The sequence below is a fragment of the Anomaloglossus baeobatrachus genome, chromosome 1 (genome assembly GCF_048569485.1).
Source record: "Anomaloglossus baeobatrachus isolate aAnoBae1 chromosome 1, aAnoBae1.hap1, whole genome shotgun sequence".
NCBI lineage: Eukaryota > Metazoa > Chordata > Amphibia > Anura > Aromobatidae > Anomaloglossus > Anomaloglossus baeobatrachus.
The window spans coordinates 785,868,677-785,940,765 of record NC_134353.1 but is presented as its reverse complement, the minus strand read 5'-3'; positions in this window follow the sequence as shown (position 1 = coordinate 785,940,765).

The following is a 72,089-nucleotide window of genomic DNA, read 5'->3' as shown; positions in this document are numbered from 1 at the left end:
GCAGTCAATACTCCTCCTCTGCATTTTTCACGTGTCTATGAGTCACTCCGTTGCCATGAGTGCATTGACGTCATAGCTGGTAGCATGGCGATATGAACTCCTCTATAAGTAACTGGCCTGTGTACTGTGCATGTATTCTCTTTTTCCCTGAAGAAGGAGACGGCTTATGTCTCTGAAACGCGTTGGATGCTGTAATAAAGAAAGAGATTTTTAATATAAACTACATCCTGACAACAGTGGTTTCTTAGCGCGGCTAAAACCCGATTCTCATATATAGGTGTATATATATACATTTTTCCACTAATGTGAAACTAAAGCATTTTTTCAGAAAACTCTCTCAGGAGGTCTGGGGAGGGAAAGGGGAAGGAAAAATGCTGAAATGGATGGAAATAGCACTCAAATGAATTGGGAACAGCATGTGGAACATGCATGGATGCATCTTCGAGCTTACTGTTGGGAACAATGTTGTTAGAGTATTATGCCCCTTTTACAGAGTGACAATAAAACATACAAAAAAGAAGATAAAATGGATTTTACAGGAATAAATGATAAGAAACATTTTCTTTCTGTAGATTGACTTGTATAGAACACAAATTAAAAAAGAGATAAAAATAACCATCTACTCCACTCCTTAGGCTATGTTAACACAAAATGTTCTTTAAAAAAATCAGCAGTTTTTCATTTTAGTCAGGAAAAAAACAAAAAACTATTGTGTGCATTAGGTTTATGAAATCTCATAGCTTTTGCTGATACTGTAAAAATCAGCTTTTAATTTGCATAAAATGCATTAAAAATGCTGCAAGAAAATGCCTCAAAAATGCAACATGTGAACAAAGCTTTAATAGCCGGGCTACTAGATGACAGTAGCAGAACCTTTTTTTTTTTTTTTTTGTGGTGTATTCTCATGCATCCCTTTTCAAGTGTATAAGGGTTCATGGTTTCTTATTTTTCGCATCCTCCTTCTCCTCCTCTACGATATCAACAGGGTCATGATGTGACCCTCACTCCAATTTTTTAGAGGGCTAACAGGTGCACATCACTTTGTATCGTCCATGGAGTTGAGCCAAATCTGAAGCTTACAGGCTGCAGTCACTTGTCCCTCTTTGTTTAAAGGGAACCTTTCACCAGATTTGGCGACTATAAGCTGCGGCCACCACCACTGAACTCTTATATACAGCATTCCAGAATGCTGCATATAAGAGCCCAGGCCACTTTGTATAATGTAAAAAACACTTTTATAATACTCACCTAAGGGGCAGTCCGGTCTGATGGATGTCGCTGCTCTCCAGTCCAGCGCCTCCTCTCTGCTACAATCTCTGTCCTCCTTCTACCCAGTCCTGTGTGGATAATATGTCTATGTCATATGCACAGTCTGACATTGTTGTCCTGTGCAGGCACACTTTGATCTGCCCTGTTGAGGGCAGATCAAAGTACTGTAATGTGCAGGCGTGAGGAAAGGTTAAAGACAATACAATACTTTAAGCTACTCTGAGCTGGGAATATAAAAATGTGCCAGCACAGGAACTCAATAACGGCCAGTGTGGATGATGTAGGACCGCTCCTTAGGTGAGTATTATAAAAGTGTTTTTTATGTTCTACACAGCGACTCTTGTATACAGTATTTTAGAATGCTGTATATAAGAGCCAACTGGTGGTGACCTTAGCTTATAGTCAACGAAGACGTAAATATAGTCTAGCTCATCATATTCCTGATGGCTAACCTTCTGATGTCCTGGAAGCACGAGCTCCCACTACCGTTATCAGTGTGTTTTTGACAAATAGGAAAAGAAGAAAGGATCCAGCTTCCGGAAAATTATTCCATTAAAATCCACTTTTTTAATAAAGTGTAAAGGGCCATTTACACGCTGCGACATCGCTAACGATATATCGTCGGAGTCACGGTGTTTGTGACGCACATCCGGCGTAGTTAGCGACGTCGTTGCATGTAACACCTATGAGCGACCTTAAATGATCGCAAAAGAGTAAAAAAATCGTTGGTCTGTGAGATGTCGTTCAAAAAACAAAAATCGTTGTCTGGTCAGTAGCGAGGTTGTTTGTCGGTCCTGCCACAGCACACATCGGTACATGTGACACACTTTAACCGACAAACACGACGCGGTCGTGCATGAAGTCACGTAATGATTCACGCCTCCTTCGCCCTGATAGGTTAACGCAACTAGGATTGCCCACTCTGTAAATAAAAGTCCGTGATGCCATGTGATTCCCATCCATTGTGGCTGCCAGTGTGTGTGCGCGATTGTTACCCGAGCACTGATGTGTGTTGCAGCAGAAGCTCCGTCCCGTATACATGTTGGTGTATAAACTCTTGGGTGGCTATAGTGGTGCGTATTTAATACTGATTTAATAACGCAAGTACCATGTGGATTTTGAAGTAATTTATGACCTTAACAAAAAATTTCCTGTGAAAGGTAACTTTTCACACGTTAAATAGATTTACAAGTTAGTTTATTTTTGTTTGTATCTTAAAAAAAAACCTTCACACATATGTTTGTTTTAAATCACAGTCTCATCATGCTTTGTGAACAGGACCACAACATCGTAGGTTCGACGCTAGTTGCCGCTGCGGCAGTGGCATTGGAGGAGTTGGAAAACGATAACCGTCACAACTCCAGACGTCGACGCATTTGGGCACGTCATTGGCTAATACAGAGGGATCGTTACAGCCACATCCATCTTGTGCGTGATTTGCAGGAGACACACCCACATGATTTCCGAAATTACCTAAGGATGTCTGAGGCGTCATTCAAAATCCTCCTTGACCGAGTCCGACCATACATAATGACGCAGGACACAGTAATGAGGCCAGCTGTGCCTGTTGATGAATGGTTGGGGATGACCCTCCGTTACCTTGCAACTGGACGGTCACTCACAGACCTACAATATTTGGCTGTGGTGTCCCGCTCACTATTAAGCAGCCTCATTCCGGAGACCTGTCAGGCCATCATAGAGTCGTTAAGGGAGTTTATGCCCTTTCCAAACTCACAAGCTGAATGGACCCAAATTGCCCAACAATTTGACAATCAGTGGCAATTTCCCAATTGTGCGGAGCCCTGGTTGGGAAGCATGTGCGCATTACCCAACCCCCCAACAGTGGGTCTTTTTTTTACAATTATAAAGGGTACTTCAGTATAATTTTGATGGCATTAGTTAATGCTAATTATGAGTTCATTTATGTTGATGTTGGTATCCATGGCCGTGTGTCAGACGGAGTGGTTCTAGAATATACAGAGTTTGGCCACCGTCTGGCCAGGTCACAGTTGTGTTTGCCGTCAAATTCACAAACATACGGTAATTTGAATTTTGTGTTTGTGGCAGATGAGGCCTTTCCCCTCCAAAAAAATCTTTTGCGCCCCTATCCCCAATTGAATTTAACTTTTGAAAAACGTATTTTCAACTACCGCCTATCCCGGGCACGGCATGTAGTTGATAACACTTTTGGCATTTTGGGCAGCCGTTTTAGGGTTTTTGCAACCCATAAAAAACTAAAATTAGAGTCAATTTACCGTGTTGCACTAGCCTGCTGTTTGTTACACAACTTTTTTCGAAATAAAGATGCTCACCAATATATCCCAGCAGGCTACGTCGACACAGTCAACATAGGTACTGGTGAAATCATACCTGGAGAGTGGCGGACAAATGAAAATCAACTAGGATCACTAAACCACCCCCCCATATCTGGCAGTATCCGTCATGATGTTACAGCCAATAGGGAAAGGTATTGTGAATATTTTAATGGTCCTGGGGCAGTGGCATGGCAACAACATGTTTGATGTGTTTTAAAAAGTTATTATATGGCATTATATTTTTAAAAATTTTGTGTAGGACACACAATTGCGTGTCAATAGTTTTTTTATGTTTGTTGTGTTAAAAATGTAATATAGTGTTGACTTTTATTTTGCTCACTTTATGTAGTGTGTTTACATTCAATTTAATTAAGGTAAATGAAACCAATTTTATTTTAAACTTGACTAGTTGTGATTTTTGGTGGATTTTTAAAATTCTTTTAAGGTTACGTTTGCTAACAGATATCGACTTAGTTCAGCATTGATCCACAAAATATAATCATAATGTCAAAAAATTCTGGAGTATTAATAATGGTGAATATCAAAAGTGGTTTGTTTTTAAAACAAACTTTTTCAATCACAAAAGTGGCTTACATTTGAAGTAACACATGGTTCATCACTTGCATGTATGGTCAAACATATTACATCATCACCTTTGAAAATCATTTAAAAAAACATTAAGCCACATGTGAGGGTATAAAAATTGTCACTTTACCTAACATGTCAACCAATGTAAATTTTTAATATCTAATTCTACTAATTGGAGAGGGCAAAGTCAGGTTATTTTTTTTAGGTAATGGGATACAACGTAATTACGTTACTTAATATTTGTCTGTGTGTATGTATTTAATGTGTGTATATGAGCTAAATAATTATCTGTATTGCGTATATAAAAATATGAATGGATTTTTTAAAAAAAAATTCTTCCTGAATCAATATAAGTATTATTTTGGTGTTAGTTTACAGATTTGTGATTTAGATACAAGTAATCAACATTTAAAAAACATATACATACCAAACAACATATAACTTTATAAAATTGTTTTTAGCGATAATGCTTACATAAGTTTTTTTTTTCTGAATTTATTAAAAAAAAAGCAAAAAAACACGCTAAATAATTTTAAAATGTATGTAAACAACAAAAGTAAAATATTTAAAAATCACCATCCATATAAATAGACAAAATGTATTACCAGATGATGTTAGATTTCTGAATCAGAGAGATACTAAATGATAATTACAGCAACATAATGCTCCCTCTTCTGATATTTGTTGCATTAATGACATCACTAACATTTTTTCAAACAGTACTGGAGCAATTAGTCATTTTGGTTTGAATTGTTAGAAAATAGACAATCATACACACAATGATAACAAACAAAAAGGTACACATTTTTAACAGGGTTTTTTTTTTTTAATTTTAAACAATATTTGACTTAAAGATATAATAACAAAAAAAAAAACATATACTCCATACTGTCAAAAATTCTTTAAATATACAAATACCAAAAGCAAAAATATAACAAACATTAGTCAGCAAATGAGGTATCTGTAGTGCAACATTGTGGTCTACTTGACCGTCGTGATGGCCTACGTAAAGGCCTTACAGAACATTTTTTTTTGGCCTTGGCTCATCAGTTGGGCGAACAACAGGTAGTGAGTTGGGTGAGGCCTGCTCAACTAATTCATCAGGTTGTGTTTAACCAAACCACAAACAACGTTGGTTATCTAATTTTACTGCATTTGCCGCAATCATAACATCTAGCATGATGCGCTCAGCATGCTGACTTTGCTCAATACTCATTGTAAGCATTTTCTCATGTACTAGCTGCGCATAGCCACACACAGGGGGTCTTCTAGTTTGTTCCAAAATGCTTTTGGAAATGGCAACCAGCTGAGCCACTCCTGACACAGCTGAACGGTGTCGTCTCCTACTAATTTGCAATCGCCATGGGACAGTTGAAGGGCCTGCTACCTCCTGGTCCACCTCTGGCTTTTGTGATGATAAAGGATGGGTGTCATCATCCTCACATGTTGTGTCCTGAGTGCCAGCACAAACAGTGTCCATGGATAAAGGCTGTGGATGATCACATAAAGATGACATGGTTAATTTGAAATTTGTGACTAGATTTTTTAGTTAAAGGTAACAATGTAAAATTATTTCTTTTTTAGGTGTGGCTTATGATATAATACATGTGTAAGATTTACATTGGCTTTTGTTTTATGTTAATGGTAAATTGTAGAGTTTTTTTTAACAATGTAGTATATGTCCTGAAGAATATACATTTTTAAAAACTTTTTTGCAGAAAAGGGGTTTTTTTGGAAAAAAACCCCGAACCATTAAAAATAAATTAGATAAAAAAAATTGAAAAAAACCCCACAAAGAGTAAAAGAAAATGTTTATTTTTTTTTTTTATAAAAAACATACCTCCTGTAACAAGGCCTCGTTGGGAGGATTATCACGGTGTTCTGCCAGGGGGGGGGGGGGATCAGGCTGGTTGAGGCACGGGGTAGCTCCTGGTCTCTTGTGAATAGATGAAGATCAAAATGCCAGAGCCTTGGTGTATACACCTCCCCTGCGCCGGCCCCGGACTTTTTAGAATCCTCAACCATGGTTAATTCTTTTTTAAACACTGTACGCAAGGCCTTTATTTTATTTCTAACCATTTTTTCAGCCACTGTTTCACCAGGGTGATGACGACCGTAAACAGCGACTAGTTTTGAATATGCTTGTTTCTTCATAGTCTTATTACTATAGGCTGGAGATTTGACCTGCCACAAACATGGTAGACATCTGTACTCCTCTATGAAGTAACGTATAAATAACTCATTTGGGGACGTCATCTGTGATTGAAAAAAATACAAGAGAATATTTAAAATAAAACCAAACATATCAAACACATTTATGTAAGATATTAGAAAAATAAAAATTGTTCTCACAATACCATAAACCCATAAACACAATAAATGTAAAAAAAAAAGGTTTGCAAATACTAACAATATAACAGGTTACATTGAACCTTAGCTAGATGTGCACATGTAAAACAATCCACAACAACAGCACAAGAACAGCAAGATTCCCTACATTGACCTAGATATGCACTATAACAACATTAATAGAGAAAAACCACACCTCAAAAAAACTTTAGAAACAAGGACAATGCCACACATGCGACCTAGGAACAGTGGATGAAGGTGACAGCATCACACAACAATCACGCATCTGCGCACTTTTATGTGTAGGATGACCAATCACATAAAGAGACTGTTGCGAAGGAATTGTCTGTATGAACGAATGGCAGTGATGGGGGCGAGGCAGACACATGGTAGTGTAGTAGAGAACGCTTTTGGTATGCTAGCTTGGAGGTTCTGGGTCTTCAATACCTCCGTCACCCTAAAGTAGGATTCTATTTATCGTTTTGTCCTGGCCTGCTGTGTGTTACACAATTTTATTAGGAAAATGGATGGGCCCACTTATAACCCAGCAGGCTATGGCAACATGTTCAACACATCCACTGGTGAAATTCAGCCAGGAGAGTGGCGTCAAAATGAGCCACAACTTACTGCCATTAACCCTCCTGTCCCCTCTGGCTGGACGCGGCATGAGATCACAAAGAAACGTGTTCGTTATTGTGATTACTTCAATGGGCCAGGGGCGGTGTTATTGCTTACCCAAATTCAAATTTTGTTCTTGTTTTCTCCTGTTTTTTTATTTTTTTATTTTTGAAAATTATTTTTAATACTTTTTTAAATGTTTTATTAATTATTAAACAAAGACAAAACTAAAAGACAAATAAATGTTTTTTGAAATCAAATTTTTTTTTAAAACAAACAACCAACCAAAAACCAAAAATGACGCAGATGCGTAAACCACCCCCGCACCCCCCGCATAATAGTATTTAGGCTACAGTGTACGTCGTGACGATCATACACATGGACTCATGGCCTTGTTTGCCATGGGTAGACTAGATTAGTTGATTTCCGAATTAATCAAACTGAACATGGCAGCTTACATGCTTGCAGCTGTTTGGGGTGAGGCAGAGATTATTTACCTAATTAAGTGCATTGATGCGCTAGATTATGTTGGCAGAAGGGGCTATGGCGCATAAAAGGGCGGTGCTGCGTCGAATACGCAGGGGCCTCACCAGAAATTTTGCAATTATACGGACCATCAAACAGATACGTAAAAAATGGGCTGATCTACAATACAGGTCTGCTGGACATATCACAGCCATACGTGCTTTGATTCGCAGAATGCGTGGTAAGTTTGCCGTTTATTTACTTCACATACATAGAGGAGTGTACAAGATGTAAAAATTAAAAATGATTAGTAAACAAACTAGCCTATAAACATGTTCAACATAAAAATGCAATGGACCATGCTAATTTAAAAATATAAAGATTATTGTTACGTTAATAATTTTTTTTTAAATTTTTATATAATTTTAAAATTTAAATAACATATTTTAACTTTTATTAAAAAAAAAAATAAAAAAAAACAACTGATAATTAAAAAAAAAGTTAATTGCACAAAAATGTGCCAAATTTAATATGCAATCTAAATTAACATGCATAAATACAGTGGCAGATTAGATGAAAATTATTTTGCAAACTGATTAAATATAAAAATCTTAAGAAAATGTTTTGGTAAATTTAGATGCTAATCAAAATGAAATTTTATAAAAAAAAAAATTTGTTTGATTTTTAACACGTTAGGTTTGACATATTTTCATATCCTCTTTTTTAAATTTCACAAGCTTTTTGAGCACAGGCTGCTGGCTGGTCAATAAGCTCTTCGTCTAATGATGAGGATGAACTGGCCCCACAAAACCATGGTAAGTGTGTAATGTGGTTTAATGATGTGCAGAATACACTATTAATTTATGTATTACTTTTTGGCTTAATAATATTCCAATCTTTTATTCATACAGAATACCCCACCATGAGAGCTTTAAGGGCCTCAGCAAAGAGGGTCAGATCGGCTGCAATGGCACACGAAGCATTGGTCCAAAAATATCTGGAGGGTGTTATTGCAGGCCGCCAAATGGTTTAAAAATAACTTTTTAATATATTTGATATTGGAAATGTTTTAATTTTATTTATATTTTCAGTTGAAAGGATAAACCAGTTATTTTCGTCAAATTTTAATATTGTGTTTGATTACTGATTGTTATATTATAAATATTTTAACGAAAAACATATTTAAACCAAGTTTGTAAATTTTTAATTAGTCTTGTGTGCAACATTATTTTCCTAATATATAACATGTATGTTTTCCTTTTTAAATAATATTTTTGTTTGAAAAATGTTTTAAAAATTCAAGTGAAAACGCTAATGAAACATGTTAGTTATGTGCTATAATACCGTCTCAGTTAGAATGATCACAACAACAACTAGTCTATTTGAATATTTCCCCACAATTTAGGCCGGGTGAATAGTAAATTATTGACACAAGTATATATGAATATTATTTAACTTAGACAATTTAAGTAAAATTGCTTCAAAATATTTCTTTCATTTTTTGTAGGATAAAAAAACCCAAAAAATAAAATTTTCCATAAAAAAATATTTTTTGGTCAAAAATATCCCCAAAATAACATAATAATATGAGACAGATTACATGCTCAATATGTGTGACTGTTAAGTAAAATATTTAACATGGCTTAAGAGAATTCCACCCTATAAGCCCATGATTGTACAGGCACAATGAATATATACACTATGGAAAAGGTGTTATGCCTTGCTGAGATTCATTAATTGCTACATCATAACCATAGGCATTTATTTACAAACAAGAGAGTGACCCAGATCTAGACAAAACATTAAAACACATGTGATACAATAAATACACAAACCATGCCTAGCACAATTGCTATCTTGAGATGCAAAAATCCAAACCGAACGCACGTGCGCAGGAGTCAATGATGGGTTTTTATCACATCAGCAGTAATAAACGCATCTGTTCCTTTTCGATTCAGTGATGACCAATCACGTTCGTGGATTGTGTTGGTGCGTACAATAATAAGCAAGTAAAGGCGGTAGGAGGGCGAGGCTCAAAGACGCCAGGGTGTTTGCTCTAGCCGCAGACAACGCCTCTGTCGTTGCCATTCTCGTTTGTGACTGTGTGGTGTGACGGCATACAAACAACCGGCTCAGGCACACATCATATCGCTGCACGATGATGCGTCGCTTGTGCGGTCGTTACAGTCTCTTGTGCTGACGTTTCGTGTGACAGCTAATGAACATTCATGGAGCGATCTTGGATAATCGCTCCTGCAACATGGGCGTGTCTGATCGCTTCTGCTCGCTAACGAGATCGCTAGCGATGATGCAGCGTGTAAAGCACCCTTAAGGTCAGATTCTGATCGAAACGCATCTGGTGCTCCTTGCTGGTTTTGACTCCTGAATATTTCGTGTGAGAATTAAAATTTTGCATTGTTTTTAACAAATTTATTAAAAAACTAGATTGTATTGGAACATTTTTCTAGAAGCTGGATCCTTTCTTCTTTTTCCACAGCTTGTAGTCGCCAGATATGGTGACAGTTTCCCTTTAAGTAGATTGGCTCTGACTTCTCAACCCCACTGGATGACAGCAGCAGAAGATAAAGCCAAATCAAATGGGTAAAAAAGGGTATATGGTTCATGGTTTCTTCTTTTTCTTGTCCTACTCCTCCTCCACATCAACAGGGCCATCTCACCAAATATTTAGAAGGCCATCAGGTGGCCCTCAATCATAATTTGTATCATCCATGGAGTAGAGCCAAATCTGAGATTTGCAGGCTGCAGTCACTGCTCCCTCCCTGCTTAAATTTATTCTGTGGGTTTTAGTGAAGCCAAGGGCATGATAACTGATAGGAGCATCCACTTGTCAACTGAAAATGCTGACAGGCTGATTGTTCTAAAAATGTGCTATGCCTGAATTGGCCCAGACTTTTCAACCCCCGCGGATGACAGCAGCAGAACATAAAGCCAATTCAAATGTTCCTTTTTTCTGGTGTATTCCCATGCACCCCATCGCACGAAAAATAAAGACTTAATGTTTCATAGTTTCCTTTTCTTGTTCTCTTTTTCCTCCTCCTCCTACACCATATTAACAGAGTCATCAGGCTACCTTTGCTCCCAATTTTTAGAGGGCCGTCACTCATAATTATTAGAGAGGCATCAGGTGGCCCTCAATCATAAATTTTGGAGGGCCATCAGGCAGCGCTCACTCATATATATCAGCCTGGCCACGGCCAGGATGCTCAGACACATGTCATCAAAGCACCAGACTAAGTGGGCCAAACACCGGGGCCCAAAATGAGTTTCTGCAGGTGATACCACTGCCTCTTCCCCTGTGCTACATGCTTGCCAATCCCTTGTTCAGGATGCAGGCAAGCAACATTGTCTGATTCTTTGTAACAGGGAAGCTTTCAGCTGTCCCTAGTCAATGCCTTGGAATGTAAATGCTAAAACCCAGCCACCAAAGACCAGGATACTTGATCAACTACCAAGCGTTCCAAGGGCCCCATTGCTCGATCGAGTACCAAGCAGTTCCGAACACGTTCACTCATAGCTAATTATTAACAGCTTTTAATTCAATCTTGAGCAATGTTGACTTATTGGATGAACTTTCCGTAAGAAGATCGATCTTGTGCAAGCCTAGATAGGTCCACCAGGGTATTCTCCACTATTTTCTTGATAGTATCAAGCTATCAGGTTGCTGGTCTTCTTTGTTGCCTTGTTCCTTATATTCTTCCGACCATAATGTCCTTCTCCAGTGATTGCTCTCTTCATATGATGTGCTGAAAGTGGGCAAGTTGTAGATTGGTTATCCTTGCTGCTAGTGACATGTCAGGCTTGATATGTTTGAAAATTGATTTGTTTGTTCCTCTTGCCATCTATGGTATTGATAACATCCTTCTTCAGCACCATATTTCTAAGGCGTCGATTCTTCTTTTGTCTTGTTTCTTTATTGTCCAGGTTTCACATCCATATATCACCATAGCAAAGACCAGACTATGTACGAGCCATGTCTTTGTCACCAGTGAAATATTCATCAATTTGAAGACATTGTCAAGTGACTTAATTGTTGATTTGCCCATAGCTGTTCTTCTATTGACTTCTGCTGTTGTCGCTGCATCTTGTGCAATTATTGAACTGAGTAGGTTAAAGTACTTTACAACTTCCAGTGCTAAGCACCAAACATGGTGTGCATATGACATCCAAAGAGTTCAATTTTTAGTCTCATCTGACCAGACAATATTCTTTCAGTTTTTCACAGGCTTGTCTAAATGTTATTGAGCAAACAATAAATGTGTTCGAAAATGCTTTTTGTTCAGCAATGGATTCTTGCTTCGTGAGCATGCACACAGGCCATAGGGGTTGAGTGCATTACCTATTGTTTTCTTTTAAAGAAATATATCTGCTGATTCCAGGTCTTTCCATAGCTTTTCACAGGTGGTTCTTGACTCATGTTACCTTTTTTGATAATTATTTTCACTTCTCTGTCTGAAATATTGTGGGAAACATATGGCATGGCCAGTTTATGGTGAAATTATATTTTTTCTACTTTCAGTTTTGGGCCCCAACAGTCACTAGAACCTTCAGTGTTTCTGCAATTGTTCAGTACCAATGCCGTTAGGATGTTTTGCAACAATAAGTTTGTGAAAGTCTTGAGACAGCTCACTGATTTCATGCATCATGAGATGTTTTTTATGTGGCACTTTGGTAATAAAACATCTGTTTTATATGCCATCAGTTGAACAAGCTGATATAATTTTTCACTAAGTGGCAGGCTTGCTTTCTAATTACTGATAGATTTCAGCTGGTGTGATGACATTCTATGGCTTTCTGCAATTCTCCTCTTCATGTGTTTAATTATTTTTCTCGTGTCACTTCACATTACACCTCATTAAATTTATGGACATCTATGGTTTTATTTCTTTGCTTGTGTGGATTGGATGGGTTCATATCAATAGCACCTTTAGAAATACACTTACTTAGGAAATGGGTGACATGTTCAATACTTATTTCACCGGCTGTATTTTCCTCTAGTCCCATTACTCATTTTATGTACCAACCTTTTGTGTGGCACGTTTTAAAATGCCTTTGAAAAGTCCAATTAGATAACATTCACAGCCTTACACTAGTCCAATATGGAACTTTACACCTTAGAGAAGTTGATTTTATTAGTATTTTATGGCTAAAAATTATCCTTATAAAATAATACTAAATTATATTGCTTCTGTATAGTGATGGGGGACTCGGACTGTAAAAGTCCGGATCAGCGAGGGTTCAAAAGTAGCCGTGCACTCACCTCAGGCCTGGAGTTCTCACAGAAATCTTGGTACCAATCTGAATTCAGCCACTTTGGTGATTAAAAAAAAATAAAGGAAAAATAAAGAAAAAAAAAAGGGAAAAGCAGGTGCGTTATAGTTACCAATATACGGCGCAGCTGTAACACTACTTCCAGGGCCACTCATAGTTCTTCCTTGGCCACTCATTATCCTTCATACATATGCAATGCTTTTCCCACCCACCAGCAGTCCTGGTGTCTCTGATTGGTTGCAGTCAGACAGCACACCCACCATGTGTGACATTGTGTCTAACTGCTTGCAATCAGAGGCGCTATTTGGGTACGTAGCATGGTGTAAAAATTCATATATCAATAAAAAATAGGAATAGGGTCCACCCATATTACGATACCCAGCACAGATAAAGCATACAGCTACAGGCTGCAGACCCCAGCCATTTGCTTATCTTAGCTGTGCATCAAAATAAGAGGGACTGCATGCAGTTTTTTTAAATTTTAATAACCAGCCATGATAAAGCCAACAGCTAGTGGCTGGTATTCTCAGGCTGGGGAGACTCATGGTTATTGGTCCCCCAGATTAAAAATAACAACCTGCAGTCACCCAGGATTTTCGCATCCATTAGGTGCGACAATCCTGGAACTTTACCTGGCTCATCCCGATTGCCCTGGTGTGGTGGTAATTGGGCTAATAAGGGGTTAAGGACAGCTCCCTCTGCCACTAAGCCCTAGATTAGAAATTGGATGCGTCTATGAGACCCCACCATTACTAATCTGTAAAGTAAAATAAATAAAACACAGAAAATGTTTTAAAGCGCCGGATTCTGGTCCCATAAGACTTATATGTGGACTGGTATCCGAGCAGATATCCGGGATTAATTCTGGGCCAGAACTGTTTTTGTTTATACCCGGTTGGACTCGCCGGTCCCGGGTATCTGCAGGTCCACCCATTGCTACTCCTGAGATTATGTTAAAAATACTAGGCCAGTAATTAGACAAAACTGGTAAGGTGCTATTAACTAAATGCAGACATGTCAGCAATCATGAGGTGCTTATTTCTGTTAAACAGTTGGCTTCTTAATATCTCCATTAATAGTCTCTTTAGATTATGTTTCATAGGAAACATAGAATCGTAATTCACATTCTGTATAAGTTTGAGAGATATAGCAGGTGAGCACAATGATCTGTAAATGTCATGATATGTGTACTATAGGAATAATGCAGTGATATGAGCACAAGGTTGAATAGTTTCACAGAAGAAAAACCACTCATTTTGTTCTATTGCTGATACTATTTCTATGTGGTAAATTAGATAGTTATGTTATTCAAGTGAGTGTTTGGTTGTGAGCCTAAATAATTTTATTGTAGTCATTAGCTCTAGTTAATGCTTACTTGGAATTTATTTTCCCTAGTGTTTGCGCTTTATGTGCTCATCTAATTAAAGGAATAACCCTTAAAAAGGTAGCAAATCCTTGTAATATAAAGTAAGAAGATCCAACAAAATGCAAATACAAATCATAGGGTGTTAAAGTGGTTGTCCAATAGAGATGAGCGGTGTTCGAATCGAACCGTTTGCCAATTTCAAATTCGAGTTGTTTTGGGCGATGTTTGAGTCGTTCAACGAACTCGAATGATTTGCTTCACGTTCGACAGTTTGAGTTAACGTTCGATAATGGTTCGATCACCAAAAGCTTTTCACAATAAGGCTATGTGCGCACGTTGTGTATTTGCATGCGTCCTGTGTCCCCAGCACAATCCCTCTCTCTTTCCTACTCACCGATCAGCTGCACGGCTGTCACAAAGTTCCGGCGGCTTTTCCTCTTTTGAAAATGGCTGCCGCTCATTATTCAATCTCGTATTCCCTGCTTTCCCCGCCCACCGGCACCCATGATTGGTTGCAGTCAGACACGCCCCCACGCTGAGTGACAGCTGTCTCACTGTAACCAAATCACAGCCGCCGGTGGGCGGGTCTATATCGTGCAGTAAAATAAATAAATTAAAAAAAAAGCAGATCACAGACATGGCACAAAACTTAAGTAATTTCAAATGTCAACTTTCTGGCTTTAAGAAACACTAAAAAAAAGATCATTAAAGCATAATGTGCTAGCCAGTAACGGTTACTTTTCAAGACCAAACAGGGGGAAAAGATTATAGAATCACTCAATTATGAGGAAAAAATGATGGAATCATGAAAAACAAACAAAAGAACACTCCAATACATCACTAGGATTTTGTTGCACCACCTCTGGCTTCTATAACAGCTTTCAGTTTCTGAGGCACGGATTTAATGAGTGACAAACAGTACTCTTCATTAGAGATGAGCGATGTTCGAATCGAACCGTTCGCCAATTTCAAATTTGAATGGTTTTGTGTGGTGTTCGAATCATTCGACGAACTCCAATGATTTGCTTCATGTTCGACTGTTCGAGTTACTGTTTGATAACGGTTCAATCACCAAAAGCGTGGCTTTTCACAGTAAGGCTATGTGCGCACGTTGTGTATTTGCATGCGTCCTGCGTCCCCAGCACAATCCCTCTCTCTTTCCTACTCACCGATCACTGGCGCGGCGCTGCGCGGCTGTCACACTGCTGCGGCGGATTTTCCTCTATTGAAGATGGCTGCCGCTTCATTACTCAATCTGGTATTCCCTGATTTCCCTGCCCACCGGCGCCCATGATTGGTTGCAGTCAGACACACCCCTACGATGAGTGACAGCTGTCTCACTGCAACCAATCTCAGCCACCGGCAGGTCTATATCGTGCTGTAAAATAAATAAATAAATAATTTAAAAAAAAACGTGGTCCCCTTAATTTTGATACCAGCCAAGATAAAGCCACATGGCTGGAGGCTGGTATTGTCAGGATGGGGAGCGCCACGTTATGGGGAGCCCACCATCCTAACAATATCAACCAGTAGCCGCCCGGAATTGCCGCATCCATTAGATGCGACAGTCCTGGGACTCTACCCGGCTCATCCCGAATTGCCCTGGTGCGGTGTCAATCGGGGTAATAAGGAGTTAAATGGCAGCTTATAGCTGCCACTAAGTCCTAGGTTAATCATGGCAGGTGTCTCCCTGAGATACCTTCCATAATTAATCTGTAGTGAAAGTAAATAAACACACACAACAAAAAATCCTTTATTTGGAATAAAAGACACTTTATTAATCCCCAAACACCCATCCAGGTCCGAAGTAATCCACATGACGCTTTCAGCTCTGCTACATGAAGCTGACAGGGAGCGTCCTAGAACACGACCACTCTGTGTCAGCTCCACGCAGCAACTGATGTGAGCCGCGCTGTCACCAGAGACTTCACTCAGCTAGTGCGGGTGTGTGCGGGGATGATGGAGGCTAGTGTGTGCGCGGATGATGGAGGCCGGTGTGTGTGCAGATGACGGAGGCCGGTGTTTGTGGGGATGATGGGGGCTGGTAAGTGCGGGGATGATGGGGGAGTTGTGTGGAGGGATGATGGAGGCCAGTGTGTGCGGGGATGATGGAGGCGTTGTGTGCAGGGATGATGGAGGCCGGTGTGTGCGGGGATGACGGGGGCGTTGTGTGCGGGCATGATGGAGTCCGTTGTGTGCGGGGATGATGGAGGCCGGTGTGTGCGGGGATGACAGGGGCATTGTGTGTGGGCATGATGGAGTCCGTTGTGTGCGGGGATGACGGGGGCGTTGTGTGCGGGGATGATGGAGGCTGGTGTGTGCGGGGATGATGGGGGCGTTGTGTGCGGGGATGATGGAGGCCGGTGTGTGCGGGGATGATGGGGGCCGGTGTGTGCGGGGATGACGGGGGCCGGTGTGTGCGGGGATGACGGGGGCCGGTGTGTGCGGGGATGATGGGGGCCGGTGTGTGCGGGGATGACGGGGGCCGGTGTGTGCGGGGATGACGGGGGCCGGTGTGTGCGGGGATGACGAGGCTGGTGTGTGCGGGGATGATGAAGGCCGGTAACTGCAGTGACGGCACCGCTGATCGCGGCTCACTTCAGTCACTCAGGGAATTTGCGGTCACCGGACAGAGCCGCAGGATGACAATGAAGTCGGGTGAAGATCATCTGAGTTCATTCTCATCGCGCAACTGTCTGTGTCTGCTGTCAGTGGGCATGGAGCTGAGCTTAATGGCAGAGCAAACATCCAGCGTGCGTACACTCTGCATCAAGTCTGCAGTCACAATACATTCACATGTGCTGCCAAATCACTGCAGAATTAAACGCATGGACACTACGCAATGTTAATAATAATATCCAAATTCAGTGTATAGTGTGCGGGGGCTGGGAGGCAGCGGTTCTTGAAATAATGGCGATCTCCTTTTTTTTTCCTAGCCGTGCATACAGTGGGGCGGTGCAGGCTGTCAGCCAATCACACACACACACACACACACACACACGTACATTTTTTGCACACAAGCAAGGGCATGTGTCATTGGCTGTGTATGTCACATGTAACTCCATAGAAGGAGTTTACTCTGTGTATACGTACTTCATACCAGAACTGGCTCATCTGGATCGATCCGTGACACCTCCTGATTTGTCCTGTGGCATCTACGCTGGTAAGCTGAACTTTTTTTGTGTTTTCTATGTGTTTGTATGTGTTTGTGTTTGCCTGCCATTGTTTTCAATGGGGTTCGAAGGTGTTCGTCGAATGTTCGTCGAACGTTCGACGAACACACCCGCCATTCGACGAACCGAACTCGAACACTAGGGGGTGGCTCATCTCTATTATCCAGTACTTTTATATTGATGGCCTTCCCTTAGGACAGGTAATTAATATCATGATGGTGGAGATATGACACCTGTCACCCCAGCCGAAATCAGCTGTTCATAGTGCTACTGACGGCTGGATGTGAACAGTTGCAGAACATAACTGCACAGCTGTCCCAGGAGTGATATTTGACTGGGCAGGGGTACCTAGACTAGCCCTTAGACCGGGGACCCTGAGCTGTCCCTTATCTCCAAGATTTGTTTAATAGTATTGATGTATTGATGTCTGGACCGTCATCATGACCGTCACTCCTGTCTGAACCCTGGTCTGAAGACCCCTCTCTGCAACCCCTGGGTAGGGTCGGGACAGAATAAACAAACCCCACAAATAACACAGACAGGGGAGAATGAAATCTCATACACACTGCAATCAGACACAGGGGAGTGACTTAGGCTAGGTTCGCACACTGCGTCTTTTTGACGCTGCGTTTTTGTGCGTTTTTGGCCACTAAAAACGCACAAAAACGCACCTCTGTCGAAAAAACGCGTCAAAAAACGCATGCGTTTTTACCGCGATTTGGTGCGTTTTTGGCTGCGTTTTGCTGCGTTTTTGATCTCTGCGTTTTGCTGCGTTTTTCCAATGCATTGCATGGGGGGAAAACGCAGAAAAACGCAGGAAAGACTTGACATGTCCATTTTTTTTTCAAGCTCAAAAACGGAGCTTAAAAAAACAGTTGTGTGCGGACAGCAAAATTGAAAACTCATAGACTTTGCTGGGGAAGCAGTCATGCAGTTGTGAGGCCAAAAACGCACCCGAAAAACGCGCAAAAGCGCCGCGAAAAACGCACTGTGCGCACATAGCCTAAACGTGCATAGGAAGAAATAAGCTTCAGGGAGGAAAAAACTGACAACAGGGATATTTCCAAACTACACAGGATCACACAACAGTACACCAGTAACTGGAACACATGCAAAAGACCAAAATTGCTGGAGCAAAGCTTAAGTTATTATCAGTGATAAGATGATGAGAAACTTGATCCAGCACCTTATAAAGGATGGAGGCAGCTATGAGTGGTTATTAGCAACCTGAGCTTCTAGCAGCAGTTCACAAGCCAGCAGGAATTAACTCCTGCTAGTAGTTTCACCACCACCAATCTGATATTGATTTAGCTCGTCTCTACACTCACTCTAATTTTGCTATAGTGTGGTCTTATACACTGGCCTCCAAAATTGTACACAGTTTTCTAAGTGTGGTCACACTAGTGACTTTTATAGGGGTAAAACTATGTTCTTTTCATGAGCATCTATGCCTCTTTTAATGAATCTTATTATTTTATTAGCCTTGGCAGCAGCTGCCCGACGCTGATCAGTAAAATTGAGTTTTCCATCCATTCATACACCCACCCAAGTATTTTTCAGTGACGGTTTTCCAATTATCCAATTAGAGACATTTTATTATCTCTACCCAAGTTCATGACCTCACATTTATTAACATTAAACTTCAATTGCCATTTCTCAGCACAAGCCTCCAGCTTACACAAATCCTTCTGCAATATTACATTATTCTCCTCCTCCTCTAAACTTTGCAGAGTTTAGCATCATCAGCAAATATTTAAATTCTGCTCTCAATGCCTCCTACAAAGTCATTAATAAATATGTTAAAAAGAAGAGGGCCCAATACTGAACCCTGTGGTACTCCACTACTAACTGTGACCAAGTCCCAGTGTGTTCCATTAATAACCACCCTTCATTTCATTTCACCGAACAAGTTCTTAAACCAGTTAGACATATATTCCTTTATTCCCATTAATCTCATCAAGATAGGTCATCAATGTTAAAGTAATCCTACAATGTATGAATTGTTACTTGTGTACAGTATCAGAACTAATAAAAGCACAAGAGTCACCAGAGAGACAGAAATACATCATTTGAACCCCCATCAGTTCAGAAACACAGCATCACAACCACCAGTAGTACAAATTCATCATCAGAACCACCAAAATAACAGAAATTCATCACCAGATCCACAAGCAGTAAAGAAATTAATCATCAGAACCACCAGCAGTACAGAAATATATCCATAGAACTCCATCAGTTCAGAAACACAGCAGCAAATCCATCATTAGTACAGAAATACATCATCAGAACCACAAGCATGGTACATCAATGGTAATGTCAGGTAAGACCCACATATATTTGTATTGCATGAACCTACAACTTCCAATACATCCCTAAAAGGAATATGTCCCCAGGTTTTTAACACCGAATCTGAGAGCAAAAACAACCTAAAGTAAACACGAGTATATGAGCCAAGATACATTTAAATTAAAAGTAAATCTTTAATTAAACATTTTTTTTTTTAAAAAAATATGTGAATTAAAAAGAGGAGGTCACTAGGAAAAAGCCTAAGGTTGTCAAGACAAAGCAGTATCGATACATATTCAAAAATTGTCAATATATCATGAATTTACAATATCCAAGTACATGCAAAAAGGTTCAGAATAGAAGCCATACAGGTCAAATGAATAGGGTAAACAATAATGTTCAAAGAACGGTGGTATGTATAGGAAAAATGATTTAGTAGTATTGTATTATAATTACAAGACACAAAATTGGTGCCACAGAGAGCCAGATAGAATAAACCATTCAAGGAGAACAATTATTAGTGCAAAGGAACTACTTGTAACCCTACAATGTCCACAGGAGGCAAAAATTGCCCCAATCCTGAGACAAAGAAAGAAATCTCCAGGGTGAGGACAACAAAATACAGATGGTGAATTAAAATAGATGATCCAGAGGATACAGTATGGAGAAAAGGTGTTTCAAAGAATGGTAATAAATATATATCTACAAGATGTATGTTGGACATAAATCTCAGAAAAATATAGGAAAAAAAAAGTGTCAGAAAACAGCCTGAATATAACCATTCAAAGAAAACAGACTTGTTGCAAGGAAAAAACTGTTAACCCAATAATGTCCACACAAGACAAATAGTCCAATTTCAGAGATAAATAGGGGAAAGAAACCCCAGGATGAAGGTAACAAGACAAGGACGGATAAAAGAAACATGAGCAGAAAAGTGAAGTCTCAGTGTTCCTAATATGTCCAAATGGTGGCAGTAATATCAGAAAAAGACAATTGTAATATAATTAGTGTCAAATCATTAATAAATGGTATAGACTGCAGGTCTAATCCTTCCCAGAAGGGGGCATCTAGAAAGAAATGCAAGTTATGCAGAGAATGACTGCAATACAACCAGGGAAAGACAACCTGAAGTTCAACAAGTACCCCTACGCGCGATTTGCGTGATGCTTCTTCCAGGTTGTGCTATAGGGAAGTGTACCCAAGGTTTTTATTCCTCTACTCACCAATCTCCCTGATAAGTTTGGCGCTCCCGCCTCTCACATCCATATCCGCAATATTTGGGTTCAGCATCCGACATCACCGCAGTCAACCCACGTCAGAAGCGTCATGTCATGACATGGGCGGAGAGCGGCAAGGTACACAATACGCGTCACCATGACAACTGTCCAGTGGGCGTGACAGGGGAGTGCACATCACGGCAACAGGCAGAACTCTGGCAGAGCACTACACTAGTGAATAGAAAAGAGCTATACATAGCGGAGAACAATGAAATAAATGCAGTACTGCTGCATATAAGGTGCTGAGGCAGTATATACACAAACAAAGTGCGTGGTGCATAAATAGATAATGTATATATATATATATATATATATATATATATACATATATATATATAAAAATGTGTCAATACAGAGGAATGAATAAAGTGCGGAAGGTGCTAAAACAACATGATATGCAATATTATGGCTTGAACGCAGTAAATATAAAAAGTGTACAATAATGTGGAATGTATACAAAGGAAAAAAAAAGAGGGAACTAATAATAACAGTGGTCAAAAGTAAAAATAAGGAAATAAGGAAAAATAAAAATTATAAAAAAATAGAAAAAAATATATAAAGAAATATATAATATTAAATCTATATATATAATTGCCTTATTCTGTCTGTCTGTCTGTCTGTCTGTCTGTCTATCTGTCTGTCTGTCATGCTCCGAAATTGTGTCCTTACGGTGACACAAAGCTGATTGGCCGCTGGGCTCGCCATGGCCCCGCCCCCCACACGGATTGGCCTCTCGCCCCGGCTCTCTGCAGGCCCCGCCCCCCTCACGCAATGCACGCTCGCTCTGGCCCAACTGACACGGAGCCCCGATTCCCAGGTGAGTACACACACACATCAGATCACACTCACTCTCACACTCACTCTCACACACACCTCACACATCACAACATGCTGGGATATCGCTTGCTTCTACACCGGCTCCGTCAGGATCCCAGCAGCGCCACACATAACCTTGCGATGCTGGGATCTTCACGGAGCCCGTGAACGCTGTTAACCATTATACACATCGGGTAACTAAGGTCCCTTAGTTACCCGATGTGTATCATAGTTACCAGTGTACACCGGCTCACACTCACTCTCACACACACCTCACACACACATCACATCGCATCCACACATCAAGGTCCTGCAGCGGCGGAAAATACAGACACATAACAGCACACACATAACAGCACACACATAACAGCACACACTCATACACACACACAAATCAGATCACACTCACTCACACACACACATCACATCGCATCCACATACTCACAACATCCTGGGATATCGCTTGCTTCTCGGCGGCGATACTGTGCTGTTGTGATCTTCCAGGACCTGCTGGAGGATCACATGGCCAGAAGCATGTGATATCCCCGGATGTTGTGAGTATAAGCGCGTATGTGCGATATCGTCAGTGTCTGTGTGTGTGAGTGTATGCGATCGGGTGTGTGTGAGTGGATGCGATCGGGTGTGTGTGAGTGTATGCGATCGGGTGTGTGTGAGTGGATGTGATCGGGTGTGTGTGAGTGGATGCGATCGGGTGTGTGTGAGTGGATGCGATCGGGTGTGTGTGAGTGGATGCGATCGGGTGTGTGAGTGTCGGCAGAGGAGCACGGCGTGCTGGAGAAGGCTGGGAGCAGAGAGGCTGATCATGGGGAAGGCTGGGAGGAGAGAGGCTGATGCTGGGGGAGGCTGGGAGGGGGAGGCTGGGACGAGGGAGGCTGATGCTGGTGGAGACTGATGCTTGGGGAGGCTGATGCTAGGGGAGGCTGGAAGGAGAGAGGCTAATGCTGGTGGAGGCTGATGCTTGGGGAGGCTGATGCTGGGGGAGACTGGGAGGGGAAGGCTGATGCTGAGGGAGGCTGGGAGGAAGGAGGCTGGGAGGAGAGAGGCTGATCCTGGAGAAGGCTGGGAACGGGAGGCTGATGCTGGGGGAGGCTGGAAGGAGAGAGGCTGATGCTGGGGAAGGCTGGAAGGAGAGTGGCTGATGCTGGTGGAGGCTGATGCTGGTGGAGGCTGATGCTTGGGGAGGCTGATGCTGGGGGAGACTGGGAGCGGAAGGCTGATGCTGAGGGAGGCTGGGAGAGGGAGGCTGGGAGGAAGGAGGCTGGGAGGAGAGAGGCTGATCCTGGGGAAGGCTGGGAAGGGGAGGCTGATGCTGGGGGAGGCTGGAAGGAGAGAGGCTGGAAGGAGAGAGGCTGATGCTGGTGGAGGCTGATGCATGGGGAGGCTGATGCTGGGGGAGACTGGGAGCAGAAGGCTGATGCTGAGGGAGGCTGGGAGGAAGGAGGCTGGGAGGAAGGAGGCTGGGAGGAGAGAGGCTGATCCTGGGGAAGGCTGGGAAGGGGAGGCTGATGCTGAGGGAAGCTGGAAGGAGAGAGGCTGATGCTGGGGGAGGCTGGAAGGAGAGAGGCTGAGGCTGGGAGGAGAGAGGCTGATGCTGGGGAAGGCTGATGCTGAGGGAGGCTGGGAGGGGAAAGCTGATGCTGGGGAAGGCTGGGAGGACGGAGGCTGGGAGGAGAGAGGCTGATCCTGGGGAAGGCTGGGAGAGGGAGGCTGATGCTGGAGGAGGCTGGAAGGAGAGAGGCTGATGCTGGCGGAGGCTGATGCTGGGGAGGCTGGGAGAGGGAGGCTGATGCTGAGGGAGGCTGGGAGGAGGGAGGCTGGGAGAGGTAGGCTGAGAGAAGAGAGGCTGATGCACACACACACACACACACACACACGCGCGCGCACTGCACAACACACCACACACACACACACACTGGGAACCACAAACAACTGCCCTACACAGACACCCACACACACAGACAACGCTGCACACACACAACACCCAACACACAAACACCGCGGCACACACAAATATACGCACATACCGCACAACACACACATTGCACAAAACATACCTCCCCCCAAAACACACCACACACACACAAACTGCGCAACACACACACAACGCTACAGACACACAGCGCTCCACAAACAACGCAACACACGCAACACACATACAACACCGCTCTCACCCCCCGTCACACCCAGACAACACCCAGAACATGTACAGCGCCTACACAAACACTTGGTAACTACAGACAACAACATCTCTCTATATATATATATATATAACAAAAATCATACATGAACTACACAATACGTAAATTCTAGAATACCCGATGCGTAGAATCGGGCCACCTTCTAGTATGTAATAAAAATGTATAAAAAAGTGTATAAGTAATTAAAGACATCTGAGAGCAGCATAAGTAGGGACAGAGGTCCTGATTCCAGCGATGGGTCACTTACTGAGTTGCTAGATCTGTAACAGAGAAAACATTGATGTTATCAAAATGACAACAGACAGATCAGTACGTGACACATGGGTGGAATCAAAGCAAAAACAATGGTAAAGAGATAATTGGGAGTTGTCAGTCATTATCAGACTGCAGACCATACAGGAACAACAGTAAGGCCTCGGTTCCACTTCCGTTTTGTACGGACAAGTGTAATCTGATAAAACAGTGTAAAATATGGGTCAGGGTCCATCTGCAATTGATTTCTCATGCCATGTTGGCAGGAGAAAAGAATCGCCGCATGCTGCGTCTAAGCTCACACGCACCCATACAAGTCTATGGATGAGTGTGAAACATCGCTTTGCACTTGGATGTCATCAGAGTGCAGTGCAATGTATGCAGAGAAAGGATGTGGAGAAGAGGGAGAATGTTCTCTTTTCTTCTTCTTTGCAGCTGTGATCCGATCACAAGAGCAGATCACATTTGCATGACACTCGGCTCACGCTGGCAGCAGAGCCTGAGCTGAGGATCATTAGCATATAGCATCCAATGCTCTCGCATTGGAAACAATACACAAGGGGACCGAGGCCTAACGATGAGAATTAGTCAGTATCACAAATAAATATTTACATTCAGGTACCTTATAGATGATATTGTCTCTCATCAGAGTTGTTTCTTTCTTTTGTTCATATTGTCCAGATGCCATGATTCCTTTCACATTCACTGTTCATCTCTGCAGACTTTCATCCTCTCCGGTCTTCTGCAGCACATTCTGGCATGATACCCTTAAAAATAGTATAATCATTAGAATACTCCTATATAATAATATCTGCCCTATGCTGTGCCTCAGAATAAATAATTGCACCTTACTGTGTTCCGTGCACAAAATATGATGCATACAGTGTCCCTCTTATGGTACACGGCCTCCACATTGCCCTTTCCTTTTTGTACTGAGCCCATATGCGCCCACTCTTCACATTGTCCTCTCACGCTTTGTCACCTATACTGCCTAGTCTTTATACTGTGCCCCCTCATCACACTCCCTCTCCTTGCTATGGGCTCACACTGTCACCTCATGCTACCCCCTCTCAATACCGTCCCCACTACCCAATCTCTATTCTGTGTCCCCTCACATTTTTATTATCACATACTGTCTCCTCACTACCTCCATACTCAGTCCCCCTCAATTCCTATACTGTGTCCATATACATTTTCCCCTCACCAACGATACTGTGTTAGCACCCATCCTCCCAACTTGCTCTTCATACCATGTCCTCAAATTTACCTTCTCACTCTGTATTCTGTGTCCTCAAAATGTTTTTCCCCTGTTTGCTCACAATACTATGTCTGTATACATTCCCCCAATCGCTCCCCATACATTGTCCGTATACATTCCATCCTCACCCTCGCTCCCCATACTATGTCTGTATACATCACCATTTCGCTTCGCTCACCATACTATGTCTGTATACAGTTAGGTCCAGAAATATTTGGACAGTGACACAATTTTCGCGAGTTGGGCTCTGCATGCCACCACATTGGATTTGAAATGAAACCTCTACAACAGAATTCAAGTGCAGATTGTAACGTTTAATTTGAAGGTTTGAACAAAAATATCTGATAGAAATTGTAGGAATTGTACACATTTCTTTACAAACACTCCACATTTTAGGAGGTCAAAAGTAATTGGACAAATAAACCAAACCCAAACAAAATATTTTTATTTTCAATATTTTGTTGCGAATCCTTTGGAGGCAATCACTGCCTTAAGTCTGGAACCCATGGACATCAGCAAATGCTGGGTTTCCTCCTTCTTAATGCTTTGCCAGGCCTTTACAGCCGCAGCCTTCAGGTCTTGCTTGTTTGTGGGTCTTTCCGTCTTAAGTCTGGATTTGAGCAAGTGAAATGCATGCTCAATTGGGTTAAGATCTGGTGATTGACTTGGCCATTGCAGAATGTTCCACTTTTTTGCACTCATGAACTCCTGGGTAGCTTTGGCTGTATGCTTGGGGTCATTGTCCATCTGTACTATGAAGCGCCGTCCGATAAACTTTGCGGCATTTGGCTGAATCTGGGCTGAAAGTATATCCCGGTACACTTCAGAATTCATCCGGCTACTCTTGTCTGCTGTTATGTCATCAATAAACACAAGTGACCCAGTGCCATTGAAAGCCATGCATGCCCATGCCATCACGTTGCCTCCACCATGTTTTAAAGAGGATGTGGTGTGCCTTGGATCATGTGCCGTTCCCTTTCTTCTCCAAACTTTTTTCTTCCCATCATTCTGGTACAGGTTTATCTTGGTCTCATCTGTCCATAGAATACTTTTCCAGAACTGAGCTGGCTTCATGAGGTGTTTTTCAGCAAATTTAACTCTGGCCTGTCTATTTTTGGAATTGATGAATGGTTTGCATCTAGATGTGAACCCTTTGTATTTACTTTCATGGAGTCTTCTCTTTACTGTTGACTTAGAGACAGATACACCTACTTCACTGAGAGTGTTCTGGACTTCAGTTGATGTTGTGAACGGGTTCTTCTTCACCAAAGAAAGTATGCGGCGATCATCCACCACTGTTGTCATCCGTGGACGCCCAGGCCTTTTTGAGTTCCCAAGCTCACCAGTCAATTCCTTTTTTCTCAGAATGTACCCAACTGTTGATTTTGCTACTCCAAGCATGTCTGCTATCTCTCTGATGGATTTTTTCTTTTTTTTCAGCCTCAGGATGTTCTGCTTCACCTCAATTGAGAGTTCCTTAGACCGCATGTTGTCTGGTCACAGCAACAGCTTCCAAATGCAAAACCACACACCTGTAATCAACCCCAGACCTTTTAACTACTTCATTGATTACAGGTTAACGAGGGAGACGCCTTCAGAGTTAATTGCAGCCCTTAGAGTCCCTTGTCCAATTACTTTTGGTCCCTTGAAAAAGAGGAGGCTATGCATTACAGAGCTATGATTCCTAAACCCTTTCTCCGATTTGGATGTGAAAACTCTCATATTGCAGCTGGGAGTGTGCACTTTCAGCCCATATTATATATATAATTGTATTTCTGAACATGTTTTTGTAAACAGCTAAAATAACAAAACTTGTGTCACTGTCCAAATATTTCTGGCCCTGACTGTACATCCCCTCTTACCCTCTCTCTGCATACTGTGTCGATAGCTACTTCCCCCTCCCTATCATTTCTCCCCCATACTATGTCCACAGATACTTCCCCCTCGCCATCCTTTCTCCGCCCCATACTGTGTCCATTGATACTTCCCCCTCTCCATCCTCTTTGGTGTCTTCAACTCCACTGGAGCACTTATTGCCAGCATTGGCTGACACCTCTGTGGCGCTGAAGAGTTAAGTTAGCAGTGTGATGTCACTCTGATCCAGAAGTCAGGGCCGGCAGTCCCCACTTCAATTGTTCTCGCGTCTAAAAAATATGAGGGTAATTGCTAATTGGGACCCGGCAATTTCTCTGAGTCCGGGGGTTCAGAAAATAGCCAGTTTCCACTGGGGGGGGGGGGAACGCAGCCGCCACGGAGATTCAGACCACCGACTCAGGCTGCCCAATGCGCCTCCTTGACAGCTGCGCCCAGGGCACATGCCCCGCCTTCCCCCCTTGATACGCCACTGGGGTGTATACAGCAGATGTGCAGGAGCTGCCTGTATTTTACAGTCAATTCTCCATTATAATGGGGATAGCAGCTGACAGTTATTTGCATGTATCTTTACACTGGGCCCCTATAGTCAATTTCCCCTGTGGGCCCCAGAAACCCCAGTCCAACAACGATTATATTTAAAAGCAGAGTACGCTTCAGATACATTTGCCTACAGTCTCTAAGTAGTTTTGACTGCACTGTAAAGCTATTTTACATATTATTTGCATATTGTATTTTACTTTATCTATGGATGTAGCTTATACTATTGTGTTTGAGGAGAAACTGAGACACCAGGCACCTTGTAAAAAGAGCAGTAAGTATACAAGGTTCGGAAAATGACTGGCTGCCTTGTAGTTGAATCAGCCCATGATACTAAATCTTTATGGCTCCAGATGTACATAAATCTTTAATTAACATGTCACTTGAGAAATTAGTTCTCGTGTCTTTGTAAGTTTACTACCTCAAACTTAATCACTGGAAAAACTTGTGACCCCTTTAAGAATAAAGTTTATTTTACTACTTAAAATTCAAGAGTCCCATAGCATGCATTTAAGTGTGAAAATTCTTATGTGAATGCATTCTTATATCAATGTGTATCAGTCATGGTTGGATGATAATCTCTGTTATGTGCTGTGGAATATGATGGCACTATATAAGCAATTGCATAATAATTGCATAATAACTCGGGGATCAGTGACACATAATACATTTATATTGGATTTAAAAAAGCCTGCACACCCATTACAATGTCAGTTTTTTGGCATCTTTGGCAGTTTTTTGGGTATTTTTTTACCATTTCAGAACTTTATCCATGTTTACTATTACCATTAATGTCTACAAATCCGTCGAGAAACAACCTGAAATCATTTTGCACAGTAAAAATAAAATGATTTGGTTTCATAAGTGTGAACACGTTCTTATAATTAGAGATGTAGTTGTGTTCAGAATTAGTCAATCACATTTAAACTTATATGAATTAGGCTGGGGCCACACGGGGATTACTGCGATCCCCTCGCATGACACTAGGCTCACACTGGCAGTACAGCAGAGCCAAGTGTCAGTTGAGTGTCCCTGCAACTGAGGTCCGATCGTGCGAGCGGACCTCAGCTGTGGGGGGCGGCCTGGCTCTGAGGAGGGGTGGGTCGGCATGGAGGAGGGGTGGGCCGGAGCTGTGGAGGGGAGGCCCGGTGCTGAAAAGGGGAGGAAGGGGATTTATCTCCCTCTCTCCTCCGTAGCCGGCTATTGCCATTCTCGCCCTGCACTCGTGGTACACCGGTGTACCGCGAGTGCAGTGCGATTTTTCTCTCGCCCCATAGACTCGAATAGGTGTGAGAGAAAACAGGATTGCATTACAGTCAAGGCATGCTGCGATTGTTTTCTCGGTCCGATTAGGGCTGAGAAAATAATCACTCATGGGTGCTGACACATAGGCTAATAGTGGTCTGAGTGGAATGCAATTTTTTATCGCTCTCCATTCGCACCGATTTTCTTGCCATGTGGCTTAGGCCTTACAGTAGTTGTCAGTAGGGATGAGGGGCTATGGGGCGTGTGATGCTCAGAAGATAAGCCTGCCTCCAGTCTTCATCATACAGGACTATTCCTCCCTTTCCCTTCAGAGCCCCTGTGACATCAGATGCGCATCCTTAAATCCTCCACCTGTGCATTCTGCCTGCCATCTTTCCCCTGCACTGTGAAGCAGCAGTGACTACCCGGCGCCTGCGCACAGCAAAATTGAAGCCTGCGCTCACAGAATGGGTGGCGCCCCTGACCCGGTCAGGCATCACTGAGTACTGTGCGGCGCCCTGGACTAGCCAGGTTGTCACAGATAACACACAAACACCCCCACCCCCATTATACAGGGACACCAGCCAAACACAAAACCCTTGTTGCCTCCCTCCAGTGTCTGATGTCCACACCAGGTGGGGCGGAGCCAAGCGGTTGGCCCCACCCACCAAGGAGTTCACAGGCCTGTCACAGTGACAGTTGAGTGTTGGGGTTTGAGGAGTGAGGAGTAAACACTTGGGTGTCTGGGTTGTGGCCCAGGCACTGACAGCAAGGTTGGCAGACAGTGGTGGCAATTGCAGGAGTGGTGGAGCAACGCGGAACCGTAAGACCGGGGTCGGGCGTTGGCCCGCCGGTACCGACCGGGGAGCGAAGGGAAGCCAGCACACACAGGCAGGGCCATCGGACCCCGACCAGGCTTGGAGCCGCCGACAATAGTCAGATCCGAATGTGACCGGAACCCCAGGGGTTTCCTAACAGCAAAGTCCCGATTGAAGGCAACCGCCCACACCGTGAGGGTATACAGCTACCGCCTAAGGCTAGAGACCCAAGGGCCAGCGCCTGCGGGCAAATGGGCTCCTCCAGTACCCATACACCGGGGAGCGGACTACCGTTGGGGATCCATAGTAGTCAAACGAGAACATCAAGGTGCAGGGAAAGACAGCCGCCATCACCTGTCCGGGGAGAGACACAGCAGCCGGCTGCGGGACCCATCCATCCAGCCATTTGGTTTACCGAGGACTTTGTACGTTTCTTCCTGAGTGAGTACACCCGTGCCATCCGGCACCGTGCCGTGCTGTCCCTGCAACCCTGCACATCACCAACCCTGCCTCCCCGTCACATCATCGGGCCCCGGGACCACCGAGCCCCTACCCACGGAGGGGGAAAACAACATCCCAGCTGCTCCCTACCATCACTCCCGGGATCCCTGTCACCAGCAGCGGTGGTGCCCATCTTCACCACGACCCGTGGGTTGCGTCACGGACTAAATCCCCCAAACCAACCACCCCTTTCACTCATGGGCGAGGAGCGCCGCTTGAGTCCTCGGATCCGGCCCACCGCTTGAGCCACCAAGCAGCAGCTGCAGCAGCGCCGGACCCGAGCGTTAGCGAGAGCGCAGCAGTGGCGGCGTCCTCCCCGCCCGCGACAACTGCACCCATGCTGGGAAAGTACTTCCAGGTAATCCTAAAGGCCAGAATGAGGTGTGTATGCACAGACACATAGCAACCAGTTCTCCCACACCATTAGATCGGACCCTTGGGCAGTCCCTGGAGGGGTCTGGCCTTCAATTCTTGTCAAGGGGTGTAGTGGAGGGGATGGGAGCTAAAGTGCAGACGTTGTCAGGAAAAGAGTGCAGCGAGCCAGTCTGGTAGTGGTGAGCGGAGGTTGCTAAGGGATACGGCCACTAGTCAGATCCTGCGCGGTGTAGTGACAGTTGGCGGTGGAGAACGGTCACGTGTTCAGTCAGTCAGAAAGAGAGGAGAGAGAGTCAGTTGAGTACGGGGACTTCAGGGGGCTAGGCACGTACGGGGAACAGGTCCCTAGAGTAGACTCAAGTTATTCTGCTAAACCTGCCGGTGAGGGGAACTATAAGAACCTCACAAACCATGCAGAGTCTGAGCCTCAGCAGCAACACAGGGACCCATAAGGGGATAGAGTTTGAAGCCGTCTCACTTGCTCCACGCTGCCGGCAAACGGTCCAAAAAGAGGAGAAAAGACAGTAGCGACTCCCTGGATAGACCCCATGGTACTTCAAGTCAGGGGTTATCCGAAAACAGAAGTGCTAGGAATGCGAGCTAAGTGTCACCCTCAGACTGGCTTGAAAGGATGCCTGGTTTCACCTGGTTTTTTGAAGCATCGCCCGGGTCAGCTCACAGAAATATCTAGAAGTGAGTAAAAAGCAGTTGAAAGACTCTTGGACTGAGCCTGAGTTATTCCTGACCCGCTATCCTTACACACCCGAGCCCCTGGGGCCAGCCTCACTCACAGGAGGCCACACCTTCCGACTGCAGACCCCATCAGCCCCAGACGCTTGTTAAAATTTGCAGTGGCCGTCACCCATATCCCTGACCGCAAACCGTGAGTGGCGTCACGACACATATATACAAAACCAACATACCTGTTGCCATATACAGAAGAAGACTCTGGCGTCCCTGAAGCTGGAGCGACATCCCTAGAGCGACACATCTTCTCTTTTGGCGTCACGAACAGGATCGTGGACTAGATCCGTTCAGACGGGTGACAGTGTGCCTCGGCGATCCAATCGAAAAATTTGAACCGCCGCCATTTTCTTTGCCATCGTTGAAAGTGCATCATCAAAAGGCTGCAGTAAGCACAGAAGAAGTAACCGCCAATGGAGAGGAGTGTCTGTCCCAGGATCCCCAGAGCACCCTGACCCCGCAAGAGGAGGAGATGGCTGCGGATCTGTCCCCGGACTGCTGGGACACCCCAGACCTGTGGGAGGCGAAACAAAACTAAGGCCAGAACCTGATGAACAAAAGAAGAGGCAAGATGGCGTCGGCAGAAGGTGACAAAAAGGAGCAGGGCTGGTCAAGGCCCATGACAGCGGAGGAGCTGGAAGCGGAGGTGGAGAGAATCGCTGACCGCATGGAGGAGCAGCGGAAACTGGAAAAACAGAATGATAATGGCGATCCGAAACCTGTGGTTGTCCGTGCAGCGAGGCCCACCTGGAGGCGCCGCCCATGCTCAGCTTAAGCCACCATCAGCGACAGTGACCCCGTCACTGGATGTCCCCAGCACGACCCCGGGTGAGTCCAAAATTGCCCCTGTCCTAACTGGTGTGCTGATCCCGCCGGCGCTACCATCGGAAGCCGGTGCGACATCCGGTGCGACGCCCACTCCATCCTGACCTGAAGTGGTCGCAGCACTCACTCTGCTGGAGAGGGATCTGGATGCTCTGCCCTCGGCTCACCTGGTTGCTAGATACCTGGTCAGCAAGCTGTCGCAGCACCCCCACCGCTTTAGAGGGATCCTGAAATTTTGTCACAGTCTTGTCCGGCTGTCAAAGGCTCGACCCCAGAGCTGCCACTCACCCGACCAGAGGAGGTCACAGCACCTTCTGTAAGAGAGGGAGACCATGAGGTTGCGCTGTTGTCCCCCCACCGACCGGAAGAGGTCGCAGCACCCTCCGCCAGGGAGGGAGAACAGGTCCTGCAGCCAGTAGCAACCGACACCCAATTGCTGACCCGACTTGGCCAGGTCGTAGCAAGTCCCAGCAGGGAAGAAGAGATGGAGAACGTTTTGATTACCTGGTGGCCCGCTGATGACCAGGTGACATCGCTGCGGAGGCCAGCCGGCAGAGAGTGACGACGGGTGAAAGCCGGTCGCCCACGCCCCTTGTAGAGATAGAAAAAGTGTAGTATAGTCAAAATAGTCAATTTAGTATAGTTTAAAAATGTTTTTATGAACGTTAAAGCAACGTTTAAGAAAATGTGCCCGCAAGAACTTTTGCGTGAAATCTTTAAATTTTATTTAGCAGCTGCTTAAGTGCATTCAATCTATATGGACCATAGGTTATGAACTGGCTATAACCAAAAACTCTCACAGTGTATATAGTTACCTCAGTGGTACCAACCCCAGAGTCTGCCTATTGAGGGGCATAGCTCTGCACCACCAAGGGGGCACGCCTGTTTATGGGGCCTGCTCTCCAACAAAGATGAAGCCGGTACGCCTGTATATGGGGCCTACCCTAGGCCACCAGGACAAAAAGAATTGTCGCCGGAATGGTCTGCGATGGACCAGGTCGAGACCAGGTCCCCAAAAGGACTGGTGATCACTCCATACACGGGTTTTGGGTTAAAGACACGTGGGTGGTGATGGTATGTTTTAAATGTAAATATCTCCCTTGTGTGGAAACATTTGTATTTTGTTATCTTGTCTTTGCAGCCTGAGGACGTAGTGTTGATAACCAAGGGGGAATGTAACGCTCCTGACCCGGTCAGACACCACTGAGTACTGCACCCATGCTGGGACAGTACTTCCAGGTAATCCTAAAGGCCAGAATGAGGTGTGTACACACAGACACATAGCAACCAGTTCTCCCACACCATTAGATGGGACCTTTGGGCAGTCCCTGGAGGGGTCTGGCGTTCAATTCTTGTCAAGGGGTGTAGTGGAGGGGCTGGGAGCTAAAGTGCAGAGATTGTCAGGAAAAGAGTGGAGCGAGCCAGTCTGGTAGTGGGGAGCGGCGGTTGCTAAGGGATACGCGCGCGGCCACTAGTCAGACCCTGCGCGGTGTAGTGCCAGTTGGCGGGAGATAATGGTCACGTGTTCAGTCAGTCAGAAAACAGAGAGAGTTAGTTGAGTATGGGGACTGCTGGTGACTAGGCACGTACGGGGAACAGGTCCCTAGAGTAGACTCAAGTTTAACTATCTGCTAAACCTGCCGGTGAGGGGAACTACAAGAACCTCACCAACCACACAGAGTCCGAGCCTCAGTAGCAACACAAAGACCCATAAGGGGACAGAGCTTGAAGCCGTCTCACCTGGTCTACACTACCGGCAAATGGTCCAAAAAGGGGAGAAAAGGCAGTAGCGACTCCCTGGATAGACCCCACGTTACTGCAAGTCAGGGGTTATCTGAAAACAGAAGTGCTAGGAAGGCAAGCTAAGTGTCACCCTCAGACTGGCTTAAAGGATGCCTGGTTTCACCTGGTTTATTGAAGCATCGCCCGGGTCGCCACCCACGGGTTGTGGTGATGGTGGACACCACCGCTGCAGTGAAGGTACGGGGACTCCCGGGAGCGGTGTAGTGGCGCAGCTAGGTGTTGACCCCTCCGTGGGTAGGGGATGTTGGTCCCGGGGCCCAGTGATGCTAAGGCCGAGGTGCAGGGCGCAGGGTTGCGGTGCAGCGCAGTGCGGTGCCTAATGGCACTGGTGTACTCACGATTAAACCACACAGAGTCACTGGTAAACCAAACAAAGGTATGAACGGGGCCCGCAGCCGACTGCAGCTTCCTAGTCGGGTTGGCAGTGTCCACCTTTCTCCTGTACCTATGTTGTAGTTTGACCACTGTGCCTGAGTACTGGTAGTCCGCTCCCCGGCGTGTAGATGCCCCTGTTGCCCGCAGGCGCTGGCCCTTGGATCTCTGGCCTTTGGCGGTGGCTACTATCCAGATGGGTTGGGCTGTTGCCGTCAAACGGGACTTTGGTGGGAATGAACCCCTGAGGTCCAGACCGCAATCAGTAAATTCGACTATGGTGGTGGCATGTAGCCTAGTTCAGGGTCTGAGTACCCTGCCTGGTGCTGCGGTATCCTATTATCTCCTCGGTTCGGTTCCGGCGGGCCACTACCCTGTCCCGGTCCCTACGGTTCCGCTGGTCGTATTCCCGGTCTCCTAAAGGTGGCCACTGCCGTCTGCCTACCTGACTGTGTGAACTAAACTCCTCACTCCTCTCTCTTCCTCTCCCTGAACTTGACTGTTTGCATTTGCTGCCTCAGGCCAGCAGACTCCTCGGGGGGCGTGTCTTTCCGCCTGACTCCGTCCACCTGGTGTGCCTGTCTAACACTGAGGGAGGCAATCAGGTCTTTGTGGTTGACTGATGGTACCTTTCTAGTGTGGGGGGGTGTATGTGGTGATGTTGTGACCTGTGACCCCTGGGGTCCAGGGCATCACAAAAGCACCAGATCCCGTCGGTTGTGCATCACGAGCAAATCGTTGTATGTGGCGCACAACATTGCTAGGACCCGTCACACGTACTTACCTGCTTAGCGATGTCGCTGTAGACGGTGAACCGCCTCCTTTCTAAGGGGGTGGTTCGTGAGGCTAACGAGGCCGGATGGGCATCACGAATTCCATGACCCTAACAACATCTCGTTAGCGATGTCATTGCGTGTAAAGCCCCATTTAGTTGGGATGGTCCTAACCTCTAGTATTGAAACTTCACCTTGTGTGAACAAACCTCAATGTAGGTGGGATCAGAGCTGGACTGGGTCCTCACTAGTTCAGACACCTGCCCATGGAAGGCTAAATGATTGAAATGGGACACCTTCTGCACTCATCTGCAGCTACACCCTGCACTCCTAACCAGTCCTTCACCTTTTTCCGTGCAGGATACTTGTAGCCCCGAGGGACCCTGTAATAACCTTGGCTAATGAGCTGGAAGATGAGGATCACTTGTCTCACCGCTGCACTAAAACAACAAGGAGGGAAGGTACGACAGACAGGGGAAACAATAGTGGATAAACCAAACTTCACAGCTGCAGTCAGACACCAGGACTTCAGCCTACACCACTTCACTGCAACAAGGGCTCCAGCAGCTCCATCAACCTCGAGGCGTTACTTCAAAATGAATCAGAATAACTGGTGCCTTCTACTGGTAGATGTGACAATATATAGGGCAGTCATGGCGAACCTTTTACAGGCCGAGTGCCCAAACTGTACCCCTAAACCCAATTTTTTTTCCGAAGTGCCAACCAATCCTATTATTTAAAGAATTGATTTTAATCTTACCTTTGCCATCTTCTCTTCAGCAGGGGGTATCACGCTCATGCATGCTTACCACACATTGAAGCTGAGCCCCTGCCCTTTCCAGACACAGCAGTTGGATTGATCTTTCTGGTAAAAAAATTGCAGCATATTAGACATAGATTTTAGCATGGAATGCAATCAGATGTCACCCTGTAATCCACATCTACATTTCAAAGTCTGAACATCTTGAAATCCCATAAAGACGTACGAGTGGCTCCCCTCCCCATCATTGTGTAGTTCTGTCCCCCTTCCTCAGCCACTTCCTGGTAAACATGTCCCCCATCCTGATATATATTTCCTACATTCTGGTATATTTGTCCCCATCACGGCCCCATCCTGGTAAATGTCCTCCATCCTGGTAAATGTTACCCATTCTGGCATGTTCCCCCATGCTGGTAAATGTACCCCAGCCTGACATTTTTGCCCATCCTTGTAAATGTTCCCCCATCCCGGCATGTACCCCATTCCTGGTAAATGTTCCCAATCCTGGTTAATTTACCCCATCCAGGTAAATCTACCCCTTCCTGGTAAATGTACCCTATCGTGGCATGTTTCCTCCATCCTGGCATGTATGTTTCCTCCATCCTGGCATGTATGTTTCCTCCATCCTGGCCTGCATGTTTCCTCCATCCTGGCATGCATATTTTCCCCATCCTGGCATGCATGTTTCCTCCATCCTGGCATGCATGTTTCCTCCATCCTGGCATGCATGTTTCCTCCATCCTGGCATGCATGTTTCCTCCATCCTGGCATGAATGTTTCCTCCATCCTGGCATGAATGTTTCCTCCATCCTGGCATGCATGTTTCCTCCATCCTGGCATGCATGTTTCCCCCATCCTGGCATGCATGTTTCCTCCATCCTGGCATGTATTTTTCCCCACCCTGCCATGCATGTTTCCCCATCCTGGCATGCATGTTTCCCCCCCATCCTGGCATGCATGTTTCCCCCCCATCCATGCTTGCATGTGTGTTCTCCCACCCCATGCTGGCATGTGCGTTCCCCCACCCCATGCTGTCATGTGCGTTCCCCCACCCCACGCTGCCATGTGCGTTCCCCCACCCCACGCTGCCATGTGCGTTCCCCCACCCCACGCTGCCATGTGCGTTCCCCCTCTCCCACCCCACGCTGCCATGTGCGTTCCCCCACCCCTCCGCTGCCATGTGCGTTCCCCCTCTCCCACCCCACGCTGGCATGTGCGTTCCCCCTCTCCCACCCCACGCTACCATGTCCGTTCCCACTCTCCCACCCCACGCTGCCATGTGCGTTCCCCTACCCCATGCTGGCGCTGCCGCACACGAGTTATAAAAAAAAAAAAAGCAACACACAACTTACCACCGCTCCACCGCTGCACGCTGCTCAGTTCCCACGTGGCCAGCAGACGGCGCCGCTCTCTGACGCTCCTCCGTCTCCTAGGCAACACACCTGCAGCCTGGGGGAGGAGGAGTGTCAGAGCGGAGGAGAAATGTCTCCTCCGCTCCAGCACAGATTTGATCTGGCGGCGCGACTGCACTAGCAGACCAAAACTGCAGGATCGGGCGACAGCACGCGTGTCAACAGAATGGTCTCAGCGTGCCCCTGGTGGCACGCGTGCCATAGGTTCGCCATCACTGATATAGGGGAAAGAAGTGGTCACCAATCGTATGCACCTGAGTCCAGGAGTCAGGAACTGTTTTAAAGTAAAATTGACATTAACTCTTTCAGCACCAAAGGAAAGGGAATACGTTTAATGTGAGGAGTCTCAGATGGCAAAGAGAAACTCTGACCCAGATCCTGTCACAAGTCTCAAAAAACAGAGACAGAGACAGAGACAGTAACACTGTTTTTCATAAAAAAAAAAAGTAAAAGCCATCTCACATGTATAAGGTGTACCTCAGTCATGATAGTCCTAAGTTTTAGTATTAAAACTTCCCCCTTTTTACTACCGACCTGTATGTAAATGTACTATTACTATTAACTTACGTATTTCAGTATAGATGCTCATTTTGTTTCTGAGGTTTTGGCCGCATATACCAACTTATACTCTGGCTTATTTCTTTACTTTCATCGCTATATAGACAAAGACCTTCAATCAGGTGATGAATTCTTCTGGCAGGCAACAATATCTTCCAGCTAGATTGCATGGGTTCGTGGACATCCTCTCTAGGAGTAGATTTTGAAGATACTCTGCCGAACTGGACTGGAGAATCTTCTATTTTCTCCCTTAATGGGAACTTGTCATGGGAAATTGCTATTTACCTCCAGATTTGGGGTTAATCTGCAGGTTAACCCCTTCACCCCTGGGTGATTTTCTGTTTTTCTGGGGGTTTTTTTTGCTCCCCTTCTTACGAGAGACATAACTTTTTTATTTTTCTGTCAATCTTGCCATATAAAGGCTTGTTTTTTGTTGGACGAGCTGTACTTTTAAATTAAACTATAAGTTTTACCGTATGGTGTACTGTAAAACAGCAAAAAAATTTCAAGTGTGGAAAAACTGCAAAACAAAAGTGCAAAAGCATAGTAACTTTTGGGATATTTTATAAACTGATGTGTCAGGGTGAAGTCTTAGGTTGGTACGAGTTCGTAGACACCAAACATGTATAGGTTTACTTTTATCTAAGGGGTTAAAAAAATTCACAAGTTTGTCCAAAAAAGTGGTGCACTTCTAGCGCCATTTTCCAAAACCAGTAGCGTTCTCATTTTTCGGGATTTATGGCTCAGTGACAGCTTATTTTTGCATCTGGAGCTGACGTTTCTAACGGTACCATTTTGCTACGTTTTGACTACCTGTTATTGCATTTTGCGCAAAATTTGTGGTGACCAAAAAGATCTGGAGAAAAGCTGCTTAAGGGTGTGATTCCACTTGTGTATGACTCGTGCAAGTTTCGCATCGGTATCACCTGGCACGGTGCACACTCTCCTGACAGGAGGGCCTCAGCTGCATGGAAATACAGTACAGACCAAAAGTTTGGACACACCTTCTCATTCAAGGAGTTTTCTTTATTTCAGGACTCTGAATATTGTAGATTCACATTGAAGGCATTAAAACTATGAATTAAAACATGTGGAATGAAATACTTAAAAGAGTGTGAAACAACTGAAAATATGTCTTATATTCTAAATAAAAAGAGGATTTTAAAAAGAAAATCCACAATAAGCCAGCGCTAGATAGGTTTTTTCAATTTTATTGATATAAATTCACAACACAAGTAAAAAACTTTTTCTATCCTTGTTCCGAGACAACGTACCCAATAATAATAAGCAATACACTGATTATCATTAAGTCCAAAGACCACATAAAACAAGGACCATGTAATAAAATTAATAGAAAACTAATAAAAAACAATATACATATGAGGATAGGGTTCCTTCGTATAACCAACGAGCTCCGGGGTGATACAATATTCACATTAATTTAATAAAACCAGTTTAGTTGAGTGCCCCGGCCGGTGGCATTCATTTTGTTGAATTATATTTATAGACTGATATATTGAATGATATACTACACCACCCGGTTGACTTGCACTCTTAATTTAACAATATAAGCCTACAGCATTACAGTTTCCCCCAAAAGCTTTGGGGAAAAACTCAAACCAATTTAACCACAACAACACCCCTGATCCACAGTGTAAAACAGCAGAGTTTTCTAGCAGAATTAAATCTGCGGTAAATGGACCGGCTTTTCCCCGCCGATTATGCTGGAACCGCTGTGTGTAGGGCTAGTTTGTTAAACTTCCAGGGCGGACACTTTGGGAACAGTGGCCGCGATTAGTGCTGGCTCTGAAGGAGGTGTATGGTCACCGGCCCCTCTTTACAAAGCCTGTATAACACTTCGCATTGCCGATTAAGCTGGAACCGCTGTGTGTAGGGCTAGTTTGCTAAGCTTCCAGAGCGAACGCTACGGGACCAGTGGCCGCGGTTAGTGCTGGCTCTGAGGGAGGTGTATGGTTACCGTCCCCTCTTTACAAAGCCTGTATAACACTTCGCATTGCTGCAATCAGCCGGTCCCTTATGCTCCCAAATGTACTTTTAATAATGCTGTGTAGAGTCGCTGAAATCACCAAAATGCCGGTTGCAGACAACAAAAGGATCAGCGATAGTTACTCAGCCTCTCCGGCGGGCAGTCCAAACCGTCTCCAGTGTAAGCTGACTGCGTCCACGCAGGAAGGAAGCCGTCTTGCAGATTAGCACCACACTAGGCTCTGATCCGTTTCCATCAAGCAAACAGATCTGCTAGAGGTGCCAGTGTATGCTAGTTTAAGAAAGAGTCAGCGGCAGTCTCTCAGTCTCTCCGGTAGACTATCCGGGTCGTATCCAATAACGGCTAGTAGATTCCACACGATGGGGAAATTTCTCAACAGGTTATCACCACACAGATATGGTAAGCAAAAAGCAGAGTCCTGATCCGACGCGCGTTTCGGGGGCGTATGTCGGCCCCCTTCCTCAAGGATAACTCAGCTGTTGCCTACAACCCTATTTATGCATAAACTTAATTAATCACAATTTGCATAAAATAGGACAATGTTTAAATTCAACCAACATTCAATAATCCCTACCTTTATCAATTTATGAATTTATAAAAAACCGCTCATAATAACCATAAGATACAAAATAAAATAAAACAGAACTTGTTATAATTTTGTGCAAAGGTTTTTCTTAAAGGTCCTATATAAAACCTTACTTGTACCATCTTATATTTAAGAAAATGATGTATATATATGTGCATATACTAAATTTTTTTAAAATTGTACTAACAGTTCGCTATGATATAAAGAGCCCCTTCTGTCTAATACATCTAATACAGCCTTGGGCAAATAATGCGCTAATTTTAGTATATATTATGCACATACATATAACCAGAAACATCACATACTTTTTTTTTTTTTTTTTTTTTTTTTTTTTCTTTCCTTCCCATTTTCTGCTCTATCCTTCTTTCGTATTAGTATCAGTACCTATTATTCCTTTACTTATCTATATAAAATTATAAATTAATTAAAAGCAAACAGTTCAATGTCATTATTGAGTCCATATGGCTTCAAAGAGTTCAATTCGAAAATCCATTGGCTTTCTGCTCGTGACATTTTTTTAATGAAATCGCCACCCCTCCAATCCTTTAGTATTTTTTGTACGCCCCATACTTGGGATCCTTTAAAAGACCCTCCATGTTTTAATGCATAATGTCTAGATAGGGGGTGCTTAATACATTTATTTTTGATACTTCTAATGTGCTCACCCACCCTTTTCCATAGGGGTCTAATAGTTCTCCCAATATATTTTTTCTGACAGGGACATTGTATGCAATACACAACTCCCTTTGATTGACATGTAATAAGTTCTCGAATCATAACTTCTGACTGTCCTTGTAAAAAGGATTTCCGTGTGATATTTTTTGTATTGTTACATATTATACACTTTTTGCATGGAAAAAAACCTTTCAGGCCAAAAAGTCCTCCCTTTTTGGATGCTGTAGGGTTACGTATGGTAGGTGCCACTAGATTGCCAATGTTGTTTGCCTTCCTATATATAAATTTTGGATTAGTGGGCAAAAAATCCCCTATTACCTTATCCTCTTTCAGAAGGTTCCAATACTTTTTAATAATATTTTTAAAGAATCTTACTTGTGCATTGTATTGGAGGATTATGGGGATATTAAATTCATTGGACTCGGGGGAGGTTGGTATACCTTGTTTATTTTGAAGTAAAGTTTTTCTTTCTATCTGTTTTGTCCGCACATAAGCTTCCTTCAAAAACTCCCCCCTATATCCTTTTTGTACAAATTTCTTTGTTAGTGCACCCGCCTCCAACTCAAAATCTTCCTGTTTACTACAATTTCTGTATGCTCTGATATATTGGCTTTTTGGAACATTAAGGAGCCAGCTCGGAAGATGACAGCTCCTCAGGGATATATAACTATTTGTGTCAGTCGGTTTATGATAAGTTTTAGTTAAAATCTGACCATTCTCAATAAAAATATTTAAATCAAGAAAATTAACCGCTGTGGTACTCAATGTATGGGTAAATTTAAGATGATATTCATTTATATTTAAACTTGCCAAAAAATCATGGAGAGACTTATCGTCACCTGACCAAATAAAAAGGACATCATCAATGAATCGCCGCCAGAGGACCAGGTTCTCCCGAAGGACGCCCCCAGGGTATATGGTATCTTCCTCCCACCTTCCCATATACAGGTTAGCGTAGCTTGGGGCGAACCTGGTCCCCATGGCTGTTCCCCACTTTTGTAAAAAGATTTAAAGATTTTTCTAGACAAGCAGTTCAATTCATTATTGATAAAAGAAAAAAACAACTCATATTAAATAAAAGTCGAATTCTCCAATTATTTGATGAGATAAAACCCCATAAAAATAATTATGAAATATCTAATCTGTCCAAAAATATTTTAAAACGGATACAAAATAAAGAAAAAGAAATTATTGAGAAAAAAGAAAGAAAATATGGAAGAGATTTAGGCTTATCAGCTTTATCGGGTAGGAGAAGTTCTGCCATACCCCAGACCTTTTTAAATGAACGTGGTGGGAGGGATGCACTAGAACTCAACCAGTTCGAGATTTTAGATCAAATTGACTGTACCCCTGATGTAGGATCCAGGGAAGAGGAGGAAGTTTTTTCAGTATATGAAACCTCTATGGAACATTTAACCCAAAATCTACTATTAGATTCTGCCAGTACACCGAACCTAATAAATACTTCCCAAACGAGTAATAACTTGCAGGGACAAGCAATAGGTGGCAGAAGTCCAAACAATACTCCTATTTCTGAAGTACTCTTAGACCCTGGGAACAGTATCAATGAACCCTCCACGTCTCAGAGAGGGAGACCAAACCCGCCAGAAACTAACAATAATACGCCTGCTGTTTCTAGATTACAACCTACACAATCTCGACCCCAAAGAATTAATAGAAGGTATGCTAATAACCCTGGCCGCCCTAAAATAGTACGAAATACTACTACCCTGGATTTTTTCAGGGTGGGAAAAAGAAATACAAAAGAGGGTGTAGGGGAGGGAAACGCACCAAAAAGAAAATAAATAGTGAACTAGGAGAGAACCAACAATTACAAAAAATTTTCAATCTCAGTCATCACCGACTAACTACTAATGAGACCTCCTTACTACAAAAAGGGTTAAAATTTGCACCCTCTGCGGGCTTTAATAGATTTCAAGCCTTCATTGGGGTGAAACAATTCATGAGAAAATTAGCCCTAAAAAAACATTTTTTAAAAAACCCTATAGTTAAAAATATGGAGAATCCGATGAACTTAACTATTACAACCAATCAAACCACTGATCTCAAACGACAGTCCAACTTTCATCCACTTAATGAGTATTCGGACTCTCTCCTTACCTTCCAAAAATGCGTAGTGAATGATATTAGACGGTTGAAAAACCCGATAAAATGTGGAGGCCGGAAGAATAATTTAACAATGAGGGAAATAATAGCAATGAAGAATTTACAGAAAAATGGAAACATAATAATACGCCCAGCAGATAAAGGAGGGGGCATAGTCGTGATGGATATGGGAGATTATGAAGAAGAATCAGCTCGCCTATTGGGGGATAAGTTAACATATGAAATACTAACCTCTAACCCTACAAATATCTATATACAGGAGCTTAACTCCTTGGTTAGGAGAGGACTTGATAAAGGGGTACTAAACAAGGACGAAGCATCTTATATTAGGAATCAAACCCCCAGGCTAGCTGTCTTCTATCATGTACCGAAAATTCACAAAACAATGGTAAATCCCCCAGGTCGCCCCATTATTTCGGGGATTGGGTGTTTGACAGCCAATCTGTCAAGGTACATAGATATTCATCTTCAGAAGTGCGTCCCACTATTACCAGCTTACTTGAAGGATAGTACTCAGGTGTTACAGCTCTTGCAAGAAATAAAATGGGAGCATAATTATATCTTGGGGTCTATTGACGTCACCTCCCTGTATACCTCCATTGAGCACCAAAAGGGCTGTGAAGCCTCACAATATTTTTTAACTAAGTCCGGTTTATTTCCCCAAACGCAGATTGGCTACCTGGAGGAATGTATATTATTTATACTAAATCACAATTATTTTCGGTATGGGGTCCAATACTTTTTACAAAAGTGGGGAACAGCCATGGGGACCAGGTTCGCCCCAAGCTACGCTAACCTGTATATGGGAAGGTGGGAGGAAGATACCATATACCCTGGGGGCGTCCTTCGGGAGAACCTGGTCCTCTGGCGGCGATTCATTGATGATGTCCTTTTTATTTGGTCAGGTGACGATAAGTCTCTCCATGATTTTTTGGCAAGTTTAAATATAAATGAATATCATCTTAAATTTACCCATACATTGAGTACCACAGCGGTTAATTTTCTTGATTTAAATATTTTTATTGAGAATGGTCAGATTTTAACTAAAACTTATCATAAACCGACTGACACAAATAGTTATATATCCCTGAGGAGCTGTCATCTTCCGAGCTGGCTCCTTAATGTTCCAAAAAGCCAATATATCAGAGCATACAGAAATTGTAGTAAACAGGAAGATTTTGAGTTGGAGGCGGGTGCACTAACAAAGAAATTTGTACAAAAAGGATATAGGGGGGAGTTTTTGAAGGAAGCTTATGTGCGGACAAAACAGATAGAAAGAAAAACTTTACTTCAAAATAAACAAGGTATACCAACCTCCCCCGAGTCCAATGAATTTAATATCCCCATAATCCTCCAATACAATGCACAAGTAAGATTCTTTAAAAATATTATTAAAAAGTATTGGAACCTTCTGAAAGAGGATAAGGTAATAGGGGATTTTTTGCCCACTAATCCAAAATTTATATATAGGAAGGCAAACAACATTGGCAATCTAGTGGCACCTACCATACGTAACCCTACAGCATCCAAAAAGGGAGGACTTTTTGGCCTGAAAGGTTTTTTTCCATGCAAAAAGTGTATAATATGTAACAATACAAAAAATATCACACGGAAATCCTTTTTACAAGGACAGTCAGAAGTTATGATTCGAGAACTTATTACATGTCAATCAAAGGGAGTTGTGTATTGCATACAATGTCCCTGTCAGAAAAAATATATTGGGAGAACTATTAGACCCCTATGGAAAAGGGTGGGTGAGCACATTAGAAGTATCAAAAATAAATGTATTAAGCACCCCCTATCTAGACATTATGCATTAAAACATGGAGGGTCTTTTAAAGGATCCCAAGTATGGGGCGTACAAAAAATACTAAAGGATTGGAGGGGTGGCGATTTCATTAAAAAAATGTCACGAGCAGAAAGCCAATGGATTTTCGAATTGAACTCTTTGAAGCCATATGGACTCAATAATGACATTGAACTGTTTGCTTTTAATTAATTTATAATTTTATATAGATAAGTAAAGGAATAATAGGTACTGATACTAATACGAAAGAAGGATAGAGAAGAAAATGGGAAGGAAAGAAAAAAAAAAAAAAAAAAAAGTATGTGATGTTTCTGGTTATATGTATGTGCATAATATATACTAAAATTAGCGCATTATTTGCCCAAGGCTGTATTAGATGTATTAGACAGAAGGGGCTCTTTATATCATAGCGAACTGTTAGTACAATTTTAAAAAAATTTAGTATATGCACATATATATACATCATTTTCTTAAATATAAGATGGTACAAGTAAGGTTTTATATAGGACCTTTAAGAAAAACCTTTGCACAAAATTATAACAAGTTCTGTTTTATTTTATTTTGTATCTTATGGTTATTATGAGCGGTTTTTTATAAATTCATAAATTGATAAAGGTAGGGATTATTGAATGTTGGTTGAATTTAAACATTGTCCTATTTTATGCAAATTGTGATTAATTAAGTTTATGCATAAATAGGGTTGTAGGCAACAGCTGAGTTATCCTTGAGGAAGGGGGCCGACATACGCCCCCGAAACGCGCGTCGGATCAGGACTCTGCTTTTTGCTTACCATATCTGTGTGGTGATAACCTGTTGAGAAATTTCCCCATCGTGTGGAATCTACTAGCCGTTATTGGATACGACCCGGATAGTCTACCGGAGAGACTGAGAGACTGCCGCTGACTCTTTCTTAAACTAGCATACACTGGCACCTCTAGCAGATCTGTTTGCTTGATGGAAACGGATCAGAGCCTAGTGTGGTGCTAATCTGCAAGACGGCTTCCTTCCTGCGTGGACGCAGTCAGCTTACACTGGAGACGGTTTGGACTGCCCGCCGGAGAGGTTGAGTAACTATCGCTGATCCTTTTGTTGTCTGCAACCGGCATTTTGGTGATTTCAGCGACTCTACACAGCATTATTAAAAGTACATTTGGGAGCATAAGGGACCGGCTGATTGCAGCAATGCGAAGTGTTATACAGGCTTTGTAAAGAGGGGACGGTAACCATACACCTCCCTCAGAGCCAGCACTAACCGCGGCCACTGGTCCCGTAGCGTTCGCTCTGGAAGCTTAGCAAACTAGCCCTACACACAGCGGTTCCAGCTTAATCGGCAATGCGAAGTGTTATACAGGCTTTGTAAAGAGGGGCCGGTGACCATACACCTCCTTCAGAGCCAGCACTAATCGCGGCCACTGTTCCCAAAGTGTCCGCCCTGGAAGTTTAACAAACTAGCCCTACACACAGCGGTTCCAGCATAATCGGCGGGGAAAAGCCGGTCCATTTACCGCAGATTTAATTCTGCTAGAAAACTCTGCTGTTTTACACTGTGGATCAGGGGTGTTGTTGTGGTTAAATTGGTTTGAGTTTTTCCCCAAAGCTTTTGGGGGAAACTGTAATGCTGTAGGCTTATATTGTTAAATTAAGAGTGCAAGTCAACCGGGTGGTGTAGTACATCATTCAATATATCAGTCTATAAATATAATTCAACAAAATGAATGCCACCGGCCGGGGCACTCAACTAAACTGGTTTTATTAAATTAATGTGAATATTGTATCACCCCGGAGCTCGTTGGTTATACGAAGGAACCCTATCCTCATATGTATATTGTTTTTTATTAGTTTTCTATTAATTTTATTACATGGTCCTTGTTTTATGTGGTCTTTGGACTTAATGATAATCAGTGTATTGCTTATTATTATTGGGTACGTTGTCTCGGAACAAGGATAGAAAAAGTTTTTTACTTGTGTTGTGAATTTATATCAATAAAATTGAAAAAACCTATCTAGCGCTGGCTTATTGTGGATTTTCTTTTTAAAATCCTCTTTTTATTTCTTAATGTTTTTGGTAGAGTGAAGGGGTTCCTCTACCACTATAGCCAAGCTGCAAGATTAAAAAAGTTTTTTCTGGTTAAGCGCTGCCAACTGCCTGAGGGAAATTTTTTGAATGTCTTATATTCTAAATTCTTCAAAGTAGCCACCTTTTGCTTTCATTACCACTTTGCACACTCTTGGCATTCTCTTGATGAGCTTCAACAGGTAGTCACCGGAAATGGTTTTCCAACAGTCTTGAAGGAGTTCCCAGAGATGCTTAGCACTTGTTGGCTCTTTTGCCTTCACTCTGCGGTCCAGCTCACCCCAAACCATCTCGATTGGGTTCAGGTCTGGTGACTGTGGAGACCAGGTCATGTGGCGTTGCACCCCATCACTCTCCTTCTTAGTCAAATAGCCCTTACACAGCCTGGAGGTATGTTTAGGGTCATTGACCTGTTGAAAAATAAATGATGGTCCAACTAAACGCAAACTGGATGGAATAGCATGCTGCTGCAAGATGCTGTGGTAGGCATGCTGGTTCTGTATGCCTTCAATTTTCAATAAATCCCCAACAGTGTCACCAGCAAAGCATCCCCACACCATCAAACCTCCTCCTCCATGCTTCACGGTGGGAACCAGCCATGTAGAGTCCATCTGTTCACCTTTTCTACAAAGACACAGTGGATAGATCTAAAGATCTCAAATTTGGACTCATCAGACCAAAGCACAGATTTCAACTGGTCTAATGTCCATTCCTTGTGTTCTTTAGCCCAAACAAGTCTCTTCTGCTTGTTGCCTGTCCTTAGCAGTGGTTTCCTAGCAGCTATTTTACCATGAAGGCCTGCTGCACAAAGTCTCCTTTTAACAGTTATTCTAGAGATGAGAAGGTGTGTACAAACTTTTGGTCTGTACTGTACATGCAGCCATACCCTTACTTTCACACATGGCAGTTTGCCGGCAGTGAGTGAAAGTGACTCATGATAGCTACAGGAGACATCACATGACCCTGTGCTACCATGCAACCACCGGAAGTCCACCCTGATGGTTTCAGGGGCGCTACAATCACGTCACGTGACTTCCGATGGTGCTGGCTAAGTTAATGCTTACTGCAGAATTCTGTTACATCTCGCTGTCAGATTTTGAGATGTAAGGGGTTAATAGGCACGGTGGGAGTGCGATTCCACTTGTGCTTGTCAGGCACACATCAGCTGTTGAAATCAGCTGATATGTGCGGATCGCTGCGGACTGCCCAAGACAGGTGGCGGGGATTAACCTCCCACGATCCATGACGTACTCAGTACATGGGCAGCACGGTGGCTCAGTGATTAGCACTGCAGTCTTGCAGCGCTGGGGTCCTGGGTTCAAATCCCACTAAGGACACCAGCTGCAAGGAGTTTGTATGTTCTCCCCGTGTTTGCGTGAGTTTACTCTGGGATCTTCGGTTTCCTCCCACACTCCAAAAAAAATATACTCATAGAGAACCTAGATTGTGAGCCCCAATGGGGACAGTGTTGCCATTGTATGTAAAGTGCTGTGGAATTAACAGCGCTATATAAATGAATAAATATTATTATATTATTACATCATGTGTCGTGAAGAGGTTAATAGCATTCTGAACCTGTCTGGAGACCAAGCCTGTGGCTCTGGCTGACAGCTCACTCGCATTAGGTAAAGTATATATACAGTGCATTGATTAATAAATCGCCTTAAAAAAGGGCAGAAGTCTAATGAGGGGATGTTCCCCAAGAAGAATGTCCAAGAAAGGAGGTTGCTGTGGCAAGTGTTGATCAGCCAGTGGTTAATCAGCAGGAATTTGTGGCACTGCTTCCATATTAGCTGAGAAGTCTTGCAGAGCCTGAACAACCTACTATTGGCTTGAGCAGGTGACACAACCAATCCAGATAAGTCCTTTGTATTCAATAGCAATGCTCTTGCTGCCATTGCCCTTTGAAATGCATGGCTTGGGTATTTTGTTATGGGCGTGTGGCTCCCTTGAGGCTTCCATCGCCACAGAGGTACTGCACCTCATCCAGAGGTTTGGTATCCCATCCTGGGTAAGAAGAGGGTTATCTACCGGTTCACAGACTAAACCCTGCACACACCAATTGGTAGGAGTCAGGGAGTAGAGAGAGGAACCACTGCGGAGCCCGGTAAGGGAGATGCCACTTAAACCTGGCAGAGTCCAGACTACCTAGCAGGCCTCTACCTAGCCCTCCTGCTTGCGCATCCGGCGCCATTTCACCCTGTGGGGACTGCGACACAATCCTGGTTCACGATCGTGGGCTGGCGGTCCCACTGAAGCCGGTCATGACCCGGGCCGCAACGACCATCATTTGCAAACGGCACTGGCCCAGTTCCGGATGGAGAGGGAACGTCGGGAGGCGCAGCAAGCTAAGAAAGAGGCCGCCAACCTAGACGTGAAGGAAAGGATGAGGAAGGCCAGGAAAGCCACCCATGGCCCGGTAAGAAGGGGCCAGATAATAGACTTCAGCCTGGAGAGAGGATGGGGGTTCATCCGGGAACCGGGGCTGAAGAGGGATATTTTTGTGTCCAGAAGAGATATTGAGGAACACCTGCAATGGGGTCACCCAGGGCGCGACGTCCAAATCGGAGTACGGGTAGAGTATACCCGCCTGATGGGTGCCCGGGGATGGTATGCATTAGATGTTCACATTCACCGGGAGGACGCAGCCCCGATCGCACCGCCCCGCAGCAGTCCCACAACAAGTTCCCAGGGGACCCAAACCAGTCTGGCAGCGGCTTTTATGCCACGAGAAGATGCGCCAGAATAGGACCCCAACTACTAAAAGAACAGCCTCAACATGTAAATAGCCCCTTTCAGCCCTCATGTTCTTTTTGAAGAAGTCATCCCTCCCCTGAATTTACCTGCCCCTTGTTCTTTTCGAAGCTGTCCCTTCCCTTATTGAAGTATCCTTTGCCCCCTATTCTTTTTGAAGATTTCCCCTACCCCTACTGTTTATGGTTGATAAGAATGGACAACCGGTCCACCAGACTTTAGGTGGCCGGAATGTAGATAATATGTTTTCTTAGAGTAATATAAGTGATGGACATGTGGGCCACAGGACTAGGCGTGGCCATGACTCCACCTTGTAAATAGTTGCATCGGTTGTGCTCCCTACCAGAATTAAGGTGGAATGTACTCCACAAAAGAAGTTGTGCATTTGGACACAAAAGTGCACCAAAGACTCTAAAAATTGTTTAAATGTTAAGTAACGTTTAAGAAAAAGTGCCTCCCATAAAGGGATGAAAAGTTGATTGTTAACCTGTTATTACAGCATTTCAAAATTTTGCAGTTAATACCATTATATTTTTGTTTCAGCCCACAGACGTGCTGGGATTTGCTGTGGGGGAGTGTAGCACCCCTGAGGCTTCCATCGCCACAGAGGTACTGCACCTCATCCAGAGGTGTGGTATCCCATCCCGGGTAAGAAGAGGGGCATCTACCGGTTCACAGACTAAACCCTGCACACACCAATTGGTAGGTCATACACTGGGTCAGGGTTTAAGGCAGGCACTCCACTAATGCTGAGAGTAGCGACCAGTAAACCTGGTTATGGGTCCTTAAGTCCAATTCACTGGACCATGAGGGGGTGGATCCTACCAGGGGAGGGTGTGGGAGGAGTCAGGGAGTAGAGAGGGGAACCAGTAAGTTCAAGTTGAGGGGCAGTCAGTTAGCAGGGGTCGAGGAATATGGAGGTGGGCTGTCAGGAAAGGACAGCGGACAGAAAGACTTTAGAGAAAGGAGGTTCCTGGTGGAGATCCTGAGGTCCTGCTAGGCCCAGGTGACACCGATAGAAGGGATTCCAGAGCGCAATGGAAGTACAAACATCTCGTGGACCCGTTCCACTAGAATACTGGGTGGAGGGATCCGGCTGCAACACTGGGACGGTCCCTAGGCTGAAAGAAGAAAGACATTACTTTTAGCAAAACCGATGGCCCGGGGAATTGCTGTAGGCAACCGAGGCCACAACCTGCCACAGATCACCTGCAAGGGGAAGCAATAGAAGACCTAGGTCAGCCACCCTTTGGACAGGCCCTGCGATGGAGGCGTAGGACAGCCAAGTGCAGTTTTGCGCTAGTGAGACAGCCAGACAGGACACACTGAGGGGTGCACCGGTACTGACCCTTGAACTATCCGGGATCGGTGGAGGTCCCTGACGGCGGATCCTGGCATTCCGTGGGTAACCGGTCTGCTGCAGCATTGAAACTGAACAGTGAGTAAACATCTTAACTGCAAGCCCTGTATCATCTGCTTTGTCCTGCACCACATCAATAGACACCATAGACTTTACCAAGCACCAAAGGTTGCCCCGGGGTACCCGCTCCACATGTGGGGAGCAAGAACCACCTCAGCTGCCACAACATCAGCCCCGGAGGTCCCGTCCAGCAGCTGCGGCTTCATAGCTGCACAATTCCACAGGTGGCATCACGAATCTTATATAAACTTTATTACCTCCTCCCCAATATTGCCATATTAATTGACTCCACCAGGGTCACGGAGTCGGGTCCCGCCACCGCTAACTACCCCGGATTAGTCTGACCCGACACTGAGTAACCTAAGGTCCTGGGGCGGGCGAGTCAGGCGCAGCAGGTGAAGTGAATTCACTAAGCTGTGAGTTAGTAGCACAGGCCGGCGGTGATGATGTAGTGGTTCTGGAATTGCCGTACGGAATGTGGATCAGTAAGGACCAGGGCAGCCTTGTATGCAGAGCAGCAGATGTAATAGGAAAGCTGGAAACAGTAGATAAAGCTAGAGGGCAGTTATTCACAGGAAGATAATAATTGTTTATACAATTTGGTATCAGTCCTGCATTTTTTTGTGGCTCTGGAACCAGTCAATGGATGATAGCAGATGAGTAATCAAAGCTGGAAGTGTGCCGCCCCCGTGCCGGCAGCCTGCCGCTGCTTGGGTCTGGGCCTTCCGGTGGGTAACTTGAGGGTCTCCGGACCCGGGGGATCCCGCGCACACTCCGAATGAAAAAGGTCGGGGGGATGGTGGATATAGGACGTATATGTACGGGCTGGGCCGTACTAGGTTCGTGACGCCACCTACGGTATGTGGTGAGTTTTGACACCACCGCTGCAGTTACGGGGCACTCGGGGGAGATGTTGTGCAACAAGTTGTTAACCCCTCCGTGGGCAGGGATGGTGGCCCCGGGATCCGTTGGGGTTTGTTGGTGCAGGGAGATGGGTGACCGCAGGGTGCTGGTGTACTCACTACTGAAGGAAACACACGAGTCTCTGGTAAACCAAGGTGATGGTGGTCGGTGCTCGCAGCCGGCTGCGTTCTGGTTCCCCCACCCAGCTGGTGGTCTCTGTCTTTCTCCTGCACCTTTGTGTAATGGTGGACTGCCTGTGCTTGCAACTTCAGGAGTCCGCTCCCGGTTGGATGTGGCCTAAGGAGCCCTTGCCTGCAAATGCTGGCCCGTGGGATCTCTGAGCTGTGGCGGTGGCCTTTTAGCCCCCTTGGTGGGCTGTTGCCTTCTAATAGGGACTTTGGGTGGGACACAGCTCCAGCCCACACTCCTCTCCAACTTGAACTCTAAACTCATCTGTTTACTTTACCCGCCCGGGGCTGTCCAGACTCCTTGGTGGGCATCTTCCAACCGCCTGGTTCCGCCCCCTGGTATATCCATCTAGCCCTGAGGGGGGTGACTAGGTTTTAAGTTTGGCTGATGTCACCTGTGAGGGAAAGGTGTTGTGCAGGGGCCTATCTGTGACTACCAGGCCCAGCCAGGGCATCACAGAAGCACTAAATGGAGCTGGAAGGCAATTATAGTATCTTGTATACGGGAAACGGTTAAACACAGGAACAGCAGTGTAGTGAACGTTAACAGCGCAAGTATATGTAGAGATGAGATCGTTAACAGGTATCTTGTTGCAGCAGAGTTCAAAGTGTGAATGACACCAAGATTAGAGGGAGGAGTACAAAATATAGTACCTGTTTCTAAAGAGGTGTGATGGCAATAGCACCTTGACTAAATGGACTGAGCTTGAAAGTAAAAAGAGAGAGGGGAGACAGCCCATCTGAGAGTGGCATCCATCAAATAAAAGTGTAAATTCACAAATTTATTCAAACTGTACTGTAATACAAAATGAGATTTTTAGCAAATAATTGATCATTTTTTTGAGCCAACCCCTGCAACGTCTGTTATGATCCGGAACCATGGAAGACCACCACAAATCATTGGCAAAAGGTGACAAGATCATTGGCAACTAATCTGGCCGCCATCCCCTTACTAACCATCACAACTAGAAGTAGCCGAGGGGTGAACTAACATCCTGTGCACCGCGAACCCAGCCGGAGAACTAACTATCCTAAAGGTAGGAAAGATGAATAACTCTCTGCCTCAGAAAATAGACAAGAATAGCTAGCCCCCCACATTCAAAGACTGCGGTGATATAGGAAAAACACAATACACAGGTAGATGACAGGATTAGCAAAAGGTGAGGCCCCCGCTGACTAAAATAGGAAAGGACAGGAAAGGGACTAATGGTGGCCAGAGAAAAACCCTGCAAAATACCAACTTCCTGATAGTACAAAAAGGCCCTCAGATCGCTTGATCTGAACTCCGTCCTATACCAGGTGCCCTTGTCATACCAATGAACAGAAAACAAGAATTATAACAAATTCAACAAGCCACAAACACATGGACCCAAAGGAGCTATACTCCACACAGAACTGCAGGGAGTTCCTCAACAATCCACTGAGGGGGAAAATCCCTGGAAGGAAATAAACTGAAACCAACCACAACAAATGACAAACCCAGATAAGCAAAAGAACCAGACAATAAATAAAGAGCAAGCACTTATCTGGAGTAGATGTGGTGTAGAGCAGGATTAAGCCGGCTGAAGATACAAAGAACAACTGACATCCGGCAACAGCCTGCAATCAGACCAGGACTTAAATAAGCAGAGAGTTAGCAAAGGAAACACCCACTGCACAACACACCTGGTCCAAGTCCAAACCATTCCTGGCAACCAGAGGGAGCCTCCCAGCAGCCAAAACATAACTAACATTCACAACACACGTCACAGCAAATCTCAATAAGGGGGTCCTACTCTATATGTTATATTTTCATTGTGCCATGCGGTCTCCTAGATAAATTAATAGCCGAACCATATAAGAGCCAAACATACCTGTGACCTTTATATAACCGCTTCCATGTCGCAAAAAGAGGCAACTGCGAATAAAAGGCAGCCCAGATCCCAGCATGTGCAGCAGACGTCACACACACACCAAGACAATGTCAGAACTGACCTTTACAGTGTTAGACCAGCAACCATAAATAAAGGCGGACCAGATCCAAGCATGGTGCTTAATTAATAATGCCTGTGAAAAAGGGTGAGGTGGCTGAATGTGAACAGCCACCAACAGGAAGAATATTTGCAAACCAACATCAGGCGTACATGACATGGTGGTGGTCAGCCATCGGACCAATGTAGCATAACTACAAGCATAACTTGCCATGCACACCTGTTTTGGTTTGCAAATTCCTTCTGTTTCTATCAAAATTAGTTTTGGTGGCTGTTCACACTCAGCCACCTCACCCTTTTCCACAAGCATTCAATTAAGCACCATTTACTTGGGCCTGCTCCGCCTTCATTCATGGCTGCTGGTTAGGCACTGTGAGGGCCAGTTCTGACATTGTCCTGGTGTGTGTGGCATCTGCTGCACATGCTGGGGCCTGGGCTGCCTTATACGCAGCTGCCTCTCTTTGCAACATGGAAGCGGTTCTGAAATGTTACAGGTATATGTGTTGCTTTAATATGGTTCTGCTTTTAATGTATGTAGGAGGCCGCATGGCACAATGGGAATAAAGAATTTAGAGTTGGACACCCCTATTGAGATTTGCCGTGATGTGCCAGGGGTGGCTCAAAAAATTGATCAATTGTTTGCTAAAAATCTCATTTTGTATTAGAGTACAGTTTGAATAAATATGTGAATTTACACTTTTAATTGTTGCATGCCATTCTCAGGCAGTGCTGGCTCCCCTCTCTTTTCTTGAGCTTGAAAGTAGTAGTTAGATACATTATTGCAGACATGAGTTGCTTGGAAGATAATTAAACACCTAATGCAGGAGAGTTCAGGAAGCTGAGGCAGCTGGAAGTCCAGAGAAAGATGAACCTAAATGTCCCGGAAAAGCACAAGGTAGGAAGGAGCTATAGTTCCTGAATACTCAAGTGACGTCCAGCCTCTTGAGCCAGTCTTAAAACGCCTATGCTAAAGATTTTAGAGGTGTTTGCTGGGTTACTCTAGTAATCCACCGTGTATTAGCATAGAGAGAGTCGATCATAGGAGAGGGAAGCAAACTCCGCCATTGAAACCAATACAGCTGAGTAACAGGGATGTCATAAACGCTCCTGTACGTGTAATGTTTAGGTGTCCAAAAACATTTGTCCATGTAGTGTATACATATTGTGCTTGTCATACAGATTATATTTATAAAATTCATTATTGAAAAACAAAAAACGTTCCCAATGTACATGGATATTGACTAGTGAAGGGCAACCACATAAATGCTCAAATGCTCGTTACTCGATTCGAGCTAGCCCATTGCTTGGACGAGCTTGACATAAGAAACGAGCATTATGGAAAGTGAACGAGTGGTCTTTTTATATCTCTGTCCACATACAGCCAGCTTTAAAAAGACGATTTCCAGTGGGGAGGAAGGGTTGAGGGTTTGGTTTTTGGTCACACCACATCCGAAAACATTGTTTTATCCCCCAGGAGAGCCAATCAGAGACTGCAAATGGCTCTCCCTGAGGTGCCCGCACACGTCATGCAGTGAAACAAGCCTGTGTGTTGTGGTTGTCTCAAATGAAATATCCGAACACCCGCAATACCCGGCAGGGCTCCGTAAGTACCCGAGCACCCCGATGCTCAATCGAGTAATGAGCTGTGCTGAGCATTCTCACTCATCACTAATATTGACTATATGTCATAATGGTGTGAATCGAAACATATGCTTTACACATCCCTGATAGTTCTTGACTTCTTCTAAATAATTAAAATAAAGCAATGGAAGGCTCTGACAAATGACCCCGAACATAGCTTTCTATAAAAGAGAAAGAACATTGCTTTCTCCGTGACCCTGAGAGATTACTTATCCACTTGTTCTGCTGCAAACTAGAAAGGCCCCCAGTGCTATTATACTTGGCCTAGACTAAACAACTATTATAAATAAATCATTCTATCTGATATGTCTCTGTAACAATGCGCTCCTTGGGGGGAAAGGATACTAGGAATAGAGTTTAGATTCTGTATTGCTGGAACAGTCCTATATTTGTACTTGATTCCTCCACTTAAGACATCTGACTAATCAATGGCTTCCGAAATTCATTAATGTCATAAATCAAAGTGAGTAAGGCAGTTTATGTGCAAGTTATTGATACTCAAAAGTATAATTTAATTACTATAGGTAAGGTACCAGTGTGTACAAATGTTTTACTACTATGAAATAAAATGTAGTTGTACAGACTGGACAAATGATGAATTAGGAACTCAAAAAGCTTTTATTTTACTGGGGCTACACATAAAATATATGATAAATTTTGTTACATAGGTTAATAGATATCTAGGAGTAACTTGAAATTCCTAGTTCTAAAGTCAAATCAATTGCGGGCCCACACCTTCTATATGTCATATACAATACTATGTCTATTCTTGTGGCAGGTAGTTTTTAAAGGGAACCTGTCAGGTGCAATATGCACCCAGAACTACAGGCATTTCTGGGTGCATATTAGTAATCCCTATACAAGCATAAATAAACAGATCTTTAGAAAAAGGATTTTTAAAGAACATTTCTTATATGGTAATGAGGCCAGGGACTAGTCGCAAGGGCGTTACTTCCCTTGGCTGGTCAGCCCCCTTAGCATGTTAGCACACACCTGTGGGTGTACTAATGTGGCGCCCCTGACCTGGTCAGGCACCACTGAGTACTGCACCCATGCTGGGGACAGTACAACACAGGTAATCCAGAAGGCTGACCGAGGTGTGACTACACAGGCGCATAGTGATCAGGTCTCACACATGTACCTTTGAGAGGACCCCTGGGGATCCCAGGAGGGGGCGAAGCCTGAGCGAAGCCTCCATCTCCACTCAAGGGGTGTGGTAGAGAGCCTGGTTGCTAGGTGGCGTAGGCAGGCACAAAAGGGAAAAGAGGAAGGAGGAGGAGAGGGGCAGTCTGAAGCAGAGTGTGGAGGAGTGAGGAGCATGGAAGTGGAGCTCAGACAGGAGCAGCAGTGCAGGTCCCACGAGTGAGCCGGTTTAGTGAGCAGCTCAGGGAGAGCAGAAGCGGACCCTGGAGCTGTTGCAGTCTAACAGCGTCCGCGCAGTGACTACCAACGGGGGAGAACGGTCACCTGGGAGTGCTGCCCGAAATCCACACACAGCTAAAGATAGAGCAACGGAGTGGAAAGTAAGGAGACTGTCAGAGAGATACCAGGCCCAACGGGTAGCAGGTCCCAGTGCAGGGATAGATCCACCTTTCCCTTGCCAAACCTGCATGAGGGGGCACTTTACACCCCCAAGACAACACTACAGAGTCCGCAGCCACGTAGCCACAGTTAGGGCCCATAGTTCACAGGAGGCAAGCAGCTGGAGTGATCTGGTCCAGGCTACAAGCAAACGGGCCAAAAAGAAGGGGAGAGAGGCACCAGCAACTTCCCTGGGCGACCCCAGCAGGGCTTCAAGCAGGGGTTACCCCAAAACGGAAAGGGCTAAGGAAGGCGAGTCGGTAGCCACCCTCATCAGTCAGCCTAAAGGACACCTGGTTCCAGCTTGGTTCATCCCAGCTACGCCCGGGTTACTCACCCTGCCACCATCAGTGAGTAAAATCCCTGAAAGACATCCTGCTTGTGCGTGTGAGTCATTCTGCGACTTGTAGTTCCACACACTTACACAGGGCCCTGGGGCTTGCCTCACTCTCAGGAGGCTATTACAACTGACTGCACCCCCCATCAGCCCCAGGCACCCCTAACCTGCAGTGGCGGTCCCCACTGACCGCAATTCTGAGAGTGGCGTCACGACAATCCTAGATAGAAGATTTCCTACCTGTGACAGGATCCAGCTGCGTGGAGTCCCTGAAGGTAATGCACCGACACAATACTTACGGGGCTTCACACTAACATGCTAATGAATACTCAGCGATGCTGCACTTACCTCACTGTTCATTGTTATGGAGGGGACGATTGGACATATAAAATAATATGATATCAGTCGTCATCCAAAGTCCGCCGGGCAGGTATTAAAGCCACTATGGGACAGGAGAACGAAATACAGCAACTCAGGAGAACCCAAAGGAAACAAAGGGGATGTTTAAGGGCACCCCTCAATGTGTAGCGTGTCCCTGTTAACCTCACAGGTACAAGGGTATTCGTCACGTGTGTAGGGACACGTCAAAACCGAAAGGAATCGCAACAGGTATTGGTCACATGTGTAGGAAGCCGTCAGACCGAGAGGTAACCCAGTTAACGTCACTGTTAAACCAAGGACGTAACTGCTGAACTAGTCACGTGCGTACAGGGGCATGTCAGACCATGTACAGGTACAAAGGAACAAGTCATGTGCGTACAGGGCACGTCTGACCAAGTAGGCTACCCAGTTAGCGTCACTGGGTACACAGGGCTGGCACATATACACAAGTCTGCCACTGGCACTGCAGACTACTGGTCACATGCGAAAGAGGCACGTCAGACCACGTGGGTCACCTGGTTAGCATTACAGGGTACCCGAGGAATGATAGGACAATGGTTGACGCTCACCGTACCGAAGTACAGGTGTGCACAGATACGAATACCTTGCACCGACGCCTAGCCCTGATGTAGTCACTGTCCTTATTCATACACACACCTGCCACAAGCACTGCAGGAAAATGGTGCTGGAACCCACCACTCTAACAGCCAGGATAGCAACCTTAGCTGTCTGCATGCAGTATATGATACTTGCGTGCCGATAGGCAGAGCTACAGATCTTTTATAGCCGCCTCCCTGGCCAAGGCCACATGGTATGTGGTAATGGTGCCGGTTGCAGCCATACAGAGGCTGCCACGTCATTGCTGATGTGATGATGACCAATCAGCAGCTGCCACTTCATTGATGACATCACACACATGCTCAGTATGGCTGAATGAGCACTTAGGCTCAGGATAATACAAACAGGGCCGCCATCAGGGCATTACTACTGTGCCTGGTGTACTGGGCCCGGTGAAGAGGGGGGGGGGCGGCTGAGCCAGGGACAATTACTTAGTTTTATTAAGCCCCGGGCCAGCCGGGCCCTCTCCCCTCTTCACCGGGCCCCAGTCACAATCACAGCAGAGGGGCCCGGCAGTGCTGCTTTTGCCGCTATACACGTGGCTAATTTGCATTGCATGCAAATTAGCCACGTGTGCTGGAGATACCGCTACAGCTGCACTGTGCCCCGAGGTTCAGGGGGACTTTTCCTGACCTGTCGTTCACCATCTGCTGACCTAATCGCTAGACGTCCAGTACACACATCCATGCATCCCCTGCATCATTAGCAGACGCCCAGCAAATGCATTTTTGCAGGCTTGATTGGCTATGATTAAGAAATCCCTCATTGAAGGACTAAATCTATTTCTTGATGTTGTAAACGAAATTATATCGTGTTTATGACCCCATCATGGACAGCCCCTGAGGAACCTCTGTTTGATTGGAAGTCCTGGAGGGGAAACGCGTTGGGAAGAGAGACGTGTTTTCGGGAAAAGGACAGGCCATTGAGCTGATTTATCACAGATGATACATCCAGGGGGCAGAGAGCCGTGTTTCACGGCAAAGGACAGGCCATTGAGCTGATTTATCACAGATGATACATCCAGGATGAGGCTCCATAGGAGCTAAGACTGTGCCCTTGATTAGTTCCCCTTATCTGAATAACTGTATTTTACATCTGCTATACTGAGAATATACGTTTATATATATATAGATAAAGGGGAATCTGATATTATATCTGTCAGTATCCCTGATCTAAACGAATCATATTGTGAGTGGCATGTGTGTGAATCACCATATATTATGTAAATGCCCTCACCCTAGCATAGCAGCACCAATTTGTTTGCAGTAAAGGGACATCCAGGGCTAGTCTACGTTGAGTGGGGGCACCACGGCGTCCACATTAGGGTGTCGACCTCCACGGTCAGGGGAGACTAGGTAATGAGCCCAGGGACCCACTCCTGAATAATAATCCATGCACCTAATTTTTTAACTTGCACCTATGTTTATGAGAATATTAATAAAATATATACATTTTATAAGGGGCTCTTATGGTTTATACTGGTTGAGAGAGGATTCAGGCTTTAGGTTTTGTACCTGTCAGGAATGAGGGCAATCTGACCTGTGACTGCTCAAGGCTCTGGGGGCTCCTGGCCAGATTGCCCTCATCGCATGTAGCGTGCTGGGCAGGGAGTGATCTGCAGCTCTGTACAGTGTAGAGAGCGGAACTCAGGAGTCCGTCCTCTGCTCCCTGCCCTGCACTTTTCTGTGTGACACAGGCACGCACTCCTTGATGACGTCATTACGCTGAGCACGCCTGTGTCATTTGAAAAGTACCCGGCAACTGGGAGGTGAAGAGACGGCGCGGCGCGGGGGTCCGTACAGCCGGTACAGGAGAGGTAATTATTTTTCTTTTTTTTTTTTTTTCTTTTTTCTTTCTTTCTTTTTAATAGACTGAGGAGGGGATAATAAGGAGGGGGAGGACTGCGGCTAGTCATATACCTAATTAGCATAGAAACAGCTCAGTTTATAAATCCTCTTTTTTTAAACATTCATTTTAGTGAATAACATTACACAGGGCTGGTGAGGCAGGGAATTTTAACATACAGACGTGAATGCTGCTGGAGGGCATAGAGGACCTGACAGCAGGTTTCCTTTAAAATGAGTTGGATCATGGGTGAGGATGCTAAGTTCCTCATAGCTTCCACTCCAAAATTTATTATATGGCCCTGATAACCTCCTACCCAAACTAAAATTCATTATATAGCCCTGGTTGTGTCTTGTCCCCCCCCCACAATTAATTGTGAAGCTATTATGATAAATTGTGGGGGGAGGACACATGACAGGGACTAAAGGGGGCTTTACACGCTACGACATCGCTAATGCGAACTCGTTGGGTTCACGGAATTGGTGACGCACATCCGGCCGCATTAGCGATGCCGTTGCGTGTGACACCGATGAGCGATTTTGCATCGTTGCAAAAACGTGCAAAATCGCTCATCGGTGACATGGGGGTCCATTCTCCAAAATCGTTACTGCAGCAGTAACGAGGTTGTTCCTTGTTCCTGCGGCAGCACACATCGCTCCGTGTGACACCGCAGGAACGAGGAACCTCTCCTTACCTGTCTCCTGGCCGCTATGCGGAAGGAAGGAGGTGGGCGGGATGTTACGTCCCGCTCAGCTCCGCCCCTCCGCTGCTATTTGGCGGCCGCTCAGTGACGTCGCTGTGACGCCGCACGGACCGCTCCCTTAGAAAGGAGGCGGTTCGCCGGTCACAGCGACGTCGCCGGGCAGGTAAGTATGTGTGACGGGTCTGGGCGATGTTGTGCGGCACGGGCAGCGATTTGCCCGTGTCGCGCAACAGATGGGGCGGGTACCCACACTAGCGATATCGGGACCGATATCGCAGTGTGTAAAGCCCGCTTAAGGCTTTCTGCACACATTCAGTATTTGCAGCATAAAATTGTGGTGCAAGTGCTAATGTGTTGGCAGGAAGAACACTGCATAAAATATGTATTTTGCTTGCAACTGTAAAACGCTGCGTATTTTTCACTACAAAATCGCAATGTGTGCACATAGCCTTATAATTAATTGGGGGAGTGTCACAGAGACTGTTCAGTTTATATTTATTAGGCGACAGATTATAGCTAATGGGGGGCACAGTGCGGCTTATTTATCACCTTATATTCTGAATGATGTGTGGCTCATTGTATAATGTATAGTCTGGTACATATTTATATTCAGGGGCAGAGTGTGGGGTAAATGTATGTATACAATATATGTGACCTTGTTATTTCAGGGCTGCGGTGATCAATGTGACAAGAAGAGTAGTGGCTGTAAGATGGTGACATGAAGGTCTGACCAGATGGAGAAGAGACTACAGAACATAACTTACCAGATGAGACGTCAGCGGTAATTAACTTTCTGAAAACATTTATTCTGTACTCTATGACTTGGAGTATTGCTGTTATTTGTTAAATCCATTAGGCCACATTATCATATTTGTGTGACATCTCCATGTGTTGCCAGACTTTTTTTTATCAAACACGGACCCCTAGAGTTTCATAGATGCATTCACATATCTGTGAAAATCACAGCTCTGAGAATGAGATCTGCGAGACTCGGAGCATGTGCTGTTCTGCTCTGATTATGAGGAATAGGACAAACTCCAGGGGTCAGTGCGCTGTCCAAGAAAATAAAGTCAGGCAGTACACTGACACTGCACACGGATGCAGGATGCAACCTCATTGTTTAGTGTACTCACTATGTAAAGCGCCATCCTTAAGTACATCGTTTCTCCTTTTATTATGTATAACACTGTCCCTTATTAGCATCCTCGCTAGTTATGTATGGTGCTGTTCTTTATTATATAGTGTCCTCTTTTTCTCTGTATAGCACCATCTCCTATGGTCACCACGCTGCTGCAGAAAAGCAGAGCCGTGGAGGTGGCGAGGACTCGGCAACCAGCGGAGACAGGTATTCGCTCTGTGAGCCGAAGACAGGTGCGGGATGATCGCCGGGAGTGTTGGAGGGGCCCGCCGACCCCGGTCTGCATCGTGGCTCAGAGAGGACGCCGCGTGACTTGGGAGCCGGGTAAGGTGAGTAAAAATATATATATATAATGTTTTTCCAAGAGTAGTGGCAGACTGTGGAAAGTTTGCGGGGTGGAGACGGAGCAGGGGTGGTGCCTGGGCGGAGTCTAAAGGGGGCCCCATAATTTTGTCCAGTATAGGGCCCTGAAATTCCTAGTGACAGCCCTGGTAGAGAAGTCTGAGCCGACATGAGTATATAATTCGAAAGATTCCATATGGGGACATCTAGTATCTCCGGTTTTTGTTCCATGTCGGATACTTTCTTATTCCGTTGTTTACTTATATATGCAGGTTTTCTCCAGTTTTTGTCAGTTTATTCTTATTGTAATAGATTCTACCACTTGTTCTGAATTACTAGTGGATGGAACTAGAGAGATGGAAGCTATAGAGGAGTCAGAGAATTCATTCAACCTGTTGGCTGGTGAAAAATCAGTAGTGGTATTATAGTCTTTAAATGTCACTTGTTATTCTTTTGATGATGATAATGCTGTTTCTTGAGTCTTCTTTTCCAATTAACCCCTTGATGACCTAAGACATAGCAGAACATCCTAAATCATGAAGGGGTAATCACCGCCGGCTGCTGTGGTGAGCCAACAGCGATTCCCGCACATGTCTGCTGATTTGAACAGCAGATATATGTGCCTCACAGGCGAAGGTGGATCCATGATCCACCCGCGCCTGTTAACCCCTTAGATTGCGGTGTCAAAATGTGACAGTGCAATTTAAATGGCCGCGGTGAGGAAATTGCCTTTCCCTGCCACTATCTGAGGCCCCATGATGCAATGGTTGCCATTGTAGTGTCGGGTTATGTGATGACTCCTGTCACTATCATAATGTAGTTCCTGTTACAGCCGGCAGAGCAGCGGCTGTAACAAGAACGTAGCATTTCTGTTGATCAGAGTTGTGTTGTTCTGATCAACAGGAATGAATGAGCGATCACACTGCTGATCCTTATTTTCCCCTAGGGGAACTAGTAAAATTAAAAAAAAAGTAAAAAACAAGTTTTTTTAAAAAAAAAATAGAAAAAAGCTAAACGTTCAAATTAACCGCCGTTTGCCCCATTGAAAATGAAAGAGCTAAAAAAAAAATAAAGAATATACTCATATTTGGTATCGTGACACTCAGAAATGCTAGATCTATCAAAATATAAAATTAATGTGATCAGCAAATGGCGTAGCGGTAAAAAAATCCAAATACCAAAATTAAGTTCTTTGGTCATCGGAAATTTTGTGAAAAACGCAATAATGGGCGAACAAAACGTAACAGCTGCGCAAGAATAGTACAATTAAAAACATCAGCTCAAGACACATAAAATAAGCCATCACTAAGCCCCACATCTCGAAAAATGAGAATGCTACGAGTCACAGAAAATGGGGCAAAAAGTGCACCACTTATTTGGACAAACTTCTGAATTTTTTTTAACCCCTTAGATAAAAGTAAAGCTATACATGTTTGGTATCTATGAACTCGTACTGATCTGAGACATCACACCAGCACACCATTTTTTACCATATAGTGAACATGGTGAATAAAATACCCCAAAACCAATTGTGCAATCACACTTTTTTGCAATTTTTCAGCACTTGGAATTTTTTCCCGTTTTACAGTACACTATATAGTAAAATTCATGGTTTTATTTAAAAGTACATCTCATTCTGCAAAAAGCAAGTTCTCATATGGTAAGATTGATGGAAAAATTCAAAAGTTACGGCTTTCAGAAGAAGGGGAGGAAAAAACAAAAATGGAAAATTGCCTGGGAATGAGGGGGTTAAAGACTTTATTATTCGTATAGACCTCAAAATCTCATTCAAATTTCCTATTTTTGGTCTCTATTAGTGATGAGCGAGTACCAAAAAGTTCGGGTGCTCGAGGCTCGGGCCGAGCATCCCAAGATACTCGTGTACTCGGCCCGAGCACCGAGCCCAATGTTATCCTATGGGAGACCCGAGTATTTTTCTGAAATGACCCCCGGCAGCATGTAGAAACCCTAAAAATGGCACAAAAGTCTCAGAAGAGTGCTCAAATGACATGGCAACAGCATGGGGAAGACCCTTTGAAGCATTTATCACTCACAAGTCACAGCTGTGAACAATTTTGTCCGAGTTTTACGCCATTTTTACAGACTCACCAGAAAACCTTCCAAAATGACAACAAAATGAATTTTCATGGCGGAAATATTAAGGGCACATACCCAATAGTGAGATAGAGCTGGTGTATGTTACTTTTTGAGATTATTACATGAAAGATTTTACGTAAAAACATTGTGTGGCACTCCGATGTCCAAAACGCACATTTTGTGCTTTTTACTACCAATGTCGGACATTTTTTTTTTCATTCTATCTCCCGTCGGTCGGTTTCGCTCTGTCTGTCTCTCTCTATGTTGTCTGTCCCCCTCTCACAGTCTGTCGGTCAGTCTCCCCCCTCTCTCATACTTACCGTTCCCCGATCACTGCCGCGGCGCTGCACAGCTGTTCACTAAACTCCGGCGGCTTTTCCTCTTTTGAAAAAGCCGGCCGCTCATTAATTAATCTCGTATTCCCTGCTTTCCTGCTTTTCGGCGCCTATGATTGGTTGCAGTGAGACACACCCCCACGCTGAGTGACAGGTGTCTCACTGCACCCAAACACAGCAGCCGGTGGGTGTGTGTATACTGTGCAGTGAAATAAATAATTAAATAATTAAAAAAAACGGCGTGCGGTCCCCCTAATTTTAATACCAGCCAGATAAAGCCATACGGCTGAAGGCTGGTATTCTCAGGATGGGGAGCTCCACGTTATGGGGAGCCCCCCAGCCTAACAATATCAGTCAGCAGCCGCCCAGAATTGCCGCATACATTATATGCGACAGTTCTGGGACTGTACCCTGCTCTTCCCGATTTACCCTAGTGCGTTGGCAAATCGGGGTAATAAGGAGTTAATGGCAGCCCATAGCTGCCACTAAATCCTAGAGTAATCATATCAGGCGTCTCCCCGAGATTCCTTCCATGATTAATCTGTAAATTACAGTTAAAAAACACACACACCTGAAAAATCCTTTATTAGAAATAAAAAACACTAACAAAGTCCCTCATCACCAATTTATTAACCCCGACAAACCCTCCATGTCCGGCGTACTCCACAGTCCTCCAGCGTTGCATCCAGCTGTGCTGCATGAAGGTGACAGGAGCTGCAGAATACACAGCCGCTCCTGTCAGCTTCACACAGCAACTGAAGACAGCCGCGTGATCAGCTGAGCTGTCACTGAGGTTACCTGGATCCAGCGGTGGATGCAGCGGTGGCCGCGGGTAACCTCACTGACAGCTCAGCTGATCGCGCTACTCACCGCCGCTCCGGTCAGCTCCACGCAGCAACTGAGGTGAGTATCGCGATCAGCTGAGCTGTCACTGAGGTTAATCGCGGCCACCGCTGGATCCAGCGGTGGCCGTGAGTTACCTGACTGACAGCAGCTGATCGCGCTACTCACCTCAGTTGCTGTGTGAAGCTGACAGGAGCGGCGGTGTATTCTGCAGCTCCTGTCACCTGCATGCAGCAGAGCTGGACGTGACGCTGGATTACGCCGGACATGGAGGCTTTGTCGGGGTTAATAAATTGGTGATGAGGGACTTTGTTATTGTTTTTTATTTCTAATAAAGGATTTTTCGGGTGCGTGTATTTTTTAACTGTAATTTACAGATTAATCATGGAAGGTATCTCGGGGAGACGCCTGCCATGATTAACCTAGAACTTAGTGGCAGCTATAAGCTGCCATTAACTCCTTATTACCCCGATTTGCCAACGCACTAGGGTAAATCGGGAAGAGCCGGGTACAGTCCCAGAACTGTCGCATCTAATGTATGCGGCAATTCTGGGCGGCTGCTGACTGATATTGTTAGGCTGGGGGGCTCCCCATAACGTGGGGCTCCCCATCCTGAGAATACCAGCCTTCAGCTGTATGGCTTTATCTGGCTGGTATTAAAATTGGGGGGACCGCACGCCGTTTTTTTTAATTATTTATTTATTTATGTTACTGCACAGTATAGACACGCCCACCGGCTGCTGTGATTGGGTGCAGTGAGACACCTGTCACTCAGCGTGGGGGCATGTCTCACTGCAACCAATGATAGGCGCCTCTGGGCGGGGAAAGCAGGGAATATGAGATGGCTGTGTGTAGAGCACAGCGCGCCCGCCGGTATAAAGGCTCAGTCACGCTGTGCGGGCCGGCCAAGCACTGCAATTCCACAACTAACAGGGCTGTGGCATTGCAGTGGTCTGCCAGCCAATCCCTGCATGAGGGCTGGCTCTCAAAAGAGTGCCAACATGCAGGGATGAAGACCACGAGTACAGCACGAGTATCGCGAAATTACTCGGTACCCGCCGAGTAGCCCGAGTACAGTGATACTCGTGCGAGTACCGAGTAGTGACAAGCATACTCGCTCATCACTATGCAGTAATAACAAGAAGGATTTGCGGGGCACTACTTCCACTGAGGACTGTCCACATCAAACAACCAGCGGCTAGTTGCAGAAAGCACACGCGGTGCTATTGATCTCTGCTGTGACAAGAGAAAACTTCCAGGTTGGACTATACTGAATACAGCTACGGGGTGCTTGTTCCAAAAGCATCAGAGCATGAGACATTAAGCAAAGGGAGAAAAAAGGAACAGCACTCACCGGTAATTGCTGTGAAGTATTCAGGTTTATTTCATGGTCGGAGGATACATGCTTCGGCGTTACAGGGAGGGAATGAGGATGGTTAGCACAAAAAGACTACGGCCGTTTCACCCCTGTAGGTGGGGCTTCGACGGGTCTTCACTAGTCTCTATTACTGAGGCTTTTAAAAATTTTTTCAGATTAATATTCATTTTATCTTGTAATTTTTGAAAAACTTGCTAGTGCCTTGCGTGTAACTCGTGCGAGTCTCTCATGGTAGAACCCGGCATGGCCGCACACTATGCATACAGGAGCGTCTGAGCTGCATAGAGATACATGCAACCAACCCGCTCCTGTCAGGGGAGTGTGCGGCCTAGCCGGGTTCTACCATGAGAGACTCGCGAGTTACACGCGAGGCACTAGCAAAAGTAATTCTGGCCTAACCCCTTCACCCCGGGGGATTTTTGGTTTTTCCATTTTTTTTTGCTCCCCTTCTTCTGAGAGCCCTAACTTTTTTATTTTTCCGTTAATATTGCCATATAAGGGCTTGTTTTTTGCGGGATGAGTTGTACTTTTAAATTAAGCCATGTATTTTACCATATAGTGTACTGAAAAATGTAAAAAAAAATTCCATGTGCAGAAAAATTGCAAAAAAAATGTTGATTACACAATTGTTTTTGGGATATTTTGTTTACCGTGTTCCCTACATGGTAAAACTGATTTGTCAGTGTGATGTCTCAGGTCGATATGAGTTAGCAGACACCAAACATATATAGGTTTACTTTTATCTATGGGTTTAAAACAATTTACAAGTTTGCCCAAAAAAAGTGGCGCACTTTTTGCTTAATTTTTTTCAAACCAGTGTCTCATTTTTTGGGATCTATGGCTCAGTGATAGCTTATTTTTTACGTCTCAAGCTGATGTTTTTAAAAGGTACCATTTTTTGTGCAGATGCTACATTTTGATTGCCTGTTATTGCATTTTGCGCACAATTAGCGGCGACCAAAAAACGTAATTTTAGTGTTTGTAATTTTTTTGCTGCCGCCATTTACCAATCAGATTAATTGATTTTATAATAGAAATAGAAAATAAGTGGGAAATTTTTAAATCGGTATTAAACACCCACTGCGAGCTAGCCATACCATACGGAAATAAAAGGGCTAGGAACAGGAGAAAACCAATGTGGCTAAATAAGGATGTAAAAGGGGCAATGAATAATAAGAAAAAGGCATTTAAAAAGCTAAAACAAGAAGGCAGCGAAGAAGCATTAAAAATATATAGAGAAAAAAATAAAATGTGTAAAAAACAAATACATTTAGCAAAAGTAGAAACTGAGAGACTCATTGCTAAGAAAAGCAAAACAAATCCCAAACTATTTTTTAATTATATAAACAGGAAAAATATTAAAATTGATAGTGTTGGCCCTTTAAAGAATAATGAGGGTAAAATCATAGAAAGCGATGTGGGAGAAGCAAATGTTTTAAATACTTTTTTCTCAAAAGTGTTCACACAGGAAAAGCATATGTCACGGGAAATGCAGAGTGATCATGTAAACGCTTCATTAAGTATTACCTGCCTAACCCAGGAAGATGTGCAGGACCGACTTAGTAACATTAAAATTGACAAATCACCAGGCCCTGATGGCATTCACCCTCGGGTATTAAGGGAGTTAAGTAATGTGATAGACAGGCCTCTATTCCTTATATTTAAAGACTCTATAGAAACTGGGTCTGTTCCACTGGATTGGCGCTAGCAAATGTGGTACCAATATTCAAAAACGGTGTAAAAGGGAACCTGGAAACTATAGGCCGGTAAGCTTAACATCTGTTGTGGGTAAAATGTTTGAAGGGTTTTTAAGGGATACTATTATGGAATGTCTCAATGTTAATAATTGTTTAACTCCATATCAACATGGATTTATGAAGGATCACTCCTGTCAAACTAACCTGATCAGCTTCTATGAGGATGTAAGCTCTCACATGGACCGAGGAGAATCATTGGATGTCATTTATCTCGACTTCGGTAAAGCATTTGACACTGTCCCACATAAAAGACTGCTAAGTAAAATGAGAAAGCTTGGGCTCGGGGAAAATGTGTGTAGATGGGTAGGTAGCTGGCTTAGTGGTAGAAAACAAAGAGTGGTTATTAATGGCGCATACTCAGATTGGGCCAGGGTTACTTGTGGGGTGCCACAGGGGTCTGTATTGGGCCCCCTACTATTTAATATATTTATTAATGATCTGGTGGATGGTTTACAGAGTAAAATATCAGTATTTGCAGATGATACAAAACTATGTAAGGTAGTTAACACAAAGGAGGACAGTTTGCAACTACAGATGGATTTGAGTAAATTGGAGAATTGGGCTGAAAAATGGCAAATGAGGTTTAACACAGATAAGTGTAAGGTTATGCACATGGGAAGGAGAAACAGATGCTATGATTACTTACTAAATGGGAAACTGCTGGGGAAATCAGACATGGAAAAAGACTTAGGCATCTTAGTCAATAAGAATCTAAATTGGAGTGACCAGTGGCAGGCAGCAGCCACCAAAGCAAATAGGGTGATGGGATGCATTAGAAGAGGTCTGGGGGCACGAGATGAAAACATCATTCTCCCTCTGTACAAATCACTCGTCAGACCACACTTGGAGTATTGTGTTCAATTTTGGGCGCCATTGCTCAAGAAAGACATTACTGAACTTGAAAGGGTTCAGAGGCGGGCTACTAAAATAATAAATGGAGTGGGTGCATTACAATACACGGAAAGGTTATCAAAATTACGTCTATTTACTCTAGAAAAGAGAAGACTTAGGGGAGACCTAATAAATATGTACAAATATATCAGAGGGCCATATAGAGGTCTCTCCCATGATCTGTTTGTACCAAGGACTATGAAAAGAACAAGGGGGCATTCTCTACGATTGGAGGAAAGAAAATTCCTACATCAGCATAGAAGAGGGTTCTTCACGGTAAGAGCAGTGAGGCTCTGGAACTCTCTTCCTGAGGAAGTGGTGATGGCCAACTCACTGAATGAATTTAAGAGAGGAATGGATGCTTTTCTTGATAGCAAAAGTATAGAAGGTTATAAATAGCATAATCTTACAGGTAGATACAAGAGGGACCAAGATTATTAGAGGAATGGGTGGGCTGCAACACCAAGACAGGTTATTAAACTTGGGGTTATTTAGTTTGGAAAAACAAAGGCTTAGGGGGGATCTAATCACAATGTACAAACATATGAGGGGACAGTACAGAGACCTTTCCAAAGATCTCTTTACACCTAGGCCTGCGACTGGAACACGGGAGCATCCGCTACGTCTCGAGGAAAGAAGGTTTAATCATAACCACAGACGAGGATTCTTTACTGTACGAGCAGTGAGACTATGGAACTCTCTGCCACATGATGTTGTAATGAGTGATTCACTACTAACATTTAAGCAGGACCTGGATGCCTTTCTTGAAAAATATAATATTACCAGTTATGTATATTAGATTTTATGACAGGGTGTTGATCCAGGGAACTAGTCTGATTGCCGTATGTGGAGTCAGGAAGGAATTTTTTTCCCCATTGGAACTTATTTGACACATTGGGTTTTTTTTGCCTTCCTCTGGATCAACATGTTAGGCTACGGGTTGAACTAGATGGACTTAGAGTCTCCCTTCAACCTTAAAAACTATGAAACTATGAAACTATATTTTGATAGATTGGGCATTTCTGAACTCGGTGATACCAAATATGTGTATATTTTTTATTTTTTTAACTCTTTAATTTTTAATTGGGCGAATGGGGGGTGATTTGAACTTTAGAGTTTTTTAATTTTTATTTTTTTAAAACATTTTTTTAACTTTTTTGTTTACTGTCCTAGTCCTTCTAGGGGGCTATAAGGATCAGCAGTCTGAAAGCTTGTGCATTTCTGTAGATCACAGCTGCACAGCTCTGATCTGCTGTAATGCGGCTCTCCTATTACAGCCAGCTCTCTGCCGGCAGTAAGAGAAAGTGAGTCATGATAGCTACAGGATTCATCACATGACCCTGTGCTACCATGGCAATGTTCGGCTCCATGTGATCATGTCACATAACTTCTGAAGGCGGTGGGTAAATGCACTCTTACCGCGGCGGGAATTTACATCGCGCTGTCACATTTTGACAGCATGATCTAAGGGGTTAACAGGTGCGAGTGGATCACAGATCCAACTACGCCTGCTAGCCACACATGTCAGCTGTTTAAATCAACTGACATGTGC